The 72,089-nt window shown below is 47.7% G+C and overlaps 1 protein-coding gene across 1 annotated transcript; it reads right to left on the reverse strand.

Moving 5' to 3' along the window:
* Positions 1-31,248: 31,248 nt before the first annotated feature.
* Positions 31,249-54,372, reverse strand: LOC141235833 (dynein axonemal heavy chain 12-like). The gene is made up of 11 exons (XM_073668182.1): positions 54,191-54,372; positions 53,911-54,091; positions 53,225-53,365; positions 52,629-52,712; positions 50,977-51,165; positions 50,767-50,886; positions 49,589-49,778; positions 49,075-49,226; positions 48,482-48,623; positions 47,775-47,940; positions 31,249-32,110 (listed from the first exon to the last, which is right to left on the reverse strand). Exons 1-7 carry the CDS (start codon positions 54,370-54,372, stop codon positions 49,617-49,619), a joined length of 1,059 nt encoding a protein of 352 aa, XP_073524283.1. The 3' UTR covers positions 31,249-32,110; positions 47,775-47,940; positions 48,482-48,623; positions 49,075-49,226; positions 49,589-49,616.
* Between the last annotated feature and the right edge of the window lie 17,717 nt (positions 54,373-72,089).

A 72,089-nucleotide genomic window follows, 5' to 3' on the forward strand; every position in this document is an offset into this window, starting at 1 on the left:
CCCGTGTGGACGGCAGAAATATTGCTGGAAGGCTCTGGCCGCTGTTTGGGCTGTCAAGTCCTTTACCGGGACCACCACTAGAAAACGGGAATAGTGGTCCACGATTGTCAGGGCATAGATGTATCCTGACCGGCTGGGAGCCAATTTGACATGGTCCAGAGCTACCAGCTCAAGAGGCTGCGTGGTGATGATGGGCCTCAAGGGTGTCTTCTGCCTGGCACGGTCCTTCCTCCTTAGGTGACAAGGGCCACAGTCTCTGCACCATTTTTCTACAGCTCCTCTCATGCCGACCCAAAAGAATCTTCCTCTTAGTAGGAACTCCAGTTTCTTCCAACCGAAGTGTCCCGCTCTGTCATGGTAAGCCCCCAGGACCATAGCTGCATCCCTCCTTGGGACCACGACTTGCCAGGTCAGCTCTTGCGTCCGGTGGTTGACAATCCTTCTGCACAACTTGCCTTCGTAGAGGAACAGCTTGCTCTTCTCCTTCCATAGCTGCTTGGCTTCCTCTGGGGCATCTGGATCTAAGCGGGCGTCTTCCCGGGTCAGCAGATCTTTCACCAGGCGGACTGCAGGGTCACTATCTTGGGTCTCGGCCCAGCTGTGGTGAGGTAGGGGATTCATCATCACAGTTGTTAGATCCTCCTCCTTCACGCGGTGAGAGTGTTGAGCGGCTCCATACCGGTGAAACGCGGGGAGTTCTACCTCCTCCAGCTCTTCTGGGTCTTCGTCACCTTCAGGTAAGTGAGGCATCCTTGATAGGGCGTCCGCGTTGGAGTTGGTTTTGCCTGCCCAGTACTTGATCACGAAGTCATAGTTGGAGAGACGGGCCATCCACCGCTGTTCCAGGGCACCCAGTCTTGCATTGTCCAGGTGTGTCAACGGGTTGTTGTCCGTGTACACGGTGAACTTTGCGGAGGCCAGGTAATGCTTGAAGCGTTCCGTCACGGCCCACACCACCGCCAAGAATTCTAGCTTGAAGGAGCTGTAATTCTCCGGGTTCCTCTCGGTGGGCCTCAGCTTCCGGCTGGCGTATGCGATCACCCGTTCTCTGCCCTGTTGGTTTTGGGACAATACGGCTCCCAGTCCCACATTACTGGCATCTGTGTGGAGAATGAAAGGCTGGCCATAATCAGGGTAGGCCAGGATCTCATCCCCTGTGAGGGCCATCTTTAGCTGGCGGAAGGACTCCTCTTCCGGCTTATCCCACTTGAAGGGCGGCTTTTGCCTCCTGGACTTAGACTGTCCGATCAGGAGGTCCTGCATAGGAGCTGCCATCTTGGTGAACCCGGGGATGAATCTTCGGTAGTAGCCTACCAACCCGAGAAACTGTCTCACCTCTTTGATGTTCGAGGGGCTTGGCCAGCTCTTGATTGCCGTGACCTTGTCAGGGTCGGGGGCCACTCCTTCCGCGCTTACCACGTGCCCTAGGTACTGGACCTTTGGTTTCAGCAGGTGACACTTCGATGGTTTCACCTTCAGGCCATAGCCTGCCAGGGCTTCGAACACCTCGGCCAGGTGCTTCAGATGGTCCTCGTAGGTCTTCGAATAGACGATCACGTCGTCCAGGTAAAGGAGGACCGTCTCGAAGTTTCGGTGCCCTAGACAGCATTCCATCAGCCGCTGGAAGGTCCCTGGTGCGTTGCAGAGCCCGAAAGGCATGCAGTTGAATTCGCTCAGTCCCATCGGGGTGGTGAAGGCGGTCTTCTCTTTGTCAGCCTCTGCCACAGGAACCTGCCAGTACCCGCTAGTAAGGTCCAAAGTAGAAAAGAAGTTAGCTGATTTTAGTGCGGCTAAAGACTCCTCTATTCTAGGCAGCGGATATGCGTCTTTGTGAGTGATACGGTTGATTTGTCTATAGTCGACGCACATTCTCATGGTGCCGTCTTTCTTTTTGACCAGAACCAAGGGGGCTGCCCAGGGGCTACAGCTGTCTCTAATAACCCCAGCTTCTTTCATCTCTCTTAGCATGCCCCTTGCATTCTGATAATGTGCAGGGGGTACAGGTCTGTGCCTCTCTTTTATCGGTGGGTGGCTCCCTGTGGGGATGTGGTGTTCTATCCCCTTTACTCTGCCGAAGTCTAGCGGGTGCTTACTAAAGACTCTCTCGTACTCCTGTACCACCCGGTAGACTCCTTGTTTTTGGTGCAGGGGAGTGGAGTCAGCACCCACGTGGAGTTTCTGGCACCAGTCCTCCTTTTGTTTCTGGGAGCCATTACCCTCCGCCTGAGGAGATGGAGGCAAGGGTTCCACGGCCCTGATAGCTTTGTGTTCGACCACAAACAGCTTGGCGAGTGTAGCGTACCTGGGTAAGTGTACCTCCCTCTCCCCAATGTTGAGGATGCGGACGGGCACCCTCCCATGACGGACATCAACCACCCCCCGGGCTGTCAAAATGGTGGGCCTGCTGTCTGAGTACACGGGTTCTACCATGGCTTGGTAGTCTCTACCTCTCAACCCGATTGCAGTCCGACACCAGATCATCATTTCACTTTTGGGAGGCATGGAAATGGGGAATGGGTCACTCAGTCTTACGCTACCGATCTCACCACCAGACAGTTCTACCTGCTGCCGTCTCATCAGGGCTTTTATCTCCTTGTTGAGAACTCTCTGTTGGCTGGAACTAGCATTCACCGCCACCTGTTGTAAGATTACAATTACCTCTGAAAGACAATTTTCAATTACATTAGTACCCACAGTTATTTTAGGGTGACTTTCACGACGGTCAATGTCCACAATAATCACTCCCTGTGCCGGTAGTTCAACTTTACCAATCTTAATGGTCATCTCCTTGAACCCCATCTGCGGCACGGGTAAGCCATTACTGGCGATGATGCTCAAGTTACCGTCTGGATACCGTGTGATATCAGCATCAGTCCAATACTGCTTAAAAAGTACATAAGGGATAGTGGTTACTTGTGACCCAGTATCCAGCAAGGCGTTCATGGGGATACCGTCCAGCACCACGGGTAAAACCGGGCGCCCCCCAACGTACTTATTACGCCAATTGTAAGGGCCTGGTGATCTTATGCCTGGGGGTTGGCCCTCTGCCCCAGGTTGGACCCGTTTAAATTACAGTACCTGGAAATGTGTCCGGGCTGGTTGCATCGACGGCAAATGGGCTGTCCATCCTCTGCGTAGCGGTCTGTGGGCCTCCCTCGGAACGACGGGATCCTCCTCTGTCGACGCCATGGGACATCCTCCGGACTTGAAGCCAGCTCGATGGGTCTTGACGGGTCCACTTGCAACGCCTGGACGGTCCTGGTCAACGCTGCGACGCTCCTGGTCAGCTCCTGGACTTGTTGGTGCAGGTCTTTCGACGGGGCTTGGTTCAGGGCCTGTGCATCAGCCTCCACAGAGTCCATAGAGGAGGGCGCCGCCTCCTGGTGGTAAGTGATAGCAGGGCGCCGGGGGTTTATAGCGCCACTGGTTGCAGATTCACGGAGCACCCTTAAGGCCCTGTCCTTAAATTGGGCAAAGGTCAGGTCGAGGTTCTGAAAGAACATGAGGCGCAGTTGGGCCCTGTGGGCGCTAGACAGCAGACCTTCTATGAATTGTTCTGTTAGCAGCTTATCCGTTTCCTGCACACTGCCAGGGTCAGTTTGTTGAATAGCCCTCAAGGCTTCCTGCAGATTTAGGGCATAGTCTCTGATGCTGTCCTGTGCCCGCTGCTTACATCCATATAACCTCATTTTAATCTCAGCGGAGGTACGTGTGTCAAAGGTACCCCGCAGCCGGGCCAGAATACCCTTCACAGTCCTTTTCTCCTCAGTGGGCCATGATTTTACCTCCCGCTGGGCTGCGCCAGTTAACTGCCCTGTTAATATGCTGACCTTCTGTTCCTCTGTCAGGGGGTAAACGTGGAACAAACTGTATAGCCTTTCCTTGAAGTCAGTTAGGGCATGGGGCTCCCCTGAGTATTTGGGCAGCCAGGCCGCTCCAGGGATGTAGGGCAAGGAAAAGGGCATCACCGCTGCTGCAGTTGCGTTGGTGGTAGTGGGCGCCTCTGTGTCCGTCATCTTCCTCCTCCCCTAGTTACGCGTGGCCTACCTTCCGACGATCCTCTTCTGTAGGCCGCGGCTCCGCTGCTGCTGCTATGGACGAGGACCTGGCGTCGCGTCCTGATGACGTCAGCGTCGCTCTCTCTCCCTTCCAGGACCTTGCGCAGCGTCGGTGCGTGGGGCGGAGCTTCGGATCTCGCGCGGTTTTGACGTCCACGCCCCTCTTCTTCCCGCGCGGCGTCCTGAAGATGGCGTCCGATGGCGGGAAGCAGCTGCGGATGGCGGGAAGGCGGCAGAAGATGGCGGGAAACGGTCCAAGATGGCGTCTGATGGCGGGAATCGGCTCCGGATGGCGGGAAAAGACTCCGGACGGCGGGAAACTTTGCCACAGGTAAGTTACAAAAGTCTTTTTCAGGCACGCAGTACCCGGTGGTTGCGGGCACGAAATCCTGCCGACTACGCCAAAGTTGACTCGCCCCCTGGGCCGTGCGGCACTCGGATCCGGGCAATAGGGAGACGATGGGGGTAGTAGTGGCGACCCGGTTCCGTGGCTCAGGGTGGTCAGGCCAATGGTAGTCTGCTATGTTCTGCTGATAATGTCCGACTACGCCACCCATGGATTGCGGTTATTAGGAACCGCCGCTGCATGCAGACCGCTGGGGCTGATGAGGTGTGCAGCTAGGGTAGTGTGACTCTCCACGGGAAGAGTGCGGCCCCAGGGCAGTATAATGGATGTTGGGAGTGATGGTAGTGGGAGTCCCAGTGCTGATAGTGCTGGAGGAGCAAGGAGCACACAGACAACAGGTTGCAGTCTAGGGTCTTTACTAAACAGGTAAACTGACCCACAAACAGTCCCGGCTAGGAGGGGACCTGGATGTCTGAGAGCAACGGGGAAATTGGCCCTGGTCAGGGTGAGGGTGTAGGCCTACCGTGCTTTCTGCGCTCCTTCTGGCTATCTCCTCCTGATAGGGTAACAGCCCACGTTTCCGAGCTTTCCATGTTTTCTCGCCTGTATGGCCTGCGACATGGGTTCCTTTCTGCTCCCAGCCTTGTATGGCTTTACTGGTCCCTTCTGTTGTGGCAGGGCCTCCAGGCTTCTTAGGCCAAGGAATATACAGTCCCTTGCGGACTGGTTCTCTGCTGGGGGATGTGGAATCCTTCCAGCCTCAGACACCAAACTCTGGTAGATTAAGTCTGTTATCTGCCAAGACAGGCTCTCTTCGCCTCTTGTCTCTGGCTTGTGGCTCTCCTCCTGCCACACTTCCTCTTAGGTGCAGTGCAACTGTCTGTCCCTGCTCTGCTGAGACACGTCTCAGTCCTGAGACAGGTCATCTGGGTTCTCTCTAACCCTGACCTCAGCACCAGCTTTTATAGGGGCAGCCTGCTCCCCCTACTGGCCTGAGACAGGAAGCATTGCATGCTAATGTTCCCCTGACTAGAGAACCTCCCCCCTGCTCTCAGACACAGCTTTAATTACACTTGTGGCATCCAGGCCAGGGTGACACACATGTACACTTACACTACACACGTGGTCAAAACTGTTGGTACCCCTCGTTTAATGAAAGAAAAACCCACAATGGTCACAGAAATAACTTGAATCTGACAAAAGTAATAATAAATTAAAAATCTATGAAAATGAACAAATGAAAGTCAGACATTGCTTTTCTGCTTCCACAGAATAAAAATAAATAAATAAACTGATGAAACAGGCCTGGACAGAAATGATGGTTCTTCTTAACTTTATATTTTGCTGAACAACCTTTTGAGGCAATCACTGCAATCAAACGACTCCTGTAACTGTCAATGAGACTTCTGCACCTCTCCACAGGTATTTTGGCCACTCCTCATGAGCAAACTGCTCCAGTTGTCTCATGGTTGAAGGTTGCCTTTTCCAGACGGCATGTTTCAGCTCTTTCCAAAGATGCTCAATAGGATTTAGGTCAGGGCTCATAGAAGCCACTTCAGAATAGTCCAATGTTTTCCTCTTAGCCATTGTTGGGTGTTTTTAGCTGTGTGTTTTGGGTCATAATACTGTTGCAAGACCCATGACCTGCGACTGAGACCACGCTTTCTGACACTGGGCAGCACATTTCTCTCTAGAATCCCTTGATAGTCTTGAGATTTCATTGTACCCTGCACAGATTCAAGACACCCTGTGCCAGATGCGGCAGACCAGCCCCAAAACATAAAAGAGACTCCTCCATGTTTCACAGTAGGGACAGTGTTCTTATCTTGATATGCTTCATTTTTCCATCTGTGAACATAGATCTGATGTGCCTTGCCAAAAACTTCCATTTTTGTCTCATCTGTCCATAGGGCATTCTCCTAAAAGCTTTGTGACTTGTGAACATGTAGTTTGGCAAATTCCAGTCTGGCTTTTTTATGATTTTTTTTCAACAATGGTGTACTCCTTGGTCGTCTCCCATGAAGTCCACTTTAGATCAAACAACGACGGATGGTGCGATCTGACACTGATGTTCCTTGAGCTTGAAGTTCACCTTTAATCTCTTTAGAAGTTTTCCTGGGCTCTTTTGTTACCATTCATATTATTCGTCTCTTTGATTTGTTATCAATTTTCCTCCTGCGGCCACGTCCAGGGAGGTTGGCTACAGTCCCATCGCGATTCCACCCGCGCCTGTTGCGGGCACATGTCAGCTGTAATAATCAGCTGACATGTGCTTGGTTCAGTGCGGGCTCAGCGCCGGAGCCCTCACTGAACCGGAGGATAACGACATGCGCGTACTAATACGTGACATGTCGTTAAGGGGTTAAAGCTGTCAAACAGTTGCAAATCATGCACACGGGAGCGATTCAACCATATCACCGAGCAGCTGTAAATACTCGGCGCTCGGCCCGAGCATACTCGGACAGAACATACTCGCTCAACACTAGTTAAAACAAGTTATCAACGATCCATGGGCTCTACAGGATAGGTGATCACTTATTGAGCATTTGTGTCCGAACATTGGAAAACGCACCTATCGGAAGAATGGGGAAGTTTTATCCCTGACAGAACACTTATCCCTATTTTAAAATGCTGCGGCAGGTGGGACGTCTGACCGCAGCTCTATTCATTCTCTTAGAGACTTGCAAAAAAGAGCAGCGCTCACAGTCACTGAGGGAATGACTGGATGAGTGGTCGCATCTCACATGCCGCTCCAGTCTAATGGGGAGAAAAGCTCCACATTCTGCCGATTGTGTCCCAGCAGTCAGACCCCCACCAATCAATATCATCACTGATCCTGTGGAGAGGTGATTACTTGTTTTCACCGGAGAACCCCTGTAAGTGCATCTCTGCCGCTCTGGTCCAAGTATTTAATCGCTAAGGCCCTACTATCAGTATTCGGTCAGTGTCCAGTCAGTATTTTTTCTCAGGAGTGGGAGCCAAAACAGGTGATGAACAATCAGAGAAAAGGTATAATAGAAACAAGTCACCAATTCTGCATTAATCAACCATTCCTGGTTTCGGCAGCCACTCCTGAGAAAAATACTGACCAAATACTGATGGTGGGGCTGTGGTCTAATGGAAAAAAATCTTTTCCTAGTTAAGATCAGCGAGAATAAAATGACCGCCATACACAACATAGTCCACTATATCAACACCAATAATACCACATACAAAAGGGACAAATATCGCCACACCTTGACTAGATCACATATTACCACTACATAGTGACCGAATAATACCACATACAAGGAACAAATATGGCCAAACTATGACCAGACCATATATTACCACCCCAAGGTGACCAAATACTACAATACTGATCATGAATACAAAACCACAATACTAACAACACTGTTATTACCACCAGGAACATTATACACAGGAGCTCTGTATATAGTGTCAGTGTACAGGTAACACAGTGATCACCAGTGACATTATAGACAGGAGCTCTGTATATAGTGTATAGGTAATACAGTGATCACCAGTGACATACACAGGAGCTCTGTATGTACTATACACACACGTGGTCAGAATTGTTGGTACCCCTCGTTTAATGAAAGAAAAACCCACAATGGTCACAGAAATAACTTGAATCTGACAAAAGTAATAATAAATTAAAAATCGATGAAAATGAACAAATGAAAGTCAGACATTGCTTTTCAACCCTGCTTCCACAGAATTAAAAAAAAAAATTAAACTCATGAAATCGGCCTGGACAGAAATGATGGTACCCCTGAAAATAATGTGACAAAAGGGACATGTTAAATAAAGTTGTGTCCACTAATTAGCATCACAGGTGTCTACAATCTTGTAATCAGTCAGTGGGCCTGTATATAGGGCTACAGATACTCACTGTGCTATATATAGGGCTGCAGATACTCACTGTGCCTGTATATAGGGCTACAGATACTCACTGTGCCTGTATATAGGGTTACAGATACTCACTGTGCCTGTATATAGGGTTACAGATACTCACTGTGCCTGTATAAAGGGTTACAGATATTCACTGTGCCTGTATATAGGGTTACAGATACTCACTGTGCTTGTATATAGGGTTACAGATACTCACTGTGCCTGTATATAGGGTTACAGATATTCACTGTGCCTGTATATAGGGTTACAGATACTCACTGTGCTTGTATATAGGGCTACAGATACTCACTGTGCTTGTATATAGGGCTACAGATACTCACTGTGTTGTTTGGTGACATGGTGTGTACCACACTCAACATGGACCAGAAGAAGCAAAGGAAAGAGCTGTCTCAGGAGATTAGAAAGAAAATTATAGAAAAGCATGTTAAAAGGTAAAGGTTATAAGACCATCTCCAAGCAGCTTGATGTTTCTGTGACTACAGGTGCACATATTATTCAGAAATTTAAGATCCATGGGACTGTAGCCAACCTCCCTGGACGTGGCTGCAGGAGGAAAATTGATGACAAATCAAAGAGACGGATAATATGAATGGTAACAAAAGAGCCCAGAATAACTTCTAAAGAGATTAAAGGTGAACTTCAAGCTCAAGGAACATCAGTGTCAGATCGTACTATCCACCGTTGTTTGATCCAAAGTGAACTTCATGTAAGACGACCAAGGAGAACACCATTGTTGAAAAAAATAGTAAAAAAGCCAGACTGGAATTTGCCAAACTACATGTTGACAAGCCACAAAGCTTCTGGGAGAATGTACTATGGACAGATGAGACAAAAATTTAAGTTTTTGGCAAGGCACATCAGCTCTATGTTCACAGATGGAAAAATATCAAGAAAAGAACACTGTCCCTACTGTGAAACATGGTGGAGGCTCTGTTATGTTCTGGGGCTGCTTTGCTGCACCTGGCACAGGGTGTCTTGAATCTGTGCAGGGTACAATGAAATCTCAAGACTATCAAGGGATTCTAGAGAGAAATGTGCTGCCCAGTGTCAGAAAGCTTGGTCTCAGTCGCAGGTCTAGCAACAGGATAATGACCCAAAACACACACAGCTAAAAACACCCAAGAATGGCTAAGAGGAAAACATTGGACTATTCTGAAGTGGCTTCTATGAGCCCTGACCTAAATCCTATTGAGCATCTTTGGAAAGAGCTGAAACATTCTGGAAAAGGCAACCTTCAAACACGAGACAACTGGAGCAGTTTGCTCATGAGGAGTCGGCCAAAATACCTGTCGAGAGGCGCAGAAGTCTCATTGACAGTTACAGGAATCGTTTGATTGCAGTGATTGCCTCAAAAGGTTCAACAAAATATTAAGTTAAGAAGAACCATCATTTCTGTCCAGGCCGATTTCATGAGGTTAATTTTTTTTTTAATTCTGTGGAAGCAGAAAATCAATGTCTGACCTTCATCTCTTCATTTTCAAAAATTTGTAATTTATCAGATTGAAGTTATTTCTCTGACCATTGTGGGTTTTTCTTTCATTAAACGAGGGGTACCAACAATTTTGACCACGTGTGTAGTGTAAGTGTACATGTAATACACTGACTCACCAGTGATGTCTCTAGGTGAAGTCCTTCATCTTCGCTTTTCTTCTTCATCTGGCACAGACAGCCATCACTTCTTCCAGCCAGGAATCATCTCTGCAGAAAATAACACACAGTTATTAATAACTGATCTCTTCTAGAGAATATTCCCACTTTCCCCCCCCGACCTCTACACTACACCAGTTGAAGAAAAAAAGCAACATAGTGCCGTCCTGCACAGTAACAGGACTCCTCTTTTGTCCCATCCCATGGAAAACAATTTCCTAAAAAGTAAATTATATTACAGAAGTAATAATGTAATAATAATTGGAATCTAAAGTAATAATGTTCCCCACTGGTCACCATAAACTAATAAAGTATGTTCCTCAATCTGGCTCCCAAACAGTAATTAAGTCCCTTGTCTAGCCAGGCACCCCCATATGTCCCTTCTGGCCACCATTTGTCTAGTGTGACCCCTCCATATATTTATCCTAGCACATGTGTATCGAGCCTGCCCCCTCCCATATACCCATCCTAGCCCCCCCATGTGCCAGTCTGCCCCCCCACATATCCATCCTTGCTTCCATGTTTCCAGCCTGCGCCCCCATATGTCCCCCCATATATCCTCCATGTGTCCAGCCTGCCCTCTACATATTCATCCTGGCCTCCATGTGTCCAGCCTCTCCCCTCATATATCCATACTGCCCTTACCCCCTGCATATATCCATCCTGACACCCCCCATATATCCAGCGTGCCCCTCCATATATTTACGCTAGCCCATGTGTATCGAGCCCGCCCCCCCCACATATTCATCCTAGCACCCCATGTGTCCAGCCTGTCCCCCCCCATATATCCATCCTGGCCTCCATGTGTTCAGCCTGCCCCCCCTCCCCCATATATCCATCCTGGCCTCCATAAGTCCAGCTTGCCCCCCCCATATATCCATCCTGGCCTCCATATATCCATCTTGCCCCCCCATATATCCATCCTGCCCCCCCATATATCCATCCTGCCCCCCATATATCCATCCTGGCCTCCATGTGTCCAGCCTGCCCCCCATATACCCATCCTGCCCACCCCCCTTTGCCTGGGTCCACCTTGGTTCCCCCTTGTGTGTCCTGCCAGGGCTCCCCCTTGTGTGTCCAGCCAGGGCTCCCCTCCCTTGCGTGTCCAGCCAGGGCTCCCCCCTTGCGTGTCCAGCCAAGGCTCCCCCCCTTGCGTGTCCAGCCAGGGCCCCCCCCCTTGCGTGTCCAGCCAGGGTTCCCCCCTCGTGTGTCCAGCTGGGCCCCCCCTCGTGTGTCCGTCCAGCTGGGCCCCCCCTCGTGTGTCCGTCCAGCTGGGCCCCCCCTCGTGTGTCCGTCCAGCTGGGCCCCCCCTCGTGTGTCCGTCCAGCTGGGCCCCCCCTCGTGTGTCTGTCCAGCTGGGCCCCCCCTCGTGTGTCTGTCCAGCTGGGCCCCCCCTCGTGTGTCTGTCCAGCTGGGTTCCCCCTCGTGTGTCTGTCCAGCTGGGCCCCCCCTTGTGTGTCTGTCCAGCTGGGCCCCCCCCTTGTGTGTCTGTCCAACTTGGCCCCCCCTTGTGTGTCTGTCCAGCTTGGCCCCCCCTTGTGTGTCTGTCCAGCTGGGCCCCCCTTGTGTGTCTGTCCAGCTGGGCCCCCCTTGTGTGTCTGTCCAGCTGGGCCCCCCTTGTGTGTCTGTCCAGCTGGGCCCCCCCTTGTGTGTCTGTCCAGCTGGGCCCCCCCTTGTGTGTCTGTCCAGCTGGGCCCCCCCTTGTGTGTCTGTCCAGCTGGGCCCCCCCTCGTGTGTCTGTCCAGCTGGGCCCCCCCTTGTGTGTCTGTCCAGCTGGGCCCCCCCTTGTGTGTCTGTCCAGCTGGGCACCCCCTTGTGTGTCTGTCCAGCTGGGCCCCCCCTTGTGTGTCTGTCCAGCTGGGCCCACCCCTTGTGTGTCTGTCCAGCTTGCCCCCCCTTGTGTGTCTGTCCAGCTGGGCCCCCCCTTGTGTGTCTGTCCAGCTGGGCCCCCCCCTTGTGTGTCTGTCCAGCTGGGCCCCCCCTTGTGTGTCTGTCCAACTTGGCCCCCCCTTGTGTGTCTGTCCAGCTGGGCCCCCCCTTGTGTGTCTGTCCAGCTGGGCCCCCCCTTGTGTGTCTGTCCAACTTGGCCCCCCCTTGTGTGTCTGTCCAGCTGGGCCCCCCCTTGTGTGTCTGTCCAACTTGGCCCCCCCCTTGTGTGTCTGTCCAACTTGGCCCCCCCCTTGTGTGTCTGTCCAGCTGGGCCCCCCCTTGTGTGTCTGTCCAGCTGGGCCCCCCCTTGTGTGTCTGTCCAACTTGGTCCCCCCTTGTGTGTCTGTCCAGCTGGGCCCCCCCTTGTGTGTCTGTCCAGCTGGGCCCCCCCCCCTTGTGGGTCTGTCCAGCTGGACCCCCCTTGTGTGTCCAGACCATTACACACACACACACACATACACACACACACACACACACACACACACACACACACACACACACACACCTCTTACCTTCCTGCGATCCCGTGCGGTGTCCTCCTTCTCCTGAGTTGCGCGCCTCCTTCACAGCAGGCGCATGACGATGACGTCATACGCCGGCCGGCGAAGGGAGACACGCAGCTTCAGCTGCTTCACAGGGACGTGCGCCGCGGTGGTTCAGGTAATGAACGCTGCGTGCGCGCGTCCCTGCATACACTATGCCTGCGCTTTTAAAGGGCCCGTGCCCCTTAAAACCGCAGGATTTTTTTTTGTTCTCTTCTCCCCCCTCTACTCTGCAGCAGGGGGCGGGGCCCACCGGGAAATTTCCCGGTATCCCGCCAGCCCAGACCGACCCTGCTCACATGTATTAAAACCGTCAAACAGTCGCAAATCATGCACATGGGAGCGATTCAACCATATCACCGAGGAGCTATAAATACTCGGAGCTCGGCTTGAGCATACTCGCCGAAAGGGTTAACAGAACATACTCGCTCAACACTAGTTTTAACCAAAGAAGCTCTTTAATGCAAACATGTCCATCCCAGTTAGAGTGTCGCCCAGTAGATGTGCAGGAGCCGCCAGTCAATGCTCCACTATAACAGGGAGAGCGGATAACAGATATTTGCATCTTGCTGTAGGTGGGCCCCTAGAGTTAATTTCCCCTGTGGGCCCCAGACACCGCAGTCCGACCCTGGTCATCAATATCAGATCAGTGAGGTTCCAACACACGGCCCCCTCACCAATAAGACAGCAGCTGGAAATACTCAGCGTAGAGAGCCCAAACAGCACAGCGCTGTACACTGTGTAGTGGCCGATCTTGGTACTGCAGCTCCTATTGAAATGATTGTGATCTGAGCTGTAGTACCCGAAACCAGCCATTGCACAGTGTGCGGAGCTGTGCTATTCCAGCTCTTAACACTGTGTACATCATCTTGCAGAAGTAGCTGATGTCTGGGGATTTCAGGTGTCAGACCCCCACTAATCACTGTATGAGTTCTGCTCTACTCCTTTATTAAAGGGGTGGTCTTGTGTTCCTCTGATCAGAAGCTGAAGATTTACAGTTCTGGCCGGTGGCTTGGCTGAGCCGCTTGTCTGAATTGTGCCCTCTTGCATTCTGCGGGCAGAGGCGGCTTTGCCTCTGCAGAATGGGACAGGCACAGGGGCGCTGAAGTCCACCAGTCTGCAAGTGAGCGCTTCTTGCCAAGGAGACCAGCCACTTCTCAGGTGGTCAGTAACCATAGCAATGAGCTGTACACTGCAGAATTAAAAATCTTTTCCTTCTTGAGAACAGAGAAGATTTTGAATAAGAAGGAAATTGCAAAGTTTCTTGTTTTTACAAGCTCTTTGCAATCTTAGCCTTTTAATACATTCATTTTATTTAGTTATATATTTATTTTACTCTCTTATATAGCGCCGTTAGATTTTGTAGCACCCTTACAGACATTATCATCACTGTCCCCATTGGGGCTCACAATATGAATTCCCTATCAGTATGTCTTTGGAGTGTGGGAGGAAACCGGAGAACCCGGAGGAAACCCACACAAACACGGGGAGAACATATAAACTCCTTGCAGATGTTGTCCTTGCTATTATATGAACCCAGCCCCACAGCGTTAATCATTGACCCACCATGTTGCCCACATTCCTCGGCTTTTTTAAGATTTTCTGCAATGAATAAGAACACTGAAGAAAATCTAGATTGATCAACATTTAATATCACAAATGCAGTTGCTGCAAAACTTGTCCATAGTCCTGTTCCCAGCTGAAAATTGGATACAATTGTATCTTGTGTAGACAATGCTCTGTGAGCTAAATAGCCGGGATCCACTGCTACAAGGCAGGAAACAGACAGATTCTGCTGATGGGTTCTGCTCCCAGAGCATTATTCAGCCTGGACATCTCAGCTCAGAGCAAAACCAGCTATAAGGCTGTGTGCACACCTAGCAGATTTGATGCAGATTTACATGCGTTTTTTCTGCTAGAGAGAAGCGTTTTCACATGCATTTTTTAAAGCAATTTTCCAAGCGATTTTGAGCATCACTTGGAAAAGTGCTTGATAAGTTGATCACACAATATAAATCCATGCAACCGAAATGGATCTATAATGTGTGAACAACTTAGATGCTTTAAATGCAGCATCTATAGTAAAAAAAAGAATCAAAACGTTAATAAATAAAAAAAAACAACTGTATATTCACCTCTCCGGCGGCCCCCGGTCTGCTCTCCGGTCTCCTCCGGTCTGCTCCCGGCCGCGTCTTCTCTCTTCAGCGTCCCGCAGTGTACGGTCAGGACCTGCGGTGACGTCATTTAGTCAGCTGATGGTCACGCGACCATCACCTGATGCCGACGTCAGCGGTCATGCGACCATCACCTGACTAAATGACGTCAGCGCAGGTCCTGACAGTACAGACAGCAGACCGGAGGAGATCGGAGAGCAGACCGGGGGCCGCCGGAGAGGTGAATATACAGGTTTTGTTTGTTTTTAACTTTTTTATTTCTTTTTTTCACCGCGTGGTAGCCGGGATGAAGAGGAGTTGTAGTTTCGTCTTCCTCCCAGATACCACACGCATCGCGAATAAGCTTCAGCGTAATCGCAGGAGAAATGGTCATGCTGCGTTTTGCAAAGTAATGCGAATTCGGCGCGCAAATTAGCGCATCATGTGCAGAGCACATCCGAATTCACATGGCTTTGCATGGCAGACTGTTTTACAAGCGTTTTCGCGGCCGTAAAAACGCCGCAAAAACGCTACAAAAACGCTACGTGGGCACATAGCCTAAGGCTGTGTGCCCACGACGCGTATTTTAAGCGTTTCCGCATGGCAAAAACGCTGCAGAAACGCTTAAAGACGCATGTTAGAAGGTCTGCCATGTTCCCCAATGATAGTCCGCATGTGCTGTGCACATGCTGCGGAAATTTCCGCTGCGGATTATCATTGCGGAAAAAAACGCAGCACTACCAATTATTTTGCGGAAGCGCAGCGTTTTCCTGGCCATTGACTTGCATTGGAACGCATGGATTCGGCTTCACTAGATAAGCACATGCGGAATACATGCGTTCAATGTGCGGATGGTACACGGGTGTGGAGGATGGGAGACTCTCCTCCGGACCCGGGTACCATAGAACCTGTCAAAATAAAGAATAAAATAAAAAATAAATGTTATATTTACCTTCTGACGGCCCCCGCTGCGCTCGTCCTCCCATGTCGGCAGCTCGTGATGGACTGAAGGACCAGCGCTGACGTCATAGTCATGTGACGGCAGGTCCTTCAGTGTACTGCGATCTGCCGGCAGCCAGGACGGAGCGAAGCGAGACTGCGGGGGCCATCGGAAGGTAAGTATAGATTTATTTTTTTATTTTTAACCAGTCGTTGGGGTCACACTATATAAATCCATGCCGTTTTCATGGATTTCTATAGTGTGACCAAGTTGACAAGCACTTTCCAAGTGATGCTAAAATCGCTTGTAAAGCGCTTGTCAACCCGCATGCGGAAATGCATGTGAAGAACGCTTCACATCCGCTTGTCCCTGGCAGGAAAAACGCATGTACAATCCGCATATACAATCCGCATGTACAATCCGCGTGTACAATCCGCATATACAATCCGCATGTACAATCCGCATGTACAATCCGCGTGTACAATCCGCGTGTACAATCCGCATATACAATCCGCATGTACAATCCGCGTGTACAATCCGCATGTACAATCCGCGTGTACAATCCGCATATACAATCCGCATGTACAATCCGCGTGTACAATCCGCGTGTACAATCCGCGTGTACAATCCGCATGTACAATCCGCATGTACAATCCGCATGCGTTTTTTCTGCCAGCGAGATGCAGAAACGCTCAGGAAAAATCCGGAGCATTTCTGCATCGTGGGCACATAGCCTAAGTCTCTGCATTTGTCTGCTTACACATCAGTACATTTCTGAACACATTCAGCAAAAATTGCAGTACATTTGTTAAAATTGGGCATATAGCATACTATAGGTGCTTCTCACAAAATTAGAATATCATCAAAAAGTTAATTTATTTCAGTTCTTCAATACAAATAGTAAAACTCATATTATATAGAGTCATTACAGACAGAGTGATCTATTTCAAGTGTTTATTTCTGTTACTGTTATTATCTCAGTAAATTAGAATACTTTATAACACCAGCTTGAAAAATGTTTTTAAAATCTGAAATGTTGTCCTACTGAAATGTATGTTCAGTAAATGCCCTCAATACTTGGCCAGGCTCCTTTTGCATCAATTACTGCATCAATGCGGCAATGTGGCATGGAGGCGATCAGCCTGTGACACTGCTGAGGGGTTATGGAAGCCCAGGTGGCTTTGATAGAAGCCTTCAGCTCGTCTGCATTGTTGGGTCTGGTGTCTCTCATCTTCCTCTTGACAATACCCCATAGATTCTCTATAATAGATTCTCTATGGGGTTAAGGTCAGGTGAGTTTGCTGCCAATCAAGCACAGTGATACTGTTGTGTAAACCAGGTATTGGTACTTTTGGCAGTGTGGACAGGGGCCAAGTCCTGCTGGAAAATGACATTTCCATCTCCAAAAAGCTTGTGGGCAGAGGGAAGCATGAAGGGCTCTACAATGTCCTGGTAGACGGGTGCGCTGACTTTGGTCTTGATAAAACACAGTGGACCTACACCAGCAGATGACATGGCTCCCCAAACCATCACCGATTGTGGAAACTTCACACGAGACCTCAAGCAGCTTGGATTGTGGCCTCTCCACTCTTCCTCCAGACTCTGGGACCTTGATTTCCAAATTAAATGCAAAATTTACTTTCATCGGAAAACAACACCTTGGACCACTGAGCAACAGTCCAGGTGTTTTTCTCCTTGGCCCAGGTAAGATGCTTCTGGCGTTGTCTATTGGTGATGAGTGGCTCGACACAAGGAATGTGACACTTGTAGCCCATGTCCTGGATACGTCTGTGTGTGGTGGCTCTTGAAGCAATGACTCCAGCAGCAGTCCACTCCTTGTGAATCTTCCCCAAATGTTTGAATGGCCTTTCCTTAACAATCGTTTCAAGGCTGCGGTTATCCCGGTTGCTTGTGCACCTCTTCCTACCACACTTTTTCTTTCCACTCAACTTTCCATAAATATGCTTGGATACAGCACTCTGTTAACAGCCAGCTTCTTTAGCAATGACCTTTTGTGGTTTACACTCCTTGTGGAGTGTGTCAATGACTGCCTTCTGGACATCTGTCAAGTCAGCAGTCTTCCCCATGATTGTGGAGCCTACTGAAACAGACAAAGGGACCTTTTTAAATGCGTAAGAAGCCTTTGCAGGTGTTTTTTGTTAATTATTCTAATTTACTGAGATAATGACTTTTGTGTTTTCATTGGCTGTAAGCCATCATTATCAACATTAACAGAAATAAACACTTGAAATAGATCACTCTGTAATGACTCTGTATAATATATGAGTTTCACTTTTTGGATTGAAGAACTGAAATAAATAAACTTTTTGATGATATTCTAATTTTGTGAGAAGCACCTGTATGTTTGATGCATCTCATTAGCTAAGCTCAACCTCTTCCTTGCTTCACCTCAATTTGAGCCATAAATTGTGATATTTCATTTTGGTGCATTTTATGACTCCTTTTTGTCACACTTTTCTCATAACTATTTTTTTTATAACTGAGGGAAAATAACAAAATCTTATTTGTTGTACTCAAGTTTTCACAGAAACATCTGATAAAGTGTTGACTTATTTTTCTGAGTTAAACTCTTCCTTTTGGCCCTCTATATATTTGAGTTTGACAGCCCTGATGTAGATGGATGATGATGTGGCAAGAAGGGGCAGAGGGGCAGAGCCTCCTGGCTCTCAGCTTCGCTCTCCACTGCTCACAGGAGACAGCAGTTACTTCACAAATGTAACTGATAGAAAAGATGTCACGTAATAGGGGGTCAGGGGAGCGATGTGCTGCAGGAGGGGGAAGATTAGCCAGGGGAGTGGTGTGCTGCAGGAAGGGGAGGGGATTAGGCAGGGGTGCGATGTGCTGCAGGAAGGGGAGGGGATTAGGCAGGGGTGCAATGTGCTGCAGAAAGGTGAGGGGATTAGGCAGGGGTGCGATGTGCTGCAGGAAGGGGAAGGGATTAGGCAGGGGTGCAATGTGCTGCAGGAGGGGGAGGCTTAGGCAGGGGAGCGATGTGCTGCAAGAAAAGGAGGAGTAGGCAGGGGACTGATGAAATGCAGGAGAGAGAGGATTAGGCAGGGTAGCAATGTGATGCAGGAGGAGGATTAAGCAGTTAGAGATGTGCTGCAGAAATAACCAGTATATAGATGAGTGGAGCGATGTACTGCAGCACGGTGCTGAGAGGAGTGATATACTGCAGTCAGTGGCTGTATAGGCAGACAGCGAAATGTTGCTGGAGGGGATTAGACAGGAGAGCGATGTGCTGCATGAGGAGAAGGCTTAGGCAGGAGAGAGATGAGCTGCAGGAGGTGGAGGATTAGGCAGTGAGCGATGTGCTGCAGGAGGGGGAGGATTAGGCAGGTGAGCGATGTGCCGCAGGAGAGGGAGGATTAGGCAGGGAGCGATATGCTGCAGGAGGTGGAGGATTTGGCAGTTGCCGATGTGGTGCAAGAGGGAATTTGGCAGTGGGCGATGTGGTGCAGGAAGCGGGAGATTTAGAAAGGGCACAATGTGCTGCAAGGAGGGGAGGATTAGATGGGAGCAATGTGCTGCAGGAGTGGGAGAATTAAGCGGTGAGAAATATGCTGCAGGACGGGGAGGGTTAGGCAGGGGAGCAATGTGCTGCAGGTGGAAGGAGAATCTGTGACTACAGCCCAGTGTTTAAGGTTTATTGGAGCCTGTCTTTTATATATTTTATTGTTTTTTTTCTGACAAAACTGCATAACATCTGACATGAAGTCCGCTTAGCAGTCACTGTCCCTGTAGATTGTTACTGTCCAGGTTCACCGCGGTCTCTTTTTGTTTTTAGTGCCAATCTGACAGCAGTGAAGGTTCCGCTGATAATGGCGGTCGGGTTCCGAATAGAATGTTCATGTCTGTTCTCATTGTAGTAACATCACGGAATATGCTAATTTCTTCTGACCACACCCGATGACTGAATAAAGGCGCCTCACCCACTTGTCTATGTCATCACTTTGTGGTGTCACAATGATCTAAGGGGATAAAAAAACGCTCCTGGCAGCTTTACAGTCGTCCCTTCGTGTTAAAGGAGCAGGATGATAGAGCCGCACCATGCCAGCCAGAAGAAAAGAAAGTGGAGCCCTTCAAGATGATGAAGCAAGAAAGCAGACTGTGGAAGGCCATCCAGGACCAAGAGCATCATGAGGGCCTGGTAACGTATACTACACAACTGTTCTGTATATGCTCATGCCATGTAAACCTATGGTGGCCGATTCATCAAGGCTGGTGGATTTCTATACCAGCATTCATGAAGCGCCTATTGGAGGAACGTGCACCAAATTCATTAAAAAGACTAAACCTCTTAATGAATTTGACTCATCCTTAAAGGGGTTGTTCCCTTTCAATAAATGAATGTCCCTAGCTGCAGGTCATTTAATTAAAAAAAAGAGGTTCCACCATCTCAGAGCTGCAGCAGCTCAGTGCGCTCAGCTGGGCAGTCCGTCTGATTACATTTGTTGGCTGCGGCAGTATTGAGGTGATGTCAGTGCCATACACAATCCCAGGAATGGGTCAGGACAGCACAGTTTGATTCTTTATACCTGCAGCCAGGGTCATTCATTTATTGAAATATCCCCTTAAAGCTGACGTACTACACCTCAAGAAATGTACTCCAGTCAAAAGATGGAGTCAATTTCAGTCCTAATTTACACCACTTTTCCAGCCTAATTTGTAATAAGTTTTCAGGTAAAGCTAAGCCACAAGCGGTCCAGATAAGCTCTGTTCACTATTTAAGAAGTTAAAAGAGTGGGTGTAAAAAGGTCAGAGTATTTAAATGTAAGTTGCGCAGGAATTTACTGAGATTCAAACAGTTGTGCAACACATTTCCGGTGAAAACTGCTTGATGAAAAATGTTCCTTGAATAATATAACATTTCAGGTTAGTGGTAATAGATTTTGTTATGTTACGTTGATCCAGGGAACTAGTCTGATTGCCATATGTGGAGTCGGGAAGGAATTTTTCCCCTAATATGGGGCAATTAGCATCTGCCTCATGGGGTTTTTGCCTTCCTCTGGATCAACACATTAGCTTTTAGGTTGAACTTGATGGACTTGTGTCTTTCAACCTTAAAACTATGAAACTGTCCCTGTATTGAGGTTCAAGGGTGAAGCCCAGGGTTCATTTGGAACCATCAGAAATGGTGTGTTTTGCACCCAGTCTGTCCAAGAAAGCCTGTTTGAGCCAATGGCCTCAGAAATATCCTAACATTTAAGAAAGTAGCAATAGTTAGGGTGGGTGATCCATTCTAGCCTTAAGTTCGCCCCTCCAGTCAGCATCTACTATGTAGATGCAATCCGAGGCCCTGTAATAAGTCTTTATCACTGTACAGGGCTGTAAGAGTGAAGGCCAGAGTTCCTTTGGAACCTGTAGGATAGACTGGCTTTTGCCAAGTCTTTCCAAAGAAGCTTTTTTGAGCCATAGGTCTTAGACAGGTCCTAACAAGAAAGTGGCATTACATAGGTTTTTCTTTAGTTAGGATTGATTCAACTACTCAAGCCTCAAGCGCACTCCTCCGGCCAGCAGCTACTCTGTAGATGCAACCCTTGGCCTATGGTAAGTATCTATCCCTGTACAGGGGTGTAATGGTAAAAACCAGGGTTCCCTTGGGATCTGCAGAATGGAGTAGCTTGCGCCAAGTCAGTCCGAGGAAGTCTGTTTGAGCCAACAGCCTTAAACAGATCCCAGTATTTAGGAAAAAAAAAAGCTTTAGTTACAGTTGAATCAACCACTATAGCCTCAAGCTCGCTCCTCCGGCCAGCAGCTACTCTGTAGATGCAGCCCTGGGCCTATGGTAAGTATCTATCCCTGTACAGGGGTGTAATGGTAAAGGCCAGGGTTCCCTTGGGATCTGCAGAATGGAGTAGCTTGCGCCAAGTCTGTCCGAGAAAGCCTTTTTGAGCTGATGGATTTAAACAAATTTCAACATTTAGGAAAAAAGCATTAATCTATTTCAGTTAGAGTTAATTCAATTACTCTGGCATAAAGATCTTAATTCACTTTGTCTAAAGGAAGTTAGTTGGCAAATTTTTATTGTGTGAACAATGAGGTTATGAAACTGTCTACCACATGAACTTGAAATACTTAATTTTCTAAAAAAAATTCAAGGAGGGCATGTGTGTGCCTTTCTTGAATAATATAAAATTGCAGGTTATTCGTACTAGATTTTGATATGGGACATTGATCCAGGGAACTAGTCTGATTGCCATATGTGAAGTCGGGAAGGAATTTTTCCCCTAATATGGGGCAATTAGCATCTGCCTCATGGGTTTTTTCCTTCCTCTGGATCAACACATTAGCTTTTAGGTTGAACTTGATGGACTTGTGTCTTTCAACCTTAAAACTATGAAACTGTCCCTGTATTGAGGTTCAAGGGTGAAGCCCAGGGTTCATTTGGAACCATCAGAAATGGTGTGTTTTGCGCCCAGTCTGTCCGAGGAAGCCTGTTTGAGCCAACGGCCTCAGAAATATCCTAACATTTAAGAAAGTAGCAATAGTTAGGGTTGGCTGAACTATTCTAGCCTTAAGTTTGCCCCTCCAGTCAGCATCTACTATGTAGATGCAATCAAGGCCCTGTAATAAGTCTTTATCGCTGTACAGGGCTGTAAGAGTGAAGGCCAGAGTTCCTTTGGAACCTGTAGGATAGACTGGCTTTTGCCAAGCCTTTCCAAAGAAGCTTTTTTGAGCCATAGGCCTCAGACAGGTCCTAACAAGAAAGTGTTATTAGATAGGTTTTTCTTTAGTTAGGCTTGATTCACCTACTCAAGCCTCAAGCGCACTCCTCTGGCCAGCAGCTACTCTGTAGATGCAACCCTGGGCCTATGGTAAGTATCTATCCCTGTACAGGGGTGTAATGGTAAAAACCAGGGTTCCCTTGGGATCTGCAGAATGGAGTAGCTTGCGCCAAGTCTGTCCGAGGAAGTCTGTTTGAGCCAACAGCCTTAAACAGATCCCAGTATTTAGGAAAAAAAAAGCTTTAGTTAGAGTTGAATCAACCACTATAGCCTCAAGCTCGCTCCTCCGGCCAGCAGCTACTCTGTAGATGCAGCCCTGGGCCTATGGTAAGTATCTATCCCTGTACAGGGGTGTAATGGTAAAGGCCAGGGTTCCCTTGGGATCTGCAGAATGGAGTAGCTTGCGCCAAGTCTGTCCGAGAAAGCCTTTTTGAGCTGATGGATTTAAACAAATTTCAACATTTAGGAAAAAAGCATTCATTTATTTCAGTTAGAGTTAGTTCAATTACTGTAGCATAAAGATCCTCATTCACTTTGTCTGCAGGAAGTTAGTTGGCAAATTTTTATTGTGTGAGCAATGAGGTTATGGAACTCTCTACCACATGAACTTGAAATACTTAATTTTCTAAAAAAAATTCAAGGAGGGCATGTGTGTGCCTTTCTTGAATAATATAGAATTGCAGGTTATTCGTACTAGATTTTGTTATGGAACATTGATCCAGGGAACTAGTCTGATTGCCATATGTGGAGTCGGGAAGGAATTTTTCCCCTAATATGGGGCAATTAGCATCTGCCTCATGGGATTTTTGCCTTCCTCTGGATCAACACATTAGCTTTTAGGTTGAACTTGATGGAATTGTGTTTTTCAACCTTAAAACTATGAAACTGTCCCTGTATTGAGGTTCAAGGGTGAAGCCCGGGGTTCACTTGGAACCATCAGAAATGGTGTGTTTTGCGCCCAGTCTGTCCGTGGAAGCCTGTTTGAGCCAACGGCCTCAGAAATATCTTAACATTTAAGAAAGTAGCCATAGTTAGGGTTGGCTGAACCATTCTAGCCTTAAGTTTGCCCCTCCAGTCAGCATCTACTATGTAGATGCAATCAAGGCCCTGTAATAAGTCTTTATCGCTGTACAGGGCTGTAAGAGTGAAGGCCAGAGTTCCTTTGGAACCTGTAGGATAGACTGGCTTTTGCCAAGCCTTTCCAAAGAAGATTTTTTGAGCCATAGGCCTCAGACAGGTCCTAACAAGAAAGTGTCATTAGATAGGTTTTTCTTTAGTTAGGCTTGATTCAACTACTCAAGCCTGAAGCGCACTCCTCCGGCCAGCAGATACTCTGTAGATGCAACCCTGGGCCTATGGTAAGTATCTATCCCTGTACAGGGGTGTAATGGTAAAAACCAGGGTTCCCTTGGGATCTGCAGAATGCAGTAGCTTGCGCCAAGTCTGTCCGAGGAAGTCTGTTTGAGCCAACAGCCTTAAACAGATCCCAGTATTTAGGAAAAAAAAAGCTTTAGTTAGAGTTGAATCAACCACTATAGCCTCAAGCTCGCTCCTCCGGCCAGCAGCTACTCTTTAGATGCAGCCCTGGGCCTATGGTAAGTATCTATCCCTATACAGGGGTGTAATGGTAAAGGCCAGGGTTCCCTTGGGATCTGCAGAATGGAGTAGCTTGCGCCAAGTCTGTCCGAGAAAGCCTTTTTGAGCTGATGGATTTAAACAAATTTCAACATTTAGGAAAAAAGCATTAATCTATTTCAGTTAGAGTTAATTCAATTACTCTAGCATAAAGATTCTAATTCACTTTGTCTAAGGGTATGTGCACACGATGCAGAAATGAAGCAGAAAATTTCTGCATCATTTCTGCATCTCCCTGGCAGAAAAAACGCATGCAGATTGTGCATGCGTTTTTCCTGCAGAATACATGCGGATCCACATGCGGATTCACATGCATTTCCGCATGCAGATTGACAAGCGCTTTCCAGGCGATTTTAGCATCACCTGGAAAGTGCTTGACAACTAGGTCACACTATATAAATCCATGCAAACAGCATGGATTTATATAGCGTGACCCGAGAGAGTGTATATACTTACCTCCGATGGCCCGCGCTGTCCTGCTTTACACTCCGTTCTCCCGGCTGCCGGCAACTTTGAATTGAAAGACCTGCCGATGTCAGCGTCACGTGACCCGTCACATGACTCTGACGTCAGCGGAGGTCCTTCAACTCACTGCAAGTGCCGGGAACCAAGCAGGAGCGCTGCGCGGGCCGACAGATGGTAAGTATATATATATTTTTTATTTTATTCTTGTTTTACAGCTTTTTTAATGGTACCTGGGTGTGGATGAGACTCTCCTCTTCTCCACACTCGGGTACCATCCGCACATTAGAACGCGCCAATTACGCAAGTACAGATGCTGTCTTGCGGAATTGGCGCGTTCTAATGCAAGTCAATGGCGGCGAAAACGCTGCGTTTATGCAAAATTAATTGACATGCTGCGGATTTTTGAGCGCAGCGTTTACGCTGCGGAAAAATCCGCATCATGGGCACAGCACATGCGGATTTCAATTGGGGAACATTGCTGCCCTTCTACCATGCGTTTTTCATGCGTTTCCGCGGCGTTTACGCAACTGCAAAAACGCCGCGGAAACGCATTAAATATGCATCGTGTGAACTCAGCCTAAAGGAAGTTAGTTGGCAAATTTTTATTGTGTGAGCAATGAGGTTATGAAACTGTCTACCACATGAACTTGAAATACTTAATTTTCTAAAACAAAATTCAAGGAGGGCATGTGTGTGCCTTTCTTGAATAATATAAAATTGCAGGTTATCCGTACTAGATTTTGTTATGGGATGTTGATCCAGGGAACTAGTCTGATTGCCATATGTGGAGTCGGGAAGGAATTTTTCCCCTAATATGGGGCAATTAGCATCTGCCTCATGGGGTTTTTGCCTTCCTCTGGATCAACACATTAGCTTTTAGGTTGAACTTGATGGACTTGTGTCTTTCAACCTTAAAACTATGAAACTGTCCATGTATTGAGGTTCAAGGGTGAAGCCCAGGGTTCATTTGGAACCATCAGAAATGGTGTGTTTTGCGCCCAGTCTGTCCAAGGAAACCTGTTTGAGCCAACGGCCTCAGAAATATCTTAACATTTAAGAAAGTAGCAATAGTTAGGGTGGCTGAACCATTCTAGCCTTAAGTTTGCCCCTCCAGTCAGCATCTACTATGTAGATGCATTCAAGGCCATGTAATAAGTCTTTATCGCTGTACAGGGCTGTAAGAGTGAAGGCCAGAGTTCCTTTGGAACCTGTAGGATAGACTGGCTTTTGCCAAGTCTTTCCAAATAAGCTTTTTTGAGCCATAGGCCTCAGACAGGTCCTAACAACAAAGTGTCATTAGATAGGATTATCTTTAGTTAGGATTGATTCAACTACTCAAGCCTCAAGCGCACTCCTCCGGCCAGCAGCTACTCTGTAGATGCAACCCTGGGCCTATGGTAAGTATCTATCCCTGTACAGGGGTGTAATGGTAAAAACCAGGGTTCCCTTGGGATCTGCAGAATGGAGTAGCTTGCGCCAAGTCTGTCCGAGGAAGTCTGTTTGAGCCAACAGCCTTAAACAGATCCCAGTATTTAAGGAAAAAAGAGCTTTAGTTAGAGTTGAATCAACCACTATAGCCTCAAGCTCGCTCCTCCGGCCAGCAGCTACTCTGTAGATGCAGCCCTGGGCCTATGGTAAGTATCTATCCCTATACAGGGGTGTAATGGTAAAGGCCAGGGTTCCCTTGGGATCTGCAGAATGGAGTAGCTTGCGCCAAGTCTGTCCGAGGAAGCCTTTTTGAGCCAATGGCCTTAGACAGAACCCATCATTTAGTAATAAAAAAGCTTTACTTAGAGTTATAGCCTCAAGCTCGCTCCTCTGGCAAGCAGCTACTCTGTAGATGCAACCATGAGCATGTGGTAAGTCTCCATTCCTGTATAGGGGTGTAATGGTAAAGGTCAGGGTTCCTTTTGACCTGCTTATGCCAAGTCTGTCCGAGGAAGCCGTTTTGAGCTGATGGCTCTACACAGATCCTAATGTTTAGGAAAAAAGCTTTTGTTTATTTCAGTTAGATTAAAAGTAAAGCCAACAAAAGAGAATTTAACTTTCCCCCAAAAATCAATTATTAATATAGCATTTACCTGCCCAGATCTCAGAACTAATGCACTATTAGGATGTAGCAATCCCATATAATTTTTGGGTAAAGTTTTAATACTATGTAATCACCCCCCTCCATTAATTGGTAATATGTGAGTGGTTGTCGCATCAGTATTTTGCACCTGTATTGCTGTCATCGTTATTATATGGTATGATTAGTACTGAGACCTAGGCAGGTAAACACTGTTGCCCTTTTTTTGCTGTGATAATTCTTGAATTTTGGTGGGAATTTAAATTTGTCTTTGCTTTTAATGTTAGTGTAGGGACTCGCAAGCATGAGGACCCTTGACGCGGGTTGCGAGCTTGTGTATTTTGGCCAAAATATTTACTAATACCTCATATATATCATATATATTTTTTGCACGTTATTTTTATTCAGGGTGCAGCCAGACCCATCAATGTTGGCCTTGTAAACTAGGGTGTCTGTCTTCATGGGGTGCACTTAAAAAGTGCTGGGCAGCCCGCCTAATCTAATAGTTTGGGCTTCACTAATAGGCTGTAAGCCAGACATTGTGCACTACCTGTGTGTGACCAGTGCCCTATACAAGGCTTATTTGTGTGCAGTTTTAATACTAAGCAATCACCCCCTCCATGAATTGGTAGGTTGTGAGTGGTTGTCTCATCAATATTTTGCACCTGTGTTGCTGACTTCTTCATTATATGGGTTTGCTGCATCCTTGTAATTATTGTTGCTGTATTTGCTGTGTTAATTCTTGAATTTTGGTGGGAACTTTAATTCCTTGTTTTTGTGACTTTGCTTTTAATGTTAGTGTAGGGACTCGCAACTATGAGGACCCTTGAGCAGGTTGCGAGCTTGTATATTTTGGCCAAAATATCGACCAATACCTCATATATATCATATATATTTTTTACATGCTATTTTTATTCAGGGTGCAGCCAAGCCCATCTACAGGTGCATCTCACAAAATTAGAATATCACCAGAAAAGTTAATTTAATTCAGTTCTTCAATACAAAACGTGAAACTCATATATTATATAGAGCCATTACACACAGAGGGATCTATTTCACGTGTTTATTTCTGTTAATGTTGATGATTATGGCTTACAGCCAATGAAAACTCAAAAGTCATTATTTCAATTAATTAGAATACCTTATAACAACAGCTTGAAAAATGTTTTCAAAATCCAAAATGTTATCCTACTGAAATGTATGTTCAATAAATGCCCTCAATACTTGGTCGGGAATCCTTTTACATCAATTACTGCATCAATGCGGCAATGTGGCATGGAGGGATCAGCCTGTGGCACTGCTGAGGGGTTATGGAAGCCCAGGTGGCTTTGATAGAAGCCTTCAGCTCGTCTGCATTGTTGGGTCTGGTGTCTCTCATTTTCCTCTTGACAATACCCCATAGATTCTTTATGGGGTTAAGGTCAGGCGAGTTTGCTGCCAATCAAGCACAGTGATACTGTTGTGTGTAAACCAGGTATTAGTACTTTTGTCAGTGTGGACAGGGGCCAAGTCCTGCTGGAAAATGACATTTCCATCTCCAAAAAGCTTGGCGTAGCTAAGGTTTTGGTTCAGGGGGCCGAAACTTCTGAGTGGGCCTCTAACCAGGTAACCCTGATTACAACTATAGTGGCGCACCCAGATAGTGGATGTAGGAAAACCTCAGCAGATGACCGCGCTGTTACTAAAAATAATCTCTATACAAAGACCAGCACTGATATTACCGCCATATGGTGACATATATTGATAGATGCCAGTCCTGCAGAACATATAAGAGATCACAGCTCAGTTATATATAGTACCTTACAGCTGACGTTCTTTCTGATTAAATTGTTCACTTTCCCCGTCTTTTCCATCTGGCCCAGACCAACACGACAACTTCTCCAGCCAGGACTCAGAGTCTCAGGTATGCAGAGATCACAACAAAGACACATTTGACTCCTTACATTTCAGGCACTGACCACATCTATCCCCAACCTGCACAAACTTCTCATCCTGCTGATACCCCAATACTGAGCCTCTGCTGCAAAATGTGTCCCTATTACTGCACCTACTGTGTGCCCTCTAGATGGTAAAACAAACCTCTAAAATAAAGTAATGCCGTGTGCAAGTGTCCTAGAAAACAGTGCCCACATTGTGCACCCTACAAAGTAATAGTGCCCCTTCGACAGTCACGATAACCTGAGTTCCCCTATAACAATAAGTGCCCACCTAAGATTTAATAATGTCCTGAGTCTCCCCCCATGTAGAGCTCCGCTCTAACCAGTATGATGTTCTCCTATTCACTATATAATTCCCCCTCACTGTATAGTACCCCCACACAGTATACTGACCCCTTAGTAGCCCCCAAGCTGATGGCTCCAACACTGTATGATGGCCTCCACACCATACAAAGATCCCACATTATCTCCCACACTGTATGATGGCCCCCACACTGTTCAAAGAACCCACATTATCTCCCACACTGTATAAATAGCCTACATATAGTATAATGCACCAGATAGTCCTCAATATAGTATAATGCACTCCCCATAGTCCTTCATATAGTATAATGCACCCCCATAGGCAGAGTCTGTAGTATAATGCCCCCCATAGTATAATGCACCAGATAGTCCTCAATATAGTATAATGCACTCCCCATAGTCCTTCGTATAGTATAATGCGCCCCTATAGGCAGAGTCTGTAGTAAAATGCTCCCCCCATTGACAGAGTCTGTAGTATAAAGCTCCCCCCCATAGGCAGAGTCTGTAGTATAATGCTCCACCCATCATCATAGGCAGAGTCTGTGGTATAATGCCCCCCCATAGGCAGAGTCTGCAGTATAATGCCCCCCCCATAGGCAGAGTCTGTAGTATAATGCTCCCCCCTCCTCATAGGCAGAGTCTGTAGTATAATGCCCCCCCCTTCCTCATAGGCAGAATCTGTAGTATAATGCCCCCCCATCTCATAGGCAGAGTCTGTGGTATAATGCCCCCCCATCTCATAGGCAGCGTCTGTAGTATAATGCCCCACCTATAGGCAGAGTCTGTAGTAAAATGCACCCCCCATAGGCAGAGTCTGTAGTATAATGCTCCCCCTCTTATAGGCAGAGTCTGTAGTACAATGTCCCCCCCATAGGCAGAGTCTGTAGTATAATGCCCTCCCCTGCTCATAAACAGAGTCTGTAGTATAATGCCCCCCATAGGCAGAGTCTGTAGTATAATGCACCTCCCCCTTCCCATAGGCAGAGTCTGTAATATAATGCCGCCCCCCACCCGGCAAAAAATAAATAAACGGTACTCACCTCTCCTCCTGGTTCCCTCGCTGCTCAGAGCACCCAGCCCGCACACATCTTCAGCACAGCGGGCCGGGCGCCAAGTGATGATGCCAGAGACGTCAGTCACAGAAGGGACTAATGGGAGAGAGATCCGCGCTCCCTCTCTCATCAGTAAACTTGCGGCGGTGACGGGCGGTGGGGCCCGATGCTGGCACCAGGGGCATGCCAGATACAGTTACACTGGCGTAGCCCTGGATGGGCCCCCTAAGAGCGAGGGGCCCGGGGCCACCGCCCCTTTGCCCCCCTGGTAGCTATGATACTGTGGCGGAGGGAAGCATGAAATGCTCTAAAATTTCCTGGTAGACGGCTGCGCTGACTTTGGTGTTGAAAAAACACAGTGGACCTACACCAGCACATGACATGGCTCCCCAAACCATCACTGATTGTGGAAACTTCACACTAGACCTCAAGCAGCTTGGATCGTGGCCTCTCCACTCTTCTTCCAGACTCTGGGACCTTGATTTCAAATGAAAATTGGAACTCTGGGACCTTGTGGAGTGTGTCAATGACTGCCTTCTGGACATCTGTCAAGTCAGCAGTCTTCACCATGATTGTGGAGCCTACTGAAACAGACTAAGGGACCTTTTTAAATGCTTAGGAAGTCTTTGCAGGTGTTTTTTGTTAATTATTTTAATTTACTGAGTTAATGACTTTTGTGTTTTCATTGGCTGTAAGCCATAATCATCGACATTAACAGAAATAAACACTTGAAATAGATCACTGTGTTTGCAATGACTCTATATAATATATGAGGTTCACTTTTTGCATTGAAGAACTGAAATAAATTAACTTTTTGATGATATTCTAATTTTGTGAGATGCACCTATATGTTATGGCCTTGTAAATTAGAGTGTCTATCTTCATGGGTTGCACTTAAATAGTGCTGGGCAGCCCATGTTCTGGCCTCAGCAGCGAATTTAGCTATCCAGGGAATCTAGTCACTTAATGTGTATATCAGTTCTGACATTATGTTGCTTGCATTTGAATCCTGTCTATTTTTTATTGTTTGATAACTGCACTGTCTGCTAGTGATTTAATGTATTTGCTCTCGGGCACTCGGAGCCGGGCAATAGGGAGAAGATGGGGGTAGTGGTGGCAACCCGGTCCGTGGCTCAGGGTGGTCAGGCCAGTGGCAGTCCTTTATAAGTTTTAAGTAATGTCCGACTACGCCACCCGTGGATTGCGGTCAGTGCTAACCGCCGCTGCAGTGCAGACCTCTGGGGCAGATGTAAATGTGCAGCTCCGAATAGTACAACTCCCCACGGGAAGAGTAGGGCCCCAGGGTAGTGTATGATGGATGATGGAGGAGATGATTCCAACCGCATTAGCCAGGAAACGGAGGCCTCTTAAACAGTTCAGGGTCTTTATTAGAACAGGTAAAACGACCCAGAAACAGGCCCGGCTAGGAGGGGGCCTGGATGTCTGAGAGCAAGTGGGAAGCTGGCCCTGGTCAGAGTGAGGGTGTCGGCCTACCGTGCTCTCTGTGCTCCTTCTGGCTATTTCCCTTCTGGTAATGTAACAGCCCACATTCCTGAGCTCACCGTGTCCTCTCGCCCTTATGGCTTGCAACTTGGGTCCCTTGCTACTCCCGGCCTGGTACGGCTCTGCTGGTCCCTTCTGCTGTGGCGGAGCCTCCGGGCTTCTTAGGCCAAGGAACATACAGTCCCCTGCGGACTGGTTATCTGCTGTAGGATGTGGAATCCTCACAGCCTCAGACACCAAAGTCTGGAAGATTAGTTTCTTTATCTGCCAGGACAGACTCACTTCGCCTTTTGTCGCTGGCTCATGGCTCTCCTACTGCCACACGTCCTCTTAGGCTGCAACACAACTGTCTGTCCCTGCTCTGGGACACCTCTCAATCCAGAGACAGGTTGTCCAGTTCTCTCTAACCCTGCCCCCAGTTCCAGCTTTTATAGGGGCAGCCTGCTCCCCCTACTGGCCTGTGACAGGAGGTATTGCATGCTAATGGCCCTTGACTAGAGGACCTCCCCCTTGCTCTCAGACACAGCTTTATTATACATTTGTGTTATCCAGGCCAGGGTGACACATTCCCCCCTAGTAAAATTTAGTACTCCGGGACTAAACAATAAACAAAGATCATATGCATGACCATAAAACATTATCAGGCAAGTGACGCACAGATTGAGTTCTTAAGGTCACAGTGTGGTCTGTGACCGGGTGTCCATTTTCACCAACACAACGGGGAGCCTTAACCAGGTGGGGGTCTGTCCTAGCCCCAAGTCCTTTACAGTCTTAGTTCATTCCTTGGTCAGGCTCCGAACGCAGTCCATACAAAGTCCCGGTTATTAAAAGTCCATAACCTTTGAGTCCGTACGGTAACTGTAAGAAACTGAAATACACAATTACTAATCATGCATGTAAATTTGCAAACATTTCAACACTTGGCAACAGGGTTATTTACAGTTTTAGTGCACCCTATATTCTCCAGCGAGCGGGTATCTGCCCCTTTGTGCTTCTGGTTGACCTGCGTAACCCACTGTCTGGTGGTGGACCAACCTGGTTTTCTTCACTAGCGTTAGGGGTAGAGCTACCAGCTTGGTGTACAGGTAGGGCAGGCAGCTGTCTACGGGTCCTTTGGCTCATCGCAGGCATGGCAGGCTCACTGTCAGCAGAGGGTTGATTCTCCTGGGCTGCTGGTACAGGCTCTTCTGCCTCTGGAACTGCTTGCTCTTCTTCACCTTCCGGCTCTGGTGTAGGTTGTTGCTGAGCCGGTTGCAGGAAATGCAGGACGGGTACCACTATGGCATCGTTTATTCGAGTCCAGGACTGAGGGAACTCTCAGAGAACGGTGCTGATCATTTCTTCCTTGTCCTCTGCGGGTTCAAGGTCACTTTGATCCTCTTCTGCACTACGGAGTTGTTCGGGGCACCTTTTTAGGTGGTCTCTGGAGACGGTACTAGTGGTTTCTCCTCCATCCTTGGTGATCACGCACACCTTCGAGTTGTCATGATCAGACTGCAGTACGGTGTAGGGTTCCCTTTCCCACTGGTCGTCCATCTTATGTAGCCTTCTCTTTCGCTTCAGGACCTGCTCACCAGGTTCTAGGGGACCAGCAGGGGCGTGTTGGTTGAAGAGTCTTTCTTGCCTTTCTCTCACCTGGGCCAGGCTCTTCTCCACACTCTCCTGTACATTCTTGTACTGCAGTCGCCTCTCCGAATCCCAGTCCGCATCCAGGGAGGTGTCCTCAGGTGTTAGGACTCCCATCTCCAGATCTAGGGGCAGCTTACCTGGTCTGGCTCGCATCAGGTAAGCCGGGGTGCAGTTTGTAGCGTTCACCGGGATATGGTTGTATAAGTCTATCAGGTCCGGCAGTTTTTCTGGCCACAGGCTGCATTCCTCCAGGGGCAACGTCTTCAGGAGATCAATGACTATATTGTTCATTTAATCACACATCCCATTGGTTTGTGGGCGGTAAGGCGTTGTCCGAATCTTCTTACAGCCATAGAGGTTGCAGAACTCTTGCAAGATTTCAGCTCCGAACGCTGGACCCTGGTCCGTCAGGACCTGTTCCGGATACCCGTGTGGACGGCAGAAGTATTGCTGGAAGGCTCTGGCCGCCGTTTGGGCTGTCAAGTCTTTTACCGGGACCACCACTAGAAAACGGGAATAGTGGTCCACGATTGTCAGGGCGTAGATGTATCCTGACCGGCTTGGAGCCAATTTGACGTGGTCCAGAGCTACCAGCTCAAGAGGCTGCTGGGTGACGATGGGCTTCAAGGGTGTCTTCTGGCTGGTGCGGTCTTTTCTCCTTAAGTTACAAGGGCCACAGTCCCTGCACCACTTCTCTACAGCCCCTCTCATGCCGACCCAAAAGAGCCGTCCTCTTAGCAGGAACTCCAGTTTCTTCCAACCGAAGTGCCCCGCTCTGTCATGGTAAGCCCCCAGGACCATAGCTGCATCCCGCCTTGGGACCACGACTTGCCAGGTCAGCTCTTGTGTCCGGTGGTTGACAAGTCTTCTGTACAGCTTGCCTTCATAGAGGAACAGCTTGCTCTTCTCTTTCCATAGCTGCTTGGCTTCCTCTGGAGCATCCGGATCTAAGCGGGCATCTTCCTGGGTCAGCAGATCTTTCACCAGGCGGATTGCAGGGTCACTATCTTGGGTCTCGGCCCAGCTGTGGTGAGGTAGGGGATTGATCATAACGGTTGTTAAATCTTCCTCCTTCACGCGGTGGGAGTATTGAGCGGCCCCATACCGGTGAAACGCGGGGAGTTCTACCTCCTCCAGCTCTTCTGGGTCTTCGTCACCTTCAGGTAAGTGAGGCATTCTCGATAGGGCATCAGCGTTGGCATGGGTTTTGCCTGCCCGGTACTTGATCACGAAGTCATAATTGGAGAGACGGGCCATCCACCGCTGTTCCAGGGCACCAAGTCTTGCACTGTCTAGGTGTGTTAACGGGTTGTTGTCCGTGTACACAGTGAACTTTGCGGAGGTCAGGTAATGCTTGAAGCGTTCCGTTAGGGCCCACACCACCGCCAAGAATTCTAGCTTGAAGGAGCTGTAATTCTCCGGGTTCCTCTCGGTGGGCCTCAGCTTCCGACTGGCGTACGCGATCACTCTTTCTCTGCCCTGTTGGTTTTGTGACAGTACGGCTCCCAGTCCCACATTACTGGCGTCTGTGTGGAGAATAAAAGGCTGGCCATAATCAGGGTAGGCCAGGATCTCATCCCCTGTGAGGGCCATCTTCAACTGACGGAAGGACTCCTCTTCCGGTTTATCCCACTTGAAGGGTGGCTTTTGGCTTCTGGACTTAGACTGTCCTATCAGGAAGTCCTGCATAGGAGCTGCCATCTTAGTGAACCCGGGGATGAACCTTCGGTAGTAGCCTACCAACCAGAGGAATTGCCTCACTTCCTTGATGTTCGAAGGGCTTGGCCAGCTCTTGATTGCCGTGACCTTCTCAGGGTCGAGGGCTACTCCTTCCGCACTTACCACGTGCCCTAGGTACTGGACCTTCGGTTTCAACAGGTGACACTTTGATGGTTTCACCTTCAGGCCATAGCCTGCCAGGGCTTCGAACACCTCGGCCAGGTGCTTTAGATGGTGCTCGTAAGTCTTCGAATAGACGATCACGTCGTCCAGGTAAAGGAGGACAGTCTCGAAGTTTCGGTGCCCTAGACAGCATTCCATCAGCCTCTGGAAGGTCCCTGGTGCGTTCCAGAGCCCGAAGGGCATACAGTTGAACTCGCTCAGTCCCATCGGGGTGGTGAAGGCGGTCTTCTCCTTGTCAGCCTCTGCCACAGGAACCTGCCAGTACCCGCTAGTAAGGTCCAAAGTAGAAAAGAAGTTAGCTGATTTTAGTGCGGCTAAAGACTCTTCTATTCTAGGCAGCGGATATGCGTCTTTGTGGGTGATACGGTTGATTTGTCTATAGTCCACGCACATTCTCATGGTGCCGTCTTTCTTTTTTACCAGAACCAGGGGGGCTGCCCAGGGGCTACAGCTATCTCTAATGCCCCCAGCTTCTTTCATTTCCCGCAGCATACCTTTGGCGTTCTGATAATGTGCAGGGGGTACAGGCCTGTGTCTCTCTTTTATTGGTGGGTGGCTCCCTGTGGGGATGTGGTGTTCTATCCCTTTTACTCTGCCGAAGTCTAGCGGGTGCTTACTAAAGACTCTCTCGTACTCCTGTACCACCCGGTAGACTCCTTGTTTTTGGTGCAGGGGAGTGGAGTCAGCACCCACATGGAGTTTCTGGCACCAGTCCTCCTTTTGTTTCTGGGAGCCATTACTCTCCGCCTGTGGAGAGGGAGGCAAAGGTTCCACGGCCCTGATAGCTTTGTGCTCAACAGCAAACAGTTTGGCAAGTGTAGCGTACCTGGGTAAGTGTACCTCCCTCTCCCCAATGTTGAGAATGTGAACGGGCACCCTCCCATGACGGACATCAACCACCCCCCAGGCTGTCAAAATGGTGGGCCTGCTGTCTGAGTACACGGGTTCTACCATGGCTTGGTAGTCTCTACCTCTCAACCCGATTGCAGTCCGACACCAGATCATCATTTCACTTTTGGGAGGCATGGAAATGGGGAATGGGTCACTCAGTCTTACGCTACCGATCTCACCACCAGACAGTTCTACCTGCTGCCGTCTCATCAGGGCTTTTATCTCCTTGTTGAGGACTCTCTGTTGGCTGGAACTAGCATTCACTGCCACCTGTTGTAGAATTACAATTACCTCTGAAAGACAATTTTCAATCACGTTAGTACCCACAGTTATTTTAGGGTGACTTTCACGACGGTCAATGTCCACAATAATCACTCCCTGTGCCGGTAGTTCAACTTTACCAATTTTAATGGTCATTTCCTTGAACCCCATCTGCGGCACGGGCAAGCCATTACTGGCGATGATGCTCAAGTCACTGTCTGGGTACCGTGTTATATCAGCATCAGTCCAATACTGCTTAAAAAGTACATAAGGGATAGTAGTTACTTGCGACCCGGTATCCAGCAAGGCGCTCATGGGGATACCGTTCAGCACCACGGGTAAAACCGGGCGCCCCCCCCAACGTACTTATCACGCCAATTATAAGGGCCTGGTGATCTTATGCCTGGGGGTTGGCTCTCTGCCCCAGGTTGGACCCGTTTAAATTACAGTACCTGGAAATGTGTCCGGGCTGGTTGCATCGACGGCAAATGGGCTGTCCATCCTCTGCGTAGCGATCTGTGGGCCTCCCTCGGAACGACGGGGTCCTCCTCTGTCGACGCCACGGGACATCCTCCGGACTTGAAGCCAACTCGATGGGTCTTGACGGGTCCACTTGTAACGCCTGGACGGTCCTGGTCAATGCCGCAACGCTCCTGGTCAGCTCCTGGACTTGGTGATGCAGATCTTTCGACGGGGCTTGGTTCAGGGCCTGTGCATCGTCCCCCACAGAGTCCACAGAGGAGGGCGCCGCCTTCTGGTGGTAGGTGAGAGCAGGGCGCCTGGGGTTTATAGCGCCACTTGTTGCGGGTTCACGGAGCACCCTTATGGCCCTGTCCTTGAATTGGGCAAAGGTCAGATCAGGGTTCTGAAAGAACATGAGGCGCAGCTGGGTCCTGTGGGCGCTAGACAGCAGACCTTCTATGAACTGTTCTGTTAGTAGCTTATCCGTATCCTGCACGCTGCCAGGGTCAGCTTGTTTGATCGCTCTCAAGGCTTCCTGCAAATTTAGGGCATAGTCTCTGATGCTGTCCTGTGCCCGCTGCTTACATCCGTAGAACCGCATTTTAATTTCAGCGGAGGTACGTGTATCAAAGGTACCCCGCAGCCGGGCCAGAATGTCCTTTACGGTCCTTTTCTCCTCAGCGGGCCATTACTTTACCTCCCGCTGGGCTGTGCCAGTTAACTGCCCTGTCAGTATGCTAATCTTCTGTTCCTCTGTCAGGGGGTAAACTTGGAACAAACTGTACAGCCTTTCCTTAAAGTCAGTTAGGGCATGGGGCTCCCCTGAATACTTAGGCAACCAGGCCCTCCATTGACGTAGGGCAGGGAAAATGGCATCACCGCTGCTGCAGCTGTGCTGGTGGTAGTGGGCGCCTCAGTGTCCGACATCTTCCTCCCCCCTAGTTAAGCGTGGTCTACCTTCTGACGATCCTCTTCTGTAGGCCGCGACTCCGCTGGTGCTGCTCCGGACGAGGACCTGCGTCGCGTCCTGATGACGTCAGCGTCGCTCTCTCTCCCTTCCAGGACCTTACGCAGCGTCGGTGCGTGGGGCGGAGATTCGGGTCTCGCGCGGTTTGGACGTCCACGCCCCTCCTCTTCCCGCGCAGCGTCCTGAAGATGGCATCCGTTGGCGGGAAAACGGCTGAAGATGGCGGGAACCGACGGAAGATGGCGGGAGACGGTTGAAAATGGCGGGAAACGGCTCCGGGTGGTGGAAAAACTCTTCTTCAGGTACGTGTACAGTCTTTTTCAGGCACGCAATACCCGTTTGTGGCGGGTTGGTTACAATCCTGCCGACTACGCCAAAGCTGACTCACCCCCTGGGCCGTGGGACACTCGGAGCCGGGCAATAGGGAGACGATGGGGGTAGTGGTGGCAACCCGGTCCGTGGCTTAGGGTGGTCAGGCCAGTGGCAGTCCTTTATAAGTTTTAAGTAATGTCCGACTACGCCACCCGTGGATTGCGGTCAGTGCTAACCGCCGCTGCAGTGCAGACCTCTGGGGCAGATGTAAATGTGCAGCTCCGAATAGTACAACTCCCCACGGGAAGAGTAGGGCCCCAGGGCAGTGTATGATGGATGATGGAGGGGATGATTCCAACCGCGTTAGCCAGGAAACGGAGGCCTCTTAAACAGTTCAGGGTCTTTATTAGAACAGGTAAAACGACCCAGAAACAGGCCCGGCTAGGAGGGGGCCTGGATGTCTGAGAGCAAGTGGGAAGCTGGCCCTGGTCAAGATGAGGGTGTCGGCCTACCGTGCTCTCTGTGCTCCTTCTGGCTATTTCCCTTCTGGTAATGTAACAGCCCACGTTCCTGAGCTCACCGTGTCCTCTCGCCCGTATGGCTTGCAACTTGGGTCCCTTGCTACTCCCGGCCTGGTACGGCTCTGTTGGTCCCTTCTGCTATGGCGGAGCCTCCGGGCTTCTTAGGCCAAGGAACATACAGTCCCCTGCGGACTGGTTATCTGCTGTAGGATGTGGAATCCTCACAGCCTCAGACACCAAAGTCTGGAAGATTAGTTTCTTTATCTGCCAGGACAGACTCACTTCGCCTTTTGTCGCTGGCTCGTGGCTCTCCTACTGCCACACGTCCTCTTAGGCTGCAACACAACTGTCTGTCCCGGCTCTGGGACACCTCTCAATCCAGAGACAGGTTGTCCAGTTCTCTCTAACCCTGCCCCCAGTTCCAGCTTTTATAGGGGCAGCCTGCTCCCCCTACTGGCCTGTGACAGGAGGTATTGCATGCTAATGGCCCTTGACTAGAGGACCTCCCCTTTGCTCTCAGACACAGCTTTATTATACATTTGTGGCATCCAGGCCAGGGTGACACACATTGTGGTCCTGTTCTTGTCACAGTTTGGGCAGCGACCATTATTTCCTCTTCTCTTCTGATCGAGAAGTTCCCTTATCACTCATCTTGTAAAGTGGCACAGAGCGGTAGTCGTGACTGAACGTCTGTCTGATTTCGCTCTGGCACTTTACAGACAATGGGTGTCCCAGTCCCAGTGTGGTCTAGGGTGTGGGGTGCAGCACATTCTCTTGTAGGCCGCAGGCCTCCACTGCCTTCAGGCTTCTTTCCTCAGAAGCCGCCGCACACAATTTAGGGGACACAAAGTTCTTTGTAACAGTCAAACATATACTTGACAGTTCTAGTTCATCAGGTGGGTACAGACAGGATAAGGCACAGCAATTCACATTATCCTCCTTCTTAGCATAACTCCTCTTCAGCCCTGTTGCTAGCTCATCCTGTATTTCTCGTCCACCTCTGCAGTGCACCCGGGACTGGCCTTCAACTTCCATCTATGCAGGTCCCTGTCCATCTTCCTTTGTACTTCAGAGTACACAAAGTGTCCGGCAGCTCCTATACCAGACCTTAGGCTCTGGACGTGACTGGAGCGATTGCTCTGGATCCCAGTAATGCCTCCCACTGCCTGGAACAAGTGACACATGCTGCCCCTAGCAGCCCACCGCACCTGAACTTCACCTTCACTATGCACTTCACTAACTCTCACTGAACTCACACTATTCTGACTCCATGACTAAGCTGCAAGCATAGGGCGCTGTGAGACACCGTTTCTAGGCTGTCTCTTTACCGTACTCACACATAGTGATGTCTTCAGATAGTTTAACTCGACTGCAAGAAGCACATTGTTGAAGATTCAGAAGAAGATTTATTTTCTAGCAGAATACTCGATGATGTGCAAATGTACAGCAGGTAAAAAGACTTTTTTAGAAACGGGCTGGAAGCACATAAGCTTCTAACATGGCTGAAAATGGTGAATGAGGAAGAAGAATGGAGAAGAAGGGAGGGGTTACTGACATCACAGCTACATCTGAGAGAGACAGGGAGAGACAAAGGACAAACTTATAAGAAAGGAAAACCTAACTGCATAGCAACAAAACAGCAACTTAATGATAGTGCAATATGGTCTGTAAGATTCCCAAATCATGGGACATGGCGCACACTATCAGGAAATGCCCCTCTTTTTATTAACACTAGTGCCCATCCACTGCACTAGTTCTATCAATAACTATTTCCTATCTCATATACTAAACCTATTATCCTCATCCTATGTGTTATGCAATTCAAAAATTCTATAAACAAATTAGGAAATCCCAGAATTATAATAGAAACCCTAAAATACAAATGTTATTAAATCTCATTAAAAGCGGGACATATATCACCCTAAGTGAAAACAAATTAGTCACACCCCTAATGATAGACCCTTATTCAGACTGCCGGAAGAGGCACTTCTCAATCAGAGGCAGGCCACACCCATTGAGTACTATATACAGTGGGTACGGAAAGTATTCAGACCCCTTTACATTTTTCACTCCTTGTTTCATTGCAGCCATTTGGTAAATTCTAAAAAGTTCATTTTTTTTTCTCACTAAAGTACACTCTGCACCCCATCTTGACTGAAAAAAAACAGAAATGTAGAAATTTTTGCAAATTTATTAAAAAAGGAAAACTGAAATATCACATGGTCATAAATATTCAGACCCTTTGCTCATATTTAAGTCACATGCTGTCCATTTCCTTGTGATCCTCCTTGAGATGGTTCTACTCTTTCATTGGAGTCCAGCTGTGTTTAATTAAACTGATAGGACTTGATTTGGAAAGGCACACACCTGTCTATATAAGACCTCACAGCTCACAGTGCATGTCAGACCAAATGAGAATCATGAGCTCAAAGGAACTGCCTGTTACGATGTTAGTAGATACCCTGAAGTCCAATGGCGAAAAAAGCAGAGACTGAGACAAGAGTAGTGTGAAAGTCTATTTTAAACTCAAGTGCAAAAGATCACAGCAAACAGTTTATGAAGGTAAGTTCATTCCAAACAACACTTCTTAGAACCTAATCTGTAAGGCACGGCCTTCATTACTATTAGGGTATGTAAACGTTAACGATAGTCCAAGTTTACTTAGGTACAGTAATATGCAAACAGAAATAAGGATAGTAAGCAGACGTAGGTATTCCTCAGTTGATTGTGGACTCACGTAGTGCAGAAGAGAAGACAAACTGGAATATGGATCTGGATATTGAAGAATGCAGGAGGTGCAGCGGAGGAAACAGCGATGTCTTAAACCAGAATGAGGGAAATTATGCCAGAATAGGGACAATATGCCAGAGAGGAGCCCATGATGGGGGAAAATGTTATAGCATGAGGTCTGACCCAATTCCCAACTCCATTTGCTGAAATGCAGCCCCAAACTTACAGGACCCTTCACCGTGGTTATGCATCACTATTGACCACAGACACTCATTATTGTTCTGCTCTCCAGCCCTTCAGTGAACAAACTCCCTACAGTAACAACCACATTTTTCATATTTTGGCTCAACCGCGCACAACTTGCCAATCCCCCCCCCCTCCTTCCCCGTTTTCTCTGTTTTAATGCAGTGACTCAGCGTCACTTGGCCTTGTTTTGATGTGGAAGATATGGCTTTTTCACCATAATTCTGCTATGAAGACCACTTCTGGCCAGTCTTCTCTGAACAGTAGATGAGTGAAGCTGAGTCCCACTGGTTGCTGCCAGTTCTGAGCTGATGGCACTGCTGGACATCTTCCGCTTTTGAAGGAAAGTAACCATAATGTGTCATACATCTGCTGCACTAAGTTTCCTTGGCCGACCACTGCATCTATTGACCTCAACCTTGCACATTTTCTTGTGCTTCTTCACTAGTGCTTGAATGACACATCTTGAACCCTCAATCTGCTTTGAAATTTGTGCCTTAGAGACCTTGCTGATGTAGTATAACTTCCTTGTGTATTCTTGCTCAGTCTTGCCATGGTGTATGACCAGACACCTGACTGCATTATTACAAAATCCCTGACTTTGCGCAGGTGTACCTAGAAGAATTGACGCTGTTTTAAAGTGAAAAGTTGGTCACACCAAATATTGATTGGATCTAGATTTTTCGTTTGTTCATTCACTTGTATTTTGTTAATTGATTAAATAGATCATTAACATTTCTATTTTTGAAGCGTTCTTACTTTACAGCATTTTTTCTACACATTTCTAAAAATTATTTTTATGTGTCTTTTATTTGCTCATTAATAATCTGATATACCTTTTGGTATTTTGTGTATAGTTGTTTTTTTGCTGTTGGGGTAAATTGTAGGATATTGATTTCAGAGGGGTTTCCTGATCCTTTGATTGTAGGAATGAGTGGTATATATGTGCTAATAAATTAGGACAAACGTAGGAAATTTAGGAAAAAAATTGGACATATCGGCAGTAATAACATGCTGATTGTGATGTCATGAAGATGACTTGAATTTCCACCATTAAGAGAACAGCATTGCTGGTCATTTATATTAAGTAAATTGGATATTCATTCTTCTCGATTGTGATGTCATGAAGATGACTTGAATTTCAACCAATCAGAGATCAGCATGTTTCAGGTCACCCAGATAGAACAGTCCATGAAACATGAGTCACGGCCACTGTGAGGTCATAATGCTGATTAGAATTTCCACCAATCAGAAAACAGAATTGCCCAGAAGAACCACCCAGGAGGTATGAGTCATCGCCACTGTGAGGTCATAATGCTGACCAATCACAGAGCAGCCATGCCCAGATTTTCCACCAATCACAGAGCAGGCACCCCCAGATTTTCCACCAATCAGAGATAAGCAGTGGGTATAAATAGCAGCCACACCCAGATTTTCCACCAATCAGAGATCAGCAGTGGGTATAAATAGCTGCTGCCGCCTGCCCGGCTTAGCCTTGCACTGGTTGGGTCTCTCTCTTTTTCTCTCTCTTGGTATCTCCCGGTATCTATCCCTCCCCTCTCTCTCTCTCTCTCTTTGACCCAACGGCCCTCTTAAGGGCTACCCCAAATGTGTAAAAGATAGAACCAATATTTGTGTTGTTTGTCCGTTTTATGAGCCTGTGATTAACCCCTTCCCACTCTTTGCTATATATATATATATATATATATATATATATATATATATATATATATATATATATATATATATATATTTATTATGTGCAGGTGGGCCTTAAAGGGATTTTCCAGGACAAACATTTTGATGGCTTATCCCCTGGTTAGCTCATTAATATCAGATTTGTGGTGGTCCGGCACACGGCACCTCCACTAATCAGCTGTTTGCAGCTTCGGCCGAGGTCAGATGTAAACAGTGTTGAGGAGCTGAAAAATCACTGATCTGTTCACTCTGTAGTGGCCGCTCCCTGGTGCTGCAGATCAGCTCCTATTACATGAATATTAGCTGATCTGCAGGACCCACAGTACAGTGAATGGAGCTGTGATGTTCAATCTTCACACTATTTACACTTGAGCGCTGCAATCAGCTGATGGGTAGAGCCGGTGCCGCGTGTCGGAGCCCCACCGATCTGATATTGATAACCCATCCCCAGGATAAATCATCATTATTATACTACTCATACATGAAGAAAGCGAGGTGGCACACCGATTTAATAAAATCTTCTTTTATTCCATTTCCATTAAAAATACAGGGAAGCGGCGCCTTTTGCGGACGACGGCCGTTTCGCGTGTCTATCACGCTTCTACGGGTCGAGGCATATGGTCATGGGGGTGTGCAGGGGTTAAAATACTCCCGACCCCACCCCCTGCACCAAACAGCCATACAAAATGTTACAACAAAAAATACATTAAAAACAACCACCCAGGAGGTATGAGTCATCGCCACTGTGAGGTCATAATGCTGACCAATCACAGAGCAGCCACACCCAGTTTTTCCACCAATCAGAGCAGCCATACCCAGATTTTCCACCAATCAGAGATCAGCAGTGGGTATAAATAGCCGCTGCCGCCTGCCCGGCTTAGCCTTGCACTGGTTGGGTCTCTCTTTTTTCCCTCTCTTGGTATCTCCCGGTATCTCTCCCTTCCCTCTCTCTTCTCTCCCTCCCCTCTCTCTTCTCTCTCTCTCTTTGACCCAATGGCCCTCTTAAGGGCTACCCCAAATGTGTAAAAGATAGAACCAATATTTGTGTTGTTTGTCCGTTTTATGGATGGAGCGAGACATGATGTCCCAGATGTGTCCCGGATTCAGGTCTGGGGAACGGGCGGGCCAGTCCATAGCTTCAATGCCTTCATCTTGCAGAAACTGCTGACACACTCCAGCCACATGAGGTCTGGCATTGTCCGGCATTAGGAGGAACCTAGGGCCAACTGCACCAGCATATGGTCTCACAAGGGGTCTGAGGATCTCATCTCGGTACCTAATGGCAGTCAGGCTACCTCTGCCGAGCACAAGGAGGGCTGTGCGGCCATCCAAAGAAATGCCACAGAACACCAGGATTGGCAAAGTCGCCAGTCTGAGGATCTCATCTCGGTACCTAATGGCAGTCAGGCTACCTCTGCCGAGCACAAGGAGGGCTGTGCGGCCATCCAAAGAAATGCCACAGAACACCAGGATTGGCAAAGTCGCCACTGGCGCCCTGTGCTCTTCACAGATGAAAGCAGGTTCACACTGAGCACATGTAACAGACGTGACAGAGTCTGGAGACGCCGTGGAGAGCGATCTGCTGCCTGCAACATCCCTCAGCATGACCGGTTTGGTAGTGGGTCAGTAATGGTGTGGGGTGGCATTTGTTTGGAGGGCCGCACAGTTCCCTTTATTTTTTGAGCAGTGCATATACATATATAAAATGTTCCTCCCCCACCATGTGACATACTGCATACCTCATAGGGACAGCAGTCAGGAAGCACCAGTAGTACCAGCAGCTCCCACAGTACAATGCAAATGTAGCATTCTCAGCGTGTACTGACCAATGCTGTCCACCAGGTGGCATCAGCAGGAAATTACAGGGATGAGACAAGCACTGCATGACAGCCCCGCCCCAATCTGCCCTATACCAGACACGCCCCCTACCAACGCCCCACCCCCGCTGCCATGACAACCGAATTGTTTAATGGCAGAATGAGACCTTATATGAGCAAAGAAGTAGCGGCCGGAGAGCGGGGTCCGCACAGGTGAGCGCCCCCATAACACAGTGTATGTACTGCACGTCAGCTCTATGGCAGACTGTCACCTGTGCTGGATCCAGTACGTGTTACACTTATATCTGTACAGAGACACAGAGGACGCAGCGGGGCCCTGTTGCTATATATTTGTGTGTGTGTATATATACAGTATATATATATATGTGTGTGTATATACAGTATATATATATATATATATATATATATATATATATATATATGTGTGTGTCTATATACAATATATATATGTGTGTGTGTCTATATACAGTATATACTGTATATGTGTGTGTGTATATACAGTATATATGTGTGTGTGTCTATATACAGTATATATGTGTGTGTGTCTATATACAGTATATATATATATGTGTGTGTGTGTATATATACACAATATATATATGTGTTGTGTATATATACAATATATATATATATATATATATATGTGTGTGTGTATATATATATATATATATATATATATGTGTGTGTATATATACAGTATATATATGTGTGTGTATATACAGTACAGAAAAAAGTTTGGACACACCTTCTCATTTAAAGATTTTTCTGGATTTTCATGACTTTGAAAATTGTACATTCACACTGAAAGCATCAAAACTATGAATTAACACATGTGGAATTATATACTTAACAAAAAAAGTGTGAAACAACTGAAAATATGTCTTATATTCTAGGTTCTTCAGAGTAGCCACCTTTTGGTTTGATGACTGCTTTGCACACTCTTGGCATTCTCTTGATGAGCTTCAAGAGGTAGTCACCGGAAATGGTCTTCCAACAATCTTGAAGGAGTTCCCAGAGATGCTTAGCACTTGTTGGCCCTTTTACCTTCACTCTGCGGTCCAGCTCACCCCAAACCATCTCGATTGGGTTCAGGTCTGGTGACTGTGGAGGCCAGGTCATCTGGCATAGCACCCCATGACTCTTCCTCTTAGTCCAATAGCCCTTACACAGCCTGGAGGTGTGTTTGGGGTCATTGTCCTGTTGAAAAATAAATGATGGTCCAACTAAACGCAAACCGGATGGAATAGCATGCCGCTGCAAGATGCTGTGGTAGCCATGCTGGATCAGTATGCCTTCAATTTTGAATAAATCCCCAACTGTGTCACCAGCAAAGCACCCCCACACCATCACACCTCCTCCTCCATGCTTCACAGTGGGAACCAGGCATGTAGAGTCCATCCGTTCACCTTTTCTGGGTCACACAAAGACACGGTGGTTGGAACCAAAGATCTCAAATTTGGACTCATCAGACCAAAGCACAGATTTCAACTGGTCTAATGTCCATTCCTTGTGTTCTTTAGCCCAAACAAGTCTCTTCTGCTTATTGCCTGTCCTTAGCAGTGGTTTCCTAGCAGCTATTTTACCATGAAGGCCTGCTGCACAAAGTCTCCTCTTAACAGTTGTTGTAGAGATGTGTCTGCTGCTAGAACTCTGTGTGTGTCATGGGTGTGTCGCCACGAAGATCGTCGCGACTACACAGCCTGACTTCTCGCAGCTGAGTTTTTGGTGCTTTGTTTTTTGTTGTTGTGAGGGAGTTAATTCTCTCTCTCTGTGCTTGACGAGGCTCAGCCTCGCCCAGCTGCAGTTAATGCTGCAGTATTGGGATTCCTTCAAATACCTGCTGGTCTGTTAGGGAAGTTGTCGGTGAAAGCATTTCTTGCAGACCTTCAGAGTGGATCGTTGTTTGGTGGAGTTCAGAGGAGTATGCGGTGTGGTTTGTTCCCTTCCTCCCTTTATCATTTATCTCCTAACCTGTTGTTGTTCCCTCTGTAATTGTGGTGTTAGTTTTTGTATGCAAGGTGGTTTTTGGTTTTCCCCTTGTACTGTCTCGTTTGTCTAGTACTGTGTTTTGGGCATTTTCTATCCTGTTTCCCATTGTTGTGATCGGGGTCCTTCTCAGGACTAGATTACTTAGGTTCAGGGATATTCAGAAGTTTATGGTTACGCTGGCGGCCTGGACCTCTGTACCATTAACACTACCTCCAGGTTGAGGGATTAGTCAGGGCCCCCGTCTAGGGTCAGCTCAGGCCCCTGACCCCCCTGTACGCTCTGACAGCGTGACAGTGTGGCATTGACCTGGTCTCTAATCTGAGCTGCTGTTAACCTGCGATTTCTGAGGCTGGTGACTCGGATAAACTTATCCTCAGAAGCAGAGTTGACTCTTGGTCTTCCTTTCCTGGGGCAGTCCTCGTGAGCCAGTTTCTTTGTAGCGCTTGATGGTTTTTGCAACTGCACTTGGGGACACTTTCAAAGTTTGCCCAATCTTTCGCACTGACTGACCTTCATTTCTTAAAGTAATGATGGCCACTCGTTTTTCTTTACTTAGCTGCTTTTTTCTTGCCATAATACAAATTCTAACAGTCTATTCAGTAGGACTATCAGCTGTGTATCCACCAGACTTCTGCACAACACAACTGATGGTCCCAACCCCTTTTATAAGGCAAGAAATCCCACTTATTAAACCTGACAGGGCACACCTGTGAAGTGAAAACCATTTCCGGTGACTACCTCTTGAAGCTCATCAAGAGAATGCCAAGAGTGTGCAAAGCAGTCATCAAAGCAAAAGGTGGCTACTTTGAAGAACCTAGAATATAAGACATATTTTCAGTTGTTTCACACTTTTTTGATAAGTATATAATTCCACATGTGTTAATTCATAGTTTTGATGCCTTCAGTGTGAATGTACAATTTTCATAGTCATGAAAATACAGAAAAATCTTTAAATGAGAAGGGGTGTCCAAACTTTTGGTCTGTACTGTATATATATATACATACATACACACGCTGCATATATACGTATAGTGGAAAAGATAAAAGAAAACTTACAAATAAAAAACTAATTTTTTTTGCGAATATTACCAATTCCCGTGGTCTAATAACTGCTGCAGGAGCTCGATAGGTGGCTGTGCTCCATATTTTTCTAATGCCGGCATGTTCATATCATCCACAAATATGACGCATTTCTTCCCCATCTGAGGTCGTACACGCCTTTCCGTCTTTTGTCCAGTCTGTCCATGATGATATTCTAGAATAAGATGCAAACTATGTGTCGGAAGATTCAATAGGTTGACCACTACTGCGGTGTCTCATTTTCAGGTAGAAAACATCACATGACCGCTGCAGCCAAATCAGCGGCTATTGATTGGCTTCAGAATTGATGTTTCATTCGACCTAGAAGAACTAGTCTTCTAGCTCTCTTTTCTGGCTCAGAAAGAAAGTCACCACTGCAGGCGATCATCTGACACTGGTTGGCTTCATTGACATCTCCTGGTCGAAAAGGAAGTGAAGAGACCGATGGGGACACAGGCGGCAGCGTGGAGAAGCGACAGGGTATTTTTTTTGTTTTAAGACACACATGGGTCCATCAACCCATTTAAATGTATGTCTGACCATCTAATACACAGATCTTCAGGGTCTGCGAGAGAGACCTCTGTTGTTTGTGGGTCTCCTCTCTGGCTAATAGCAGAGGGTCCTAAGTGGCGTATCCCCCCCAATGACATCTATATATCGTAATGAAGCAACCTCTTTCATTTGTCAGAAGGCAGGGTGATAAAAAGAAGACAAACCTGAATCTGATTGGCACTGGTGCGAGCAGAAAAGTTGATGAAGAAGGGAAAGAATTTTTTTTTGTCCAGATTGTTCATCAGTTTGTCTTTGACGTAAATAGATTTCTCTGTCCCCGTCAGTCCCACAAATAAGAGTGGTCTGCTAAAAAAGGAAAGTAGTTTGTAGGACAACCATAAAATCAAACATTTTACAGTGTTGAGAATAAAACTACTAATTTAGGCCCGAATTCAGACGTCCGATAAACACCATCCATGTACGGACCAAGATCTCCGGACCCAAACTCGCCAGCCTCATGGATGTCTATGAGGCTGTCAATTTCAGGTCAGGGGTCCCGCGGCCCGTCCGTCCATCGTGATATGTGTTTCCCGTCCTTAAGTAACTAGCAAACTATTTTCATTTATACAAACTGTATTTAGTACAGACATAAAACAGACAGGTGTGAATGGCGGCCAGTTTTCTGTGTATAGACCAATAGGGTTTCCTAATTCGACTCCACTATCCGAATGGTTTTCCCATACAATAAGTAATTGTGATGGCAAAATGGATAATTGTCAACAAGGTTTCCTAATAAGAGTCATTTTGTTACTCTTACTTGGTGTTTTTGATGCACATATCCATGAGGAAGGTGTATCTGACAGTATCCATAGTTGGCACAATGATATCTTGGATTTTGGTGCTTTTGTCCCACGTGGCTGTGCCTTTAATAAACTCATTCCAGTGAACCCAGCGCCCTCGGCCTTTTAACTTCAAATAAAAAAAAAGTAGTTACAACTTTGATAAACCATATTCGGACACATTTGATGTAAGGATAAGAGAGCACTGACACATTACATAAGTTTGACATTTAGGTCCTGTTCACACTGCGTTTATGCAGCATGTCTATTACTTTGCCAGAGGATCTGACGGAATCCACTTAGGTCATTGGACTCCATGTCTCCTTCTGAATTCAGTTTTTCGGGGATTCAATCAGAACCTCTGGCAGAGTCATAGATATACGGCATAAACACAGTGTGAACATGTCCTAAGAGACCTAAGATAATAACCCAAAGGCCAAAGTTATAAGTTGCTGAGCATTAGGCTTGATTTCCATGAAGAAATCCCTTTACCTCGTACATGTAGTCATAGACCAGGCCTTTATCGTCCAAAGGACATTCCCATTTCCCCACGGAGGACAGGAAAGGGCTCTGATCGATCTTTCCTGTGACAATTTCTTTGAAAAAAAACATCAAACTTCACTCGGCTGTCGGTGTCACAACAGCCGCCAATGGACCAAACCAGGGAGAAAGCAAAACTGGCCTAAAAGAGAAGAAAAGGGATACAATATACAGCGGGCGAAATAAGTATTGAACACGTCACCAATTTTCTAAGTAAATATATTTCTAAAGGTGCTATTGACATGCAATTCTCAGCAGACGTCAGGAACCTGCCTCTAACAATCGCGGATGACGTGGTCGAGCTTCAAAGGAGACCGTGATTTTTGCTATATGCAGCAATGGTGTAGCATTGCTGTATATAGCACAAGCGATCAGACGATCGCAGCTTTAAGTTCCCTAAGGGGGCTAATAAATACAGAGAAAAGTTACAAAAAATGTTTTAAAAAGTATGAAAAAAAACAAAAAAAAAACCCATAAAACTTGAAATGGGTTTTTTCCCCCAGTAAAAACAGAGAAAATACGTTTTACAAAAAATACACATATGTGGTATCGCCGCATTCAGAAAAGTCCAATCTATCAAAATATAAAAATAATTAACCCGATCAGTAAACGGCGTAACGAGAAAAAAAATCAAGAACGACAAAATTATGTTTTTCTGGTTGATGCAGTATCACAAAAAATGCTGTAAGAAGCGATAAAAATGTAATATCTATCGCAATATGGTATCAACAAAAACATTGTCTCGTACCACAAAAAATAAGCTCTCAAACAGCTCCATCGACTAAAAAATGAAAACGTCACGGGTCTCGGAAAATGGTGACACAACCCAAAAAAATGTTTTTTCCCAAACCTCTAATTTTTTTTTTTCACTACCAATCTAATAAAAAAACTGGACATGTTTGGTATCGGTGTAATCGTACTGAGGAGTGAATCATATTGCTAAGTAATTTTACCACACAATGTACACCGTAAAAACAATTCCCAAAAAATAATGTCAGAATTGTGATATTTTCACAATTTCTCTCCACTTGGAATTATTTCCCCGTTTTCCAGGAGCATAGGAAAGCACTGTCTATACCTGCAGATGGATCAGCCACACTGTGTATGGGATCGGCAGATCTTCCACTTACCAGGATCCAGATACGAATGTTCTTATTATTCGGATCCTCTCTCACCACATCAAAAATCAGCATCTCCAATAATGGTGTGAGTGATATTACCACATTGCCATTGCTGGTTGTCACCAGATCCTATGAGGAAAGACATTAGGACACTGAGGGTAAATCTAGACTACAAACTTGCGCAATGCTCCTACAATTGAGAGGACACATGGCGCCCACCTTGCACTGCTTTCGGAGGAATCGAAGGGAAGGTTGGACGAGCCACTTAAAGAGTTCCTCTAGAAGAGCGAGGTGGTCCTTAGTCTTCAGTGCATCGGGAAGGGTGCTGAGCCAGGACCTCACCAGGGGCGCCCAGCCCAGTTGTTGGGGTTCCAGATAAATCATACCGCAGCGGCTAACAGTGGCGGGCTGGAGAGAGAGATATACTAAGTAGGGTTGCCCTAAGACACAAGCCCATCCAGTTATCTAATTATCTCGCTGGGTGGATGAAAAACAGTCTACAAAGTCGTTTCCAAGTGTCCTGACGTTTCCATCATCCATAGATTACATAGACATCCATTTATTTGAGTAGAAGCTATGTAACATTACATTTTCCCTACATTCAGTGCTGGTGTCAGGAACTGGATCCTCACCATTTAGATGATTGTTGTAGTAGCACCAGAATGAAAGGGACTGACAATCCCTTTAATTATAGCGACTAAAGTGAATGTAGAGATGACTGTCAGTAGCGTAACTAGAGTCCGATGGGCCCCCATTGCAACATTTGGACCCCCTGCATGTTGGTCAGATGTATGGGCCCTTATAGTGTTCTAAATCCTATAAGGACATACGTGTTGCACCTCCTACCCCATTATGTAGTAATATCCCCCATATTGGGCTCCTTCCTGGTATATATGTCCCCTGTTCTGGCCCCATCCTGGTATATATATCCCCCATCCTAGTGTACATGTCCCTTATCCTGGGCCCCACCTTGATATATATATCCCCCATCCTGGTATATATGTCCCTTATCCTGGGCCCCACCTTGATACATATATCCCCCATCCTGGTATATTTTTCCCCCATTCTGGTATATATATCCCCCATCCTAGTATATATATCCCCCATCCTGGTATATATATCCCCCATCCTAGTATATATATTCCCCATCCTGGTATATATATATATCCCCATCCTAGTATATATATCCCCCATCCTGGTATATGTCCCCCATTCTGCCGTTGTACTTTAATGCATAGGAAAAAAATAAATGATTCTGCTCTCTTTTCCTCCGCTCCCCCGCTGTGCGCCATCCTCTTCTGAAGCCAGCATCTGACTTCAGAGTGCAAGCTTCGGGAGCATATGATGTCACTGTCATGCACCCTCAGTCACGTGCACGCCGACATCAGCTGCTGGCTTCTGATTAGCCGGCAGCGTGCATTGTCGTGCACAGACCCAACAGGTCTCTGCGCCTCAATACACTTCGTCTGAATGTGCGTTCGGGGGTGCACATGCAGTTGAAGTTTGCGCTGATGTCGGCGGGCCCCTCACCTGCACAGGCCCAGTCGCGACCTCTGCAACCGCGATCATTACACCCCTGATGACTGTGTATGTAGGACTTCCAAATCGGTGAATGGAAGAGTTGCTCGTGCTGCCAAACTCTCCTTTCACAGCGGCACAAGATGGGGCCTCATATTCGAGAAAAGTTAGGGTGGGTGCCAGAGGAGAGACCCTCATCTATCAGACAATTATGGCCATTTTGTGGATATGCTTTAAAAGATGAGAATACCTCTAAAAGTCAACCCTATAACTAAATCTGATTAGTTAGCATTAGATCCCCCGATGTACAAGTATATGGGAACTCCTCTCTTATAGGATGAGTGAAAACCTACCGACGCCTGGGAAAGGTCCATTGTTTCAAAAATCAGACTCATCTGAGGTGACATCTGAATGATCTCCCCACTCATCAAGCAACGCTAAAAATAACAGGACATATTTAAAACAATATTAAATGTTGAACAAATGAATAATAACTTAATCCACGGAGTCTGATCAGTAACCTCATAAAGGATCATTGTAAGCTTTAGTGGAGAAAGTACAATCATTATGTGCACAAATTAATATCTGAAAAAAGTGCAAAAATCTAGTAGCTGATTTATAATTGGAAGATGATCCTGCAATGAATATCTTTTAAAGCGTCTCTCTCCACATACAATACATAAGTCCTCTACTAAAGGCTTATTTCCATCTTCATGAATGGATATTGTCGGATAGTGTTAGGAAATACAAACAGTTTTTGCAATTTACTGCTAATTAAAGATATATAAAGATGCCATAAAATCTAATGTTTTCTATTCTCCATCATGGCTGTAGATATACATGGAGGATAACTTTTTGTATCACTTTTTGTTATGCTACATGGTGATGAAAACAGAAAAGGATATAAATAAAAAAAAAAAAGTTTTCACAAAGTAAAATAGAGAGTTACCTTTTTATTATCATCTAGGACGGTGTTCATACTTTCTATCGCTATCGTATCAATAGGTCCATCAAAGATAACCCATTTTCTTTCCGGGGTCTCAGATAACGCAAACTCCCGGAAAGTATTAGCGACTATCCCATCGGTCCACTGCAAATGAAGAGAGGCATCAATAAAATTGCTCTTCCCATAAAATCCAATACAATCCCACAATTGAAAGGATTATTAAAGGGAATGCCTGGGATTATGATATTGATGATGCACATGTATTGACTACACGTGGCCCCTATTGAAGTGAACGTGGCGGCACCGGGAGAGACCGCAAGTAAGTGATTTGCATATACGCGGTCACATGCCAACTAGAAGTGCATGACCTCACTCAAAGCAAGTGTATTGAGTGAGGCTAGACACAGTCTATTCAGAATGTGGCTGGAAGTATGCAAATTTATGCTAATTTCTGGCATAAATAATACAATTTGTTGCTTCCATGTCTGATGGGGAAAATAAAACAGTTTCCAATTTTTGTGCAAACAGGGGGTAAGCAATAATAAAATGATTGCCCGGCAATGTATGGCTGGGATCTATGTCTCTGAAGGAACCCCATCTACCATGTCCATAAGCCATAAAAGGGGAGATTTTCCCATTTTCAGCAAAGATATTAGTATTATAAACAATAATTCCAATCATAGACGAACCTCATGTGACACTGGATCAAACTGCCCGAACAGCTGCCCCATGGTGATGGCTTTAGGGTTCACTGTCCGGTAAATCACTTTTTCTTCTTCGCACCCTCGCTCATTCATAAGAGACAGCGTATCAGCGAGGACGTGGAGGACCTTCGTTTTTCCAGAGAACGGCTCTCCAACCAACATAAAACTGCACGGGATAAACAAAACGCAGCATGGTCCATTGTATAAAATGGAAACCGCGAAGAATAAATCCCCCGTCCCATGGACTTCTGTAGTTCCAGCTTACCCGTGTCTGACAATCATCATCTCATACGTCTGGATCATGTCCTCCAGGAAGACCTTCTCGGGCTGGATGTTGTGTCCAGCACAGCTCTCCTGTGCGCATTCAAGGAAATCCTGAGCAAAAGGAAGGTAAAATATTCCATCAGTCTGTTTACAGTGGATCCAATTAGAGGTGGGAGAATACATTTTCAGGACCCAGATCAGTATTCTGTGGCCGCTGGACGGGACCCCTGAGAGCCGCCTCTTAGCTGCCGGCATCCCCGGCTCCTCTTCTGATTATATGGCCTGGTGTACATCATGCTGCAACCATAACTTCATGCCAGGCCGGCTAATCTGAAGAAGAGCCGGGGGGCAGGAAGAAATAAGGTGGCTCTCAGGGGTCTCATTCAGTGCCCACTACTGACCTGATGTCACACACAGTGTAGGAAAGACAAAGTGCGACACAAAGGGATGAGGGGAAGGGAGCACCGACACTAGGGAAAGGGGGAAATGGAGACCTCCTAGGCTGATCTGCAATCACCCTGTCTCCCCTACCGACTCTATATTGGTTCCTCACCAATTGCCGTACAGGAACCTATCCCTGTATTTCCTTAGCGTTTGGCCCTGGATAGGGAAGGGGGGGGGGGTGAGCACTAGTCGATCCCCACTGACAACTAAAGACAGCAAGGGGAGACAGACACGGGGGAAGTAGCTTAGCTTGAGTCGACTTCAGAGAGATGGCACACACATCCTCTTAGCACCAGAGAGGAAGTAAGAACTGTACTTGCTCCAAGCCTTCACAAGGGGTCATGTGAATATCACTGGCACCTCTGTGTAGCAACCAGGAAGTATTTAAACACCCAGGCCTGATTGTCAATTAGAGCAGGAGGGAGGTAGCCGCTGGGTCCTACAGTGAGACCGCTAAGAAGATGTCTGTAATGCCAAACGAAGGGATCTCCTGCAACCAACTGCAGGGCGACTGTCACATCTGACGCACCCATGACACCTGGCCATTGGATCAGTCTCCTGCAAATTGATTCATTCATCTAAAAAAAAATGTCTCCATAATCTACAACTAAACTAGCGATAAATCACTCACAGATGTTTCAACCATTTTTTTTCTACATCAGATCATCTTGCATTGGAGGTATAAGTGAGCCCCCTTACCGCTGGTGCCCCTGTGCAGCTGCCCAGGTTGCACTAATGGGACCGGACGATGAGTGACAAGGTCATGTAACCCAATTCCAAAGCAGTGGATCAGGATCGGGTGATTTCAATGGGATTGGTCTACCATCTACTGTGTATGGGGGCCTCATGACAGATTATGTTGGGGGACATAAAAATCGGCCGGTTGGAATTTAATCACCCGATCCTTACTTTCTGACCGTGAAATTAGCAGCTGCCATAAGATTCTGGCAGCGACTCTGTCATAGAGAAAACAGGAGCGAGCATTCCTGAATATGGGGGAGCCGGGAAAGACGGAAGGAAGGAAGGAAGGGAGACACAGATCCATTACTAATGGGTTGGCGGAGCCCCACAGGGATAGTTCACCTCAGATTTATAAAAAAGTGACGACCGGCCCCTCCAACTTAAGCTCCTCCTACTCCCATGTTCTCCAGTCCGTACACAAGCTAAGGAAGAGCAGACAACACCAGCAGAACAGTACAACCCATTCTGAAAAATTCAGAAATGTGAGAAAACAGGTTATGCAAATAACAGCAAAAAAACACACAGTCCTAGGTACAACTCACTGGACCTGACAACTGCGATGAGCTGGCGATGCTGGAAAAGAGCCCTAGTGCGCCAACCCCAGACCAGATGACCGCCATCAGGAAAGGGTCGCGCCGCATCTAGAAACAAAAAAATACTTCTGCCATGGGAGGGTGCTGTGTCTCCCTTCCTTCCTTCGCTGAAAAGGATTTTACAGGTAAGTTCTTACCAAAATCCGTCTTTCAGCAGCAGAAGGGAAGGAAGGGAGACACAGATCCATTACTAGTGGGACGTCCCAAAGCAGTCCAAAATTCTAGGGTGGGAAATAGTGGCAGAATCTCCAACACCCCAACAACTTAGGTAAGTGCGCAACCAGCGCCGAATAAAAAATAAAATAAAATAAAGAGGTAACTTAAACCACCGCCGCCTGCAGGACCCTGCGTCCCAAGGCCGCATCGGCGGAAGCACTCACGTCCACTTTATAAAATTTAGTAAAGGTGTGAACGGAGCGCCAGGTAGCCGCCCGGCAGAGCTGCGCTGCCGAGGTCCCCTGACGAAAAGCCCATGACGAACCAACAGCCCTCGTGGAATGAGCTCGAACTTTAACCGGACAAGGCTCGCCCTTGAGCCGGTACGCTTCCAGGATAGCCGAACGTATCCACCGAGCTATAGTGTCCTTGGAAGCACGCTGACCACGTCGACGACCAGCAGGAATCACAAAAAGAGAGTCCAATTTCCGAAAACCTTGCATGATTGTAAGATAGAACTTCAATGCCCGCACCAAATCCAACGAGTGCAAGGCCCACTCCTTTGGACTCTTCGGCTTCAGACAGAGAGAAGGTAACACGATGTCCTGATTGACGTGGAAATGCGACACCACTTTAGGTAAAAAATCTCCACGGGTACGAAGCACCACACGATCCGGAAGAAATTCCAGAAAAGGTGGCGAGCAAGACAGTGCCGCCAACTCCGAAACCCTTCTCAAAGAGGTGACCGCTACCAGGAAGGCCACCTTCCAAGAAAGCAAGTAAAGCGTAGCTGAATCCATACGCTCAAAAGGCTCATGCTGAAGAGCTTCCAGGAATAGATTAAGCCGCCAAGGAGCCACAACCGCCTCCCGAGGCGGAAACTGACGAGCAACCCCATGAAAAAAAGAACGCACGTCCCTACGTGAAGCAATAGCCCTTCGAAAAAGCGCGGATAGTGCAGATACCTGACCTCGTAAGGTACCAACTGCTAGACCCTTGGCCAAACCATATTGCAGAAAAGCCAAGAAGTTGGGGATGGAAAAAACCCTCGGGTTCCTTGACGATCCAGAACACCAAGAATAAAAAGACTCCCAAGTTCTGTGATAAATCCTAGTCGTGGCTGGACCTCTGGCAGAAATAACCTCGGACGAAAAACCACGACGGTTCAAGATCTCGGTCTCAAGTGCCACGCCGTCAAACAAAGTGACTTCAGGTCCGGATGACGAATGGGCTCTTGGATTAACAGGTCCGGGCGAAGAGGCAGTGGAAACGGAGGCGACACCAGCGTCGAACACCACGTCCTCCGTGGCCAATCCGGCGCTACCAAAATTGCTGATACTCTTTCCAGTTTGATCCGCCAAATCACCAAAGGAAGTAAGGATACTGGCGGAAACACATAGATCAGCTCGAACTGGTCCCACGGGGCCACTAGAGCATCTACCGCCACAGCCTCCGGGTCCCTGTACCTGGACATGAATGTCGGAACCCTGGCGTTCAGCCTGGATGCCATCAAATCCACCTGAGGAGTCCCCCACCGGGAGCACAGCAGTGCAAACACTTCCGGATGAAGACTCCATTCTCCGGGATCCACCTGCTTGCGACTGAGGAAGTCCGCCGAGATATTCAGCACACCTGGGATATGAATCGCGGAGATGGCTGGAACCCTGGACTCGGCCCAAACCAGGATCCGAGAGACCTCCATCATGAGTCTGGAACTCCTCGTCCCGCCCTGATGGTTGATATACGCGACAGCCGTCGCATTGTCCGACTGAATCCGGACCGGCAGACCGCTCAAAAGGACCGTCCAATGTCGGAGGCAGAGAAAAATTGCTCTCAACTCATGTTGATCGGTAGAGACGACTCCTCTGACGACCAGACCCCCTGAACCCAGAGGTCGTTCCAAACCCCCCCCCAGCCAGTCAGGCTGGCATCGGTGGAAATCACCGACCACCTTGGGAGAAGAAAGGATTTCCCCAGGGATAGAGTTTCCGGACGTAACCACCATCCAAGAGACTCTCGCACCCTGCGGGAGATAAAGACCGAGCGATCCAGTGAAGTCGGCGATCGATCCCAACTGGTCAGAATAAGATTTTGGAGATCCCGGGAATGAAATTGTGCAAACGGTACGGCTTCCATTGTCGCCACCATCAGACCCAGAAGGCGCATGCATTCCCGAAGGGACATTGCCATCGCCGACCTCATAGCCTGGACATGGCGACGAAGGTTCGTTTGTTTGTCCGGAGGCAGGGACACCACTGCCCGTACTGTGTCGAAATGCATCCCCAAGAACAGGATTGACTGCGTCGGTTTTAATGACGACTTCTTCCAATTGACCAGCCACCCGAAGTCCTCCAGGTGCTGGAGGGAGAGATCGCGAGCAGTCATCGCCTCCTCCGCTGTGGGCGACACAATCAACAGGTCGTCCAGGTTGGGTAGAATCATAACTCCTTGTTTTCGAAGAAGCGCCATGAGTGGCGCCAGAATCTTTGTAAAAACCCTGGGTGCCGAGGCCAACCCGAATGGTAGGGCCACAAACTGGTAATGGGCCTGACCTATGGCGAAACGCAGGAAACGCTGGTGAGCTCTGCCGATAGGGACATGCAAATAGGTGTCGCGGATGTCGATCGACACCAAGAAATCGTACTGCGACAGGGCCGCTACGACAGAGCGGAGAGACTCCATGCGGAATTTCCGGGTCCGGACATGCAGATTCAAATCTTTGAGATCCAGAATGGGGCGAAACTTGTCCTCCTTTTTGGTGACCACAAAAAGGTTGGAGTAAAACCCCCTTCCCCGGTCCTCTGGCGGAACCGGGACCACCACACCCTGCTGCAGAAGAGTGTCTACCTCCCGCAGCAGTGCTGCAGCCAGCTTGGGCTCGGACGGGGTGCGTGACTGACGAAACCTGTCCGGGGGACGAGAGTGAAACTCTATGAAATAGCCTGCCAACATAACTCGCGTCACCCAGGCGTCCGAAATGTGGGACGCCCAAATCGACCCGAATTGTAGCAGACGACCTACCACCCGAGAGCCCTCGAGCGGAATCCTGGCGTCAGTCCGCCTTAGCGGGCTTCTTGTCAACCTCCCGTTTGTCCTGACGGAAATGTTGCTTCCAGGAAATACGGGATTTCTGGGTGGACTTCTTACCGGAAGCCGAGGGACGACCCGATCCCCAAGAAGGCTGACCGAACCGCCCCCTGGTCCGAAAGGACCGACGACCACCACTGGCACTTGACCTGCCAGACGTGGAAGCCGCCGCCTTCCGCTGAGGCAAGGCAGCATCCTTAGCCTTGGCCTTAGCAATCAGCTCCGTGAGGTCCGAACCAAAAAGATGACCGCCTTTGTACGCTAGACTAAGCAAACCTTGTTTGGATACTGCGTCTCCAGTCCACTGTTTATGCCACAGTGCTCTCCTGACTGTGACGGCCGAAGATTGAGACCTGGACAGAATGGAAGTAGTATCCAGTACTGCGTCCCTGCCATAATGTGTCGCCTCTTCCAACAGCTGGAAAAGCCTTTCCACTTCCGACAGCGGAGTTCCATCCTGCCATGCCGTCCGCAGCTGGTCCAACCACCGCAGAGAAGCCTCACCGGCCCACATGGCCCCCAAGACTACACGGAATCCATGACCCGCGGCCTCGTAGATGGACTTCGCCGCTAACTTCGTTCTTCTGTCCAGAGGCTCCTGAAGACTGGCCTTCCCTTTAACAGGAAGCAAGGAAGATTTGCTAAGCTGAGACAGAGGAAGGTCCACTTCAGGGGAGGGAACCCAATTAGCGATCGTCTCCGTGGCGCAGGGATACAAGGCATAAAAAAAACGCATCCCCTGGAAGCATTTATCCGGACACCGGCGTTCTTTCTCCACTGCCTCGTTAAGTTCATCATGCGCCGGTAATGTTGAACGAGCCCGACGCGACTCCTGATACAGCCGGGCCGACTTGCCAGGCTTTGTCAGCTCTTCAGACAGCTGTAACGCTTCCCGCATGGCTCCAATAAGAGCATCCACGCGGCCCGAAAGCGAAGCAGGACGACTCTGCCGATCCTCATCCTCAGAATCGGAGATTTCACCAACCGAGCTTGTTGGTGAATCTGGAGCCTCCGATGCACCGCACGGAGGAGACAGCGCCACCCTCTGGCGCTTCTTGCCTCGTGGTGTCGGTTGCGACTTAGCTGACACCCAATGACCCAGGAGGTTAGAAAGACTGTCAATGGAGCGGGTGAGAGCCTCCACTTTAACATCACTAAGGGTCGAACTTGACGCCGTCGAAGACCTGGGTGTATCAGAAATGCGAGACCGATCCTGAAACGGATCGGGAGAGAGGTCCGCGCCCCCTGGTCCCTGATCCGTCATGCCTCCCACATCAGATGCCAGCATGTTAGAATGAGTATGGTAACCTAGGGTGTGCGAAAATAGCTAACACAGCCTGCTTCCACAAAAAAAAAATTCCCCCCTTTTTTTTTTTTTTTAACTTTTAAGGCACTGAAGGGTTAAAACTCTCCTCTAGAGAGAGTTACCCCAGCCCTGCAGAGCAAAAGTTAACCTAACAAACTGGGGAGAAGCGCCCTCTGAAACAGAAGTGTGCACCCCCAGAAAGAGTTAACAGCCCTGTTGAGCAGACCCCTTCAGAAGGGGTTAATGCTGCTGACACGCTAAATACCTCACTGCCTTAAGAGGTCAGAGAAGTGAGAGTGTCCAGAAAAGCGGTAGCGGCAAATAGCACCTTGCCTGCCTTAGCAGGTCAGCCAAGGTGCTCTGCAATGGAAAGAACAAAAAGGGAGCCTCTGCCTACAGGCAGAAACGACTCACCAGTGCCGCGGTGACTGCTCCTTCTGAGCTGTGAGGGCGGTGAACGGGGAGCAGAGAGCCGGAGGTGCACGTGGAGGGAAGCCGGAAGGAGGGAGAGGGGCGGAGAGCTCAGCGCGCGCTAAGCCAGGAGCTTCCTGTCAGAACTACAATGACAGGAAGCCGAACGACGCGAAGCCCGGCCCCCCGAGCTCACTCACAGAGCCCGCGCTCAGAGAGAAAGCGCGCGCTCTCCTGAAGGCTTCCTGCCTAAAAGTGACGGCAGGAAGCCAAGATAATAAAGCCACGCCCCCCGTTCCAACGGAGCCGTGCTCCTCCGTCCCTGCTCCCCAGCCCCCAGGGTCAGAGAATGCAGCGGTGATCCTCATACACCGTCTGCAAATACAGAAAAGCAGAAAATCACCACATGAAATAACGGCGGCGGCCGCACTCATACACAGAGCACTTACCCCGCTGTGCGCCACAGGGACCCCCAGGGATGTGTGGTGCTGTGACCCCACAGGCGGTGTGCGTCTCTGCCAGGAAGCGCCCTATGTACCCCGGGGCCGGCAGGTTACTGCGGGGACCTCCTTAAGGGGTACGCAGGTCTGCCAGGGGAGGGCAGGGGTCCCGGCAGCGCCGAGACCCCCTGAGACCTCTAGACCACGGGGGGTCCAGGTCTCCTTTGGTAAAAATAAAAAATCTTCTGAGGAGCTGCAAAGGCAGCGACTATCCTCTGCGACCTCAAATTTCAGACTGGAGAACATGGGAGTAGGAGGAGCTTAAGTTGGAGGGGCCGGTCGTCACTTTTTATAAATCTGAGGTGATCTATCCCTGTGGGGCTCCGCCAACCCACTAGTAATGGATCTGTGTCTCCCTTCCTTCCCTTCTGCTGCTGAAAGATAACTATCATCCAAATGATAGCTGGCCAGCTATATAGGAGCTATCACTTGCCATTAATATGCAATTTTATTACCTGGTGTAAATGCCGCTGTTCTCCTGAATCCGGTGCGGTTTTTCTTTTGCTCCTGCGCCTCTCCATTCCTGAGATATAGCCTCTTTATAGAAATCTAGTTCATAATTTTTAATAGCCAAGTGGGCGTGGTCATCAAGTCCTCTCTGTGGGAGTCTTCAGGAAGGCCTTGCCCAGTTGGCTTAAAGGGCTAGAGGAGAGTGACAGATGTCAGGAACGGAGAGGAGCAGGAAGAAAAGAAAAACAATGCCGGAGTCAGGAGAACAGCGGCATTTACATATTTATGGCGAGGGACAAGTCCTCTTTAAGTCTTGGAAAACCCCTTTAAGACACTATTATATTTTAATACCTTATAGTCGGCTTCCGGAAGTTGAATGCCAGGGAACAGGTCACTGGTAATCCCATTGAACAGAGGAATATCATGAGACAAAAATTTGGGTTCGTTTACATCCTTAATTGACGGCAAGAGCTAAATAGAATGAAAAAGGATTAAATGATAAAATAATTCATATACAATATGACATGAAACAATATTAAAAGTGAAGAACCCCATTACAAAGGAGCAGTCAGTTCTTGTGGTATGTCTGTATTAGTAAAGAATAGTATTCTCCAAAAAATAAGTATGAAACCTCTTTTCCTAAAACTCTACATTGTATCGTCCCTCTGTTATACCTCCTGGAAATGTATGTGTAAATGACATATAATGTATATATAATCTATATAGGGGACAACCCTATACAATCTGACTGTGCCCAAACAGTGGTGACATTGTCAGACTGTGTAGGGGACTCGTTATTGACAGATTTCAATTAATTCCTACATTTCCAGGAATGATAAAAGAGGAACGGAACGCTGCTGAGTTGCAGTAAATTATGCTGCAGAATTGTTTCTCCATAGGGAATAGATGTGGCCTCTGTGTTGCACTGTTAATTGCCGGCTGCAGAATGAGTTAAGTGAGATACTGTCAGTGAACTCGTTTTTGCTGGCTGACGGGGAGTTTGTAAATGTTTTATCTGTCTTTTTCTGAGCTCCTCTCAGTTTATTTATGACCACAGACCTTATCAAAATTGAATGTGCAGGGAATCAAAAAGCCGGTGAAAGCCAAGCGATGCAAAATTTTTAATAAAAAACAATTGTTAAGATGATTTTTAGCCTAAAATACATGCGTTTAAGTTAAAAATCAAACTGTCCCATAAGATGAACAAGCTACGTGTTTAACAACTATAGTTTTGACACTTTTGCACAGATGAGATCTAACAAGCCAGGAACAGTAATGTGCAGACATTATTTGCAAGTCTCTGTCTGCTATTATAAAATCAGACAGCTGTAATTTTTGTGATCCAAATGCTTCTCGGTAAGATGGTAATGCTATCCTATACGAGATGTAAAGCGACCAACAGTTCAGAACTTACAAGAATATCTTCATTTTCATGGGGGAATTTCAGCTTCAGATTGCCAGCAGCGGTCAGCACAGCCTTTACTGCACGCATCCCATAATCATAATGGAACTGGGACGAGAGCGGCTCCGAGCACAGCCGGGAAGTCATTACCATCTTCACCGAAAGAGGTTTAGCGTGCAGAAAAGCGTAAGAATAAAGGCCGATCTCCGCAATCAGAGCATAGTTGGGGACCATCATTGCTACAGTCCGGAAAAGAACCAGAAATGCGCAAACCAGATGGGTCAGTCAACAAATGAAACTAAATTACTGTAAACTAGGCAGAGAGCCGGGGAACCCATTATGTCCATTTACACTATCCTCCACCCCAGACCTAAAAGTGATGTGTCTATTCCACATCAGAGGAAAGTCAGTCAAAGTGTGGTTAAAGGGGTATTCCCATCTCCAAGATCCAGTCCCAATATGTAATAGGGGTAATAATAATAATGTTTGCAAATATCTCCAATTAGAAATGTAGTATAGTTCTTCTGATTAGCTATGTTGCTTACCCCCATGTGCAGGACATTGCAGTAGCTTAGGTTTCCATGGTTACGACCACTCATAGTAACAGTTAGTTACTTGCTAGTGGTCGTAACCATGGATACCTAAGCTACTGCTATGTCCTGCACATGGGGTAAGCGACATAGCTAATCAGAAGAACTATACTACATTTCCAATTGGAGGTATTTGCTATTAATATTATTATTACACCTATTACATATTGGGATAGAATCTTGGAGATGGGAATACTCCTTTAACACTTTCCAAATCTCTCTCCACACCTCTACTGTGTCCATTTTGGAAAATAGGAGAATGGGACATCAATATTAAGGAGCTTGCAGAAATGAGGGCATCAGGTGTGGTGATTATACATAGGAAATGTGCAATCTCATATAGGTTTGGGGGAGAATAATCCCTTTGATGAAATCTTATGTTTCTTTTGTAAACCTAGCATTTACTTGAAAGTTTGTGAACCCCTCAAAAATTTCTGTATTACTGCATAAATTTGACTTAAAGCTACATCAGTCTGTGAGGTCACAAAGTAACTCAAGGTAACCGCTAAGCAACTAAAGGCCTCTCCTCACATTAGCTAATGTAATTGTTCATGAGTCCACCATCAGAAAGACAATGAACAACAATGGCGAGCATGGCAGGATTGCAAGGAGAAAGGCAATGCGATTTAAAATGTCACTGCTAAAACTCACCTGGGCACATCAATAGCTAACTGGAATAATGCTTTGTGGAAGGATGAGGCCAAGATAGAGATTTTAAGTGAGAAGCTATATGTTTGCAGAAAGAAAATACTGCATTACAGCATAAGAACCTCCTATCATCTATGAAACACAAAGATGGTAATCGTAACCTGCTTTGGGCCTGTTTTGCTGCACTTGGCCAAGGACGGCTGCCATCATTGATGGAACAATGAATTCTAAAATCTATCAGCAAATGCTAAAGGAAAATATCAGGATATCAGTTCATGTACTGAATCTCAAGAAAACGTGGGTCATGCAGCAAGACAATGGCCCAAAGACACAAGTCGCTCTACAAAAGAATGGTTGAATAAACATAAAGCTTTGGAATGGCCGAGTCATAGTCCTGAGCTGAATCCTATAGAAATGTTGTGGAAGGACCCGATGCAAGGCACTGGGACTCTTTACCTTGAGGTTATCCGGCAGCTCAGAACGTCCCGCGTAGCCAGGATTCATGGTAATGGCTAAGAAGCAATTTGGGTTAAGCTTCAGCTCTGTTCCTTCGAAGTTGAACATGTCCATCTTCGTCTGGATGGCTCTCTGGATGCGGAGAATCTGTTGGGCCACCACGGACAACACCTCCAGCTCAATATGGTTAAACTCATCAAAACACACCCATGTTCCCGATGATGCCAGCCCTTTGAAAAACTAAAAAAAAGTATATACAGTACAGACCAAAAGTTTGGACACACCTTCTCATTTAAAGATTTTCTGCATTTACATGACTATGAAAATTGTACATTCACACTGAAGGCATCAAATTATTAATTAACACATGTGGAATTATATACTTAACAAAAAAGTGTGAAACAACTGAAAATATGTCTTATATTCTAGGTTCTTCAAAGTAGCCACCTTTTGCTTTGATGACTGCTTTGCACACTCTTGGCATTCTCTTGATGAGCTTCAAGAGGTAGTCACCGGAAATGGTCTTCCAACAATCTTGAAGGAGTTCCCAGAGATGCTTAGCACTTGTTGGCCCTTTTGCCTTCACTCTGCGGTTCAGCTCAACCCAAACCATCTCTATTGGGTTCAGGTCTGGTGACTGCAGTGCAGGTCATCTGGCGTAGCCCCCCATCACTCTCCCTCTTGGTCAAATAGCCCTTACACAGCCTGGAGGTGTGTTTGGGGTCATTGTCCCGTTGAAAAATAAATAGCATGCTGCTGCAAGATGCTGTGGTAGCCATGCTGGTTCAGTATGCCTTCAATTTTGAATAAATCCCAAACAGTGTCACCAGCAAAGCACCCCCACACCATCACACCTCCTCCTCCATGCTTCACGGTGGGAACCAGGCATGTAGAGTCCATCCGTTCACTTTTTCTGCGTCGCACAAAGACACGGTGGCTGGAACCAAAGATCTCAAATTTGGACTCATCAGACCAAAGCACAATTTTCCACTGGTCTAATGTCCATTCCTTGTGTTCTTTAGCCCAAACAACTCTCTTCTGCTTGTTTCCTAGCAGCTATTTTACCATGAAGGCCTGCTGCACAAAGTCGCCTCTTAACAGTCGTTTAAGAGATGTGTCTGCTGCTAGAACTCTGTGTGGCATTGACCTGGTCTCTAATCTGAGCTGCTGTTAACCTGCGATTTCTGAGGCTGGTGACTCGGATAAACTTATCCTCAGAAGCAGAGGTGACTCTTGGTCTTCCTTTCTTGGGGCTGTCCTCATGTGAGCCAGTTTCTTAGTAGCGCTTGATGGTTTTTGCAACTGCACTTGGGGACACTTTCAAAGTTTTCCCAATTTTTCGCACTGACTGACCTTCATTTCTTAAAGTAATGATGGCCACTCGTTTTTCTTTACTTAGCTGCTTATTTCTTGCCATAATACAAATTCTAACAGTCTATTCAATAGGACTATCAGCTGTGTATCCACCATACTTCTGCACAACGCAACTGATGGTCCCAACACCATTTATAAGGCAAGAAATCCCACTTATTAAACTTGACAGGGCACACCTGTGAAGTGAAAACCATTTCCGGTGACTACCTCTTGAAGCTCATCAAGAGAATGCCAAGAGTGTGCAAAGCAGTCATCAAAGCAAAAGGTGGCTACTTTGAAGAACCTAGAATATAAGACATATTTTCTGTTATTTCACACGTTTTTGTTAAGTATATAATTCCACATGTGTTAATTCATAGTTTTGATGCTTTCAGTGTGAATGTACAATTTTCATAGTCATGAAAATACAGGAAAATCTTTAAATGAGAATGTGTGTCCAAACTTTTGGTCTGTACTATATAATCAAAAGATGTCAGCAGAACATCGGATGGAGTCAGTTTATTATCTGCAATGGAGCAGCTTAACATTGTATGTACCTTTGACATTGCTATGTAGTCCAAACCATCAGAGCAGTTAAAGACCACACACTGCACGGCCAGCGCCTTGGCCAAATCTTTGGTGGTCTCAGTTTTTCCTGTGCCGGCCGGACCTTCTGGAGCTCCACCAAGATTTAGATAAAAAGCACCGATCTACCAATGAAACATGAAAGAACTGGTATGAAATATCAATAATAATTGCTAATAAGTTTCATGCATCATACAAAAGTCAAAAACATTTCTGAGCATAACCCATCACATCATAGCAGAGTCCGCTAGCATCGGTCAGTGAGCGGAGTGATGACCAGGCGTGGGGAGCTGCCCAGGTACTCATAGGCGGACTTCACATTGCAGTTGATGATTCGCACTCTCGCATTCTCATTCTCCCAGTAATAGCGGAGTTGGGCAAGCCACCGGAAGTCTGTTCATGAGAAACTCCTGAGGAATGTAGGAAAAGATAGTCAACCTCTAAGACACTGCAGAATCACAAGGGAGAGTTTCTAAAGGGAAGGCAAATGCACATACATTATAGGACAAAACTCCTAGTCACCGAATTCTGCTTTTTTCATTTAGTCCCATTGCCCACGGTGTATAACATCCGGACTCTCAGCCCCCAGTTTATAAAATCCGGCCTCTCGCCTCCCCCGGTGTATAACATCCACCCCTCGCCCCTAGTTTAGTATAACATCTCTCCCCTCGCCCCCCCCGCCAGTGTATAAAATCCATCCCCTCAACCCCACTGTATAACATCCAACCCCAAGCGCTCCATTGCATAACATCTGGCCCCCAGGGTATAACATCCGGCCCCCAGCCCCGGTGTATAACATCTGTCGCCTCGCTCCCTCCCCCTGGTGTATAACATCCGGCCTCTCGCCCCCCCGGTATATAATATCCGTCCCCTTGCTCCTCAGTGTATAACATCCAGCCCTCGGACTTGTATAACATCTAGCCCCTCGTACCCCTAGGGTATAACATCTGGCCCCTCGGCCTTGTATAACATTAAGACTCTCGCCCCCCACCAGTGTATAACATCAATCCCCACGCCCCCCGGTGTATAACATCCGCCCTCCCATGCGGTGTGCTGTTACTAACATATGACAGAATGGCTGGTGGTGCAGAGCCCTCTGATACCAGCGCGGTCCTGTAATAGGAGCCACCGGGGTAACAAGTCTGGATATTACATTTCTTCCCTCCTAAATCTTCCCCCATCACATGTGAGTGATATTATTAAGGAGTGGAAGGAACTGCAGCAACTCAGGAGACCCCAGAACATTACAGAGCGGGGTCACTGAGTGCTGAGGAGCAGAGGGCAGAACGCTCTCCTGACTCCATAACTGCAGAGTCCAGATCTACTTTGGTAACAACATCACCACAAACACTGCGCCCCCGCCTGGAGCTTTATGGCCGAGCAGCTGCATGCAGCCTTACATCACCAAGCACGATGCCGAGCGTCGGATGGAGTGGTGTGAAGCCGCCACCACAGGACTCTGGAGGAGACCTGTTCTGTGCAGTGACGGATCACACTTCTCTATCTGGCATCTGATGGACGAGTCTGGATTTGGTGAATGCCAGGAGAACGTTACCCTATTAACTGCATTGTGCCCGCTGGGCAGTTTGGTGGTGGAGGTATGGCCTTGTTTTTAGGGGGTGGTCTAGGCCCCTTAGTTCCAGTGAAAAGATATCTTAATGCTTCAGCACAAGACATTTTGTTATGCACACGCCCGGGCTGAGCGGCGTGTGCGTGTGATTGTAGTGATTCCACTGGACCATGAACCGGAGAGTGCCTGGAGGGGCGTGACTAAGTATCTGGCCGATCCGACCAAGATGGCACGACGGCATACGACGCCAGTGCACCAGGGAGAAACCGGGCAGAGGGACCAGGTGCTACTCCAGGTCAAACTCCGGACACGGGGGTTGACCCACACAGGGATTACTGGATCAGGCTGGTTAGGCTGGCGCACAGACTGGAGGGTATAGGCAGGCACGACTGGTATGCAGGCAGGCGGGTAAAGGCAAGTGCAGCTAGAGTGCAGACAGGGAGGCACTAGCAGGTAGGAACACAGGCGGGATAGGACCCAGTACACACTGGGACTCAGGAACAATACAGGTAGAGGGGTACAGGCAAGCACAGCTAGAGTGCAGACAGGGAGGCACTAGCAGGTAGGAACACAGGCGGGATAGGACCCAGTACACACTGGGACTCAGGAACAGGCAGGTTAGGCTGGCACAGACTGGTGGATATAAGCAAACACGGCAGGTATGCAGATGGGTGGATACAGGCGAGTATGCAGGCAGGGAGGTACTGGCCGAAAGAACGGGCTGGAGCACAGAAAGGTTAAGACCCAGTACAGACTGGGTCACAGAACCGCAGATGCGGTAGACAACCACAGCAGAGAGGGAACGCCCGAAGCGGTGGGCAAGAACAGAGCAGGACAGGGCTGCAGGAGGAGCGAGCACAAGCAGGGCAGGACAGGACTGCCGGAGCAGCGGGCACAAGCAGGGCAGGACAGGACTGCCGGAGCAGCGGGCAGAAGCAGGGCAGGACAGGACTGCCGGAGCAGCGGGCAGAAGCAGGGCAGGACAGGACTGCCGGAGCAGCGGGCAGAAGCAGGGCAGGACAGGACTGCCGGAGCAGCGGGCAGAAGCAGAGCAGGCTAGAACCGCCGGAGCGGTAAGCAAAGGGGTCAGAGCAGACTAGAACCGCCGGAGCGGTGAGCAAGGAGTCAGAGCAGGCTAGAACCGCCGGAGCAGTGAGCAAAGGAGTCAGAGCAGGCTAGAACCGCCGGAGCGGTGAGCAAAGGAGTCAGAGCAGGCTAGAACCACCAGAGCGGTGAGCAAAGGAGTCAGAGCAGGCTAGGCTGAGTAGGGGGGACAGGGCTCTGTACACACGGAACAGACAGGAAGGGAAAGGCAGAGCCAGACACCCACAGGGTACTTGCAGTGAAGTAGCGAGTGGACCACAAACTCACAAACGGGAGTACAGAGACAACAAGCAGGAGTTAGGTACGAGTTCAGACTCTGCAGAAAAAGGAAGGGAACGGACATAGAGGCAAAACAGGTAAAGGATAGGAGAGAGTTCAGACTGGAACTGAGTGTACGGAGGAGACCGACACTGCAGCGGGATACAGGAGCGGGTCTGGGAATACGGCCCCCAGAGAGGCAGGACGAACAGGCAAGGAGCGTGTTCAGACAGGACAGACAAGATACAGGAACAGGTCTAGGTAATCGGCCCCTAGAAGGCAGGAGGAACAGGCTAGGAGCGTGTTCAGACAGGTCAGACAAGATACAGGAACAGGTCTAGGTAATCGGCCCCTAGAAGGCAGGAGGAACAGGCTAGGAGCGTGTTCAGACAGGCCTGGAAATACAGCCTCCAGGATAGGCAGACAAGAGAACACAGAACGGGACCTGGCACCTTCAGAGTGCAAGCACACACTGAAAGAAACACTATGCTCAGGCAGGGATAGATGGGCGCAGCTGAGCTATATACCAGGTGACAGACAGCAATAGGCTGAGGACGCACAAGAGGTGTGACCCACAGCAGGTACAAAAAGCAGGAAGTGATCGGGCGCCGCCCTTAAGCAGCAGAAACAGACACAAACAGACAGCATGGAGGGAAGCCAGAGAGACATTCTGGACAGGAGATCAAGTGCGCGCTCTTGCACAGTGGGAGATGGACCACTATGCAAGGACGCCGCCAGGTATGTTACACATTTTAAACAATTGTAGCTTCCAACCCTAAGGGAATAGAAGAGCAGAACTGTTTCCCACACGTTCTCAACCTCAACCCCACTAAACACCTTTAGGATGATTAATTAGAACAAATACTGGAGAATGGCAGCATAAATATGTCACCGCCACATAGGGAAGAACAATGTCAGGCACACATCAATTACATTGCCATATGTCTGCTCAGGCTTAGAATGGCTGACCACTCGGAGAATGACATAATACCTACAAAGAAACCGAACAAAAGGTCATTAAAGGAATTGACATAAAACCCCTTTATTAGTCCATCCATGGTTATAGAACGACACTGCACAGAGGAGGGCGCACACACCATTGATAGAAAATATTACAAACCGCACCTAGGCCATCCAAACCACTGACTATAAAGAAGATCAATTGTGGCAATGAGTCATATACAGGGGATGCCGACACCTACAGATGCCAAAACATTCCTATATAGGGACCACCATCTCAATATGCAGAAATGACTACTGCCCCATAGACGTCATTGTAAGTACACCCCAAGATTGCTTTACTGTGACAAGATCAATTGTGTCCTATGAAAACTCAAAGAAAAGAGGGGGGAACATAACATAGATATGGAAAGAACATAGGAATATGGTGAAATGTATGAAGGTGCTCGGCATACTGAGCTGTGATATCTGTAGAGGGACGGACTCCATATTAACATCCTGGATATGGATTAGAATAGGAGGCCATAAAAGCCCCTGTAGGTGTAATGTGGAGGGGGCACAATACCTTTCTCCATGTAGTGTATAATAAATAGAACATGGTATTGGAAAGTTTGCTGCCAGCCATGATGTTTGCACAAACCTGTTTCGATCATTTCCCTGACCACGTCACGAGCGTGCCCCTCTATGGTGACGAGAGCCCCCAATGTGCTGCGAGTCTGCTGGGACAATTTGCCTCCTCGCAAATTGCTCCAAATACCCAGATGTACCTCTATAAAACCCTGCTACAAACAGCATGGAAAACTCAATGCAGATGGATTCATTTTATGCTGGTATTATGGGAAATCCCATACAATGTCTTCCCTTATTGGTAGATATGACGAGAGTAGAGATGAGTGAATGGATTTGCAGGACTCTGGTCCAACAGTCCGGTCAGTATTCCACGGCCGCAGGACCGGAGCCCCGTGAACCGGCATCTCCGGCTCCTCTTTTGATGTCGATGTCATAGTTGTGGTGTGAGGCACAAATGACATCACGCCTGGCCGGCTAATCAAAAGAGGAGCCAGGGATGCCGGCATGTAAGAGGCGGTTAGCAAGGCTCCCATCCAACAGCCACAGACTACTAACCTGCTCTCTTAGACCAAGGTCCTGCAAATTTAGTTGCGCATCTCTAGACAAGATGCATGAATCAATGCAAAATCCCAACAATACTATGGAGCCTTTTGGGTACCTTCAAGATATTGAGCCGCTGTACAACTGCAACCCCCAGGAGAAGACCCCTGGGCAAG

Source organism: Phyllobates terribilis, unplaced genomic scaffold (genome assembly GCF_046119375.1).
Source record: "Phyllobates terribilis strain yellow unplaced genomic scaffold, ASM4611937v1 Scaffold_690__1_contigs__length_815330, whole genome shotgun sequence".
NCBI classification, from domain to species: Eukaryota; Metazoa; Chordata; class Amphibia; order Anura; family Dendrobatidae; genus Phyllobates; species Phyllobates terribilis.

Coding starts and splice junctions, on each gene's coding strand:
- LOC141235833 (XM_073668182.1), bottom strand. CDS start 54,372: ATGTATTCTCCCACCTCTAATTGGATCCACTGTAAACAGACTGATGGA. Junction 52,713..53,224: donor TCCTAGATGATAATAAAAAG/GTAACTCTCTAT, acceptor TGTTATTTTTAG/CGTTGCTTGATGAGTGGGGA. Junction 50,887..50,976: donor TCCTCCGAAAGCAGTGCAAG/GTGGGCGCCATG, acceptor CTTTCCTCATAG/GATCTGGTGACAACCAGCAA.